Source organism: Mya arenaria, chromosome 3, assembly GCF_026914265.1.
Source record: "Mya arenaria isolate MELC-2E11 chromosome 3, ASM2691426v1".
NCBI lineage: Eukaryota > Metazoa > Mollusca > Bivalvia > Myida > Myidae > Mya > Mya arenaria.
Genome location: NC_069124.1, coordinates 45,269,023 through 45,329,970, shown reverse-complemented (window position 1 = coordinate 45,329,970; position 60,948 = coordinate 45,269,023). Strand labels below are relative to the sequence as shown.

At 34.8% G+C, this 60,948-nt stretch overlaps 2 protein-coding genes across 5 annotated transcripts; one reads left to right on the top strand and one right to left on the bottom strand.

The window, feature by feature from the left end:
* The first annotated feature begins 6,064 nt into the window (after window positions 1–6,064).
* Window positions 6,065–32,060, top strand: LOC128229253 (uncharacterized). 4 transcript variants are annotated; one of them, XR_008260060.1, is made up of 5 exons: window positions 6,065–6,202; window positions 7,048–7,104; window positions 26,572–27,094; window positions 27,461–27,576; window positions 29,747–32,060. XR_008260060.1 is itself a non-coding variant. In XM_052941035.1 (4 exons), exons 2-3 carry the CDS (start codon window positions 26,575–26,577, stop codon window positions 27,565–27,567), a joined length of 627 nt encoding a protein of 208 aa, XP_052796995.1. In that variant the 5' UTR covers window positions 8,249–8,269; window positions 26,572–26,574; the 3' UTR covers window positions 27,568–27,576; window positions 29,747–32,060. The 4 variants fall into 4 exon arrangements, 2 of the variants coding, with proteins under 2 accessions (XP_052796995.1, XP_052796992.1); XR_008260061.1 differs by lacking the exon at window positions 6,065–6,202 and adding an exon at window positions 6,225–6,462; XM_052941035.1 differs by lacking the exons at window positions 6,065–6,202; window positions 7,048–7,104 and adding an exon at window positions 8,249–8,269.
* A 3,821-nt stretch (window positions 32,061–35,881) lies between these two features.
* On the bottom strand, window positions 35,882–42,039 carry LOC128226055 (aldehyde dehydrogenase, mitochondrial-like). The gene is made up of 7 exons (XM_052935953.1): window positions 41,874–42,039; window positions 41,327–41,388; window positions 41,051–41,179; window positions 40,781–40,894; window positions 37,239–37,341; window positions 36,360–36,412; window positions 35,882–35,905 (listed from the first exon to the last, which is right to left on the bottom strand). Exons 1-7 carry the CDS (start codon window positions 42,037–42,039, stop codon window positions 35,882–35,884), a joined length of 651 nt encoding a protein of 216 aa, XP_052791913.1.
* Between the last annotated feature and the right edge of the window lie 18,909 nt (window positions 42,040–60,948).

The following is a 60,948-nucleotide window of genomic DNA, read 5'->3' as shown; positions in this document are numbered from 1 at the left end:
AAACAACCTTGGCCTCGATTAACGATACTGCAGTTTTAGTTTGAATATGACCATGAATTGAACGCAATGTTAGGAGCCTCTATCTTGATCAGCGACCCCTGCAGTTTTAGTTTGAATGAGACCATGTAATAAAAGCACTGTAAATAGCTTCAACCTCTATCTGCGATCCTGCAGACTTAATTTAAATGGATCTTTGTATTGACATCACTGTAAATAACCTTTTACTCGATCAGTGACCCCGCAGTCTCGGTATAAATGAGTATTTGTATAACTGATTCATATGGTGCTTAATAATAACAACCAACATCTTCTTATTTTACCCCCTTTGTGCAATAAGGTTCAAAGTACATTTGAAATTTTTTCGAGGTAATTGCATTTAGATGTTTTACTTAAAGATGCACTCTGACTCCAAAATTAGATTTACCCTTATCGATACAATTTTTAATATACCAAAAAGGAGGAATAAATTTGTAAAAGAAGGGTTCTTATGAAGTATACAGCGTTTTATTTGAAAGAAAGGTACAGATAGAAAATCGCACTAAATCTTTTAGCACTCACCAATAATTTAATATATATGTATATCTGTTGGTTGCAGATATTGGGTAACGTCTACAGTGTCACGTGAGTAAGAGTCCTGCGACAACTACGCAGAAGTTGACGATAATAATACTGAGGTTATACATGAAAATCAGATAAGAAATGCATAGAACATTGTAAAACAAAACAATATAAACAAGTACATGTATAACACTAAATTAGTTCATTATCATTTATAGAATGCGCTCTATAATTCAGGTAGAGTGACTTTAATGTCTTATCGTTAAATCAATTTATTTTAACGTCGGAATTTTGTTAAAGTAGAAATGCAGTCACTCAAATATATGAAAACAAAACTTGTATTAATTTACTTTAAAAAGTAAATGAAACGACGTTTGTTAAGATCAAATGTCAGAACTTAATGAATTTTCTTCCTTTCTTTATTATGAATCACATGTTTTGAATTACATGTTTTATATTAGTTTAAAGAATTATTATAATTGATAAAACTACCTTAAAGTTTCTTTCTATCAATTAATATCCGTATTAGAATAATATGAAATGCAAAACTAAACTTTAGAAATGATTAAAGTCATAATATATTAACAAGTTTATACTTTGATTTGCGTTTTCTTTAAAAGATTATTTTGTATTTTTACGTGTATATATTTTGTGACAGTCAGTTATATGATAAAGGATCTTTTTTAAACATGATAAAAATGTTAATGAAATCAATTGATGCGTCGTTTTTACTAATACGTCCAAACGCATTTAAATACAAATGTATATGTTTCGCATTTAAAACTCTATGCAAAAGAAGGAGGCGAATTGAAAAATAAATATTAACCGCAAGTTTTCGTACTCATATACTCATTTTATTTTCTCCTGATTTAAGACTGACGGAAAATTTCGTATGAGTATTATGTACGGTTACATTAAGACATTAAAGGGTTGAAATTGTCTACTAAAAAGTCAATTTGTTATCAAACAAATGCAAAAAAATACATAATTTGAGCAGCACTAAGGGAAAATGTCAGTATTTCGGAAGTCATTAATTGTCTTTACTATCTCCGTGAACTGCTGGCTCCTTAAACGGTCGTATATTTCTTCGTAAACTGCTGGCTCCTTTAACGGTCATATATTGCGCCGTAAACTGCCGGCTCCTTATACGGTCGTATATTGCTCCTTGAACTACTGGCTCCTTTAACGGTCGTATATTGCTCCGTGAACTGCTGGCTCCTTTGACCGCCGTATATTGCTCTGTGAACTGCCGGCTCCTTTGACCGCCGTATATTGCTCTGTGAACTGCTGGCTCCATTGACGGCCGTATATTGCTCTGTGAACTGCTGGCTCCATTGACGGCCGTATATTGCGCCGTAAACTGATCGCTCCATTGACGGCCGTATATTGCGCCGTAAACTGATGGCTCCTACAATTACTTCCACAGAAGTTTTGTTTAATCAGCATTTGAGTTTTCTTAGTACAGAATATCTCATCTTTATGTTTAAGGCAAATGGACACTTATTAAATAATATGTTTTGTGTTTAAAAATTGTATGCATTTTTTCTATTTATGTACAAATGACACTGTCATTTTTGAGAAGCAGTTAAGCTTAAGCGGTAAGTTAGGAAATGTTTTCCCTTAAGATTCGTTTCATACAAATATGTCCTTCCTTCAGACTTCTGTGATTAATGTTTTCAATTTCTAAACATTATTTGTGTGTTTTTTTTCAGGAAAAAAACACGATCAAACCTTGGTAGTACTATGATGTAGACGCGACAGTACGAACACGAAAACGTGACAGTGTGATAACAAAAACGCGATAATACGACAGTACGATGATGACAATGCGATTTATTGTTGTGTTTTCCCCATCGTATTTTTGCGTTTTCACCGAAGTTATACCATAATTGCGCGTTTTCGTTATCGTAGTATCGCCGCGTACTTATCATCGTACTGTCGTGTTTTCTTTACTGTACTGTCGCGTTTTCATGTTCTATTTCACAAGCACACACGATACGATACTGTATATATGTATTTGACAGGTTTAAAAAAGAGTTTGAAAATTCATTCATAACTAATGCACGTGGCATGCACGTGGAAACACAAACAACAACCTTCGGAGTGCTAAAAAATGATTCATTATTATTATTATATTTAAAAAAAATACCCATTATTACATAACGTCATGTGACTTTGACAGTTATCATGTGACTTTGACAGTTGTCATGTGGCGTTTATAAATGTAAATATTACTGTGGTTTAGAGGAAGGAAAGAAATAATAAACTTGTCCACACACATCCCCGACAGGTTTATATGACTCCTACATTTTACAAACCTTTCACTTAACCCAAAACTATGACTCCTTATTTCTAAAATTGAAGGATTTAAATTCAGTATTTAAAAAAAAAAAACTATGCAAAATGCAAAGTCATGTGACAATTATAAGTCTTTCAAAATTAACTAATGCATGGACAACCAAATTTTAAATCTTAATACAACAAGGGCGGTGACTGCACAGTGCACTACAGAGAACGCAAACAGTATATTTTATTTTATTCTCCCTTTAACTGTTACCTGACCATTTATTTATCCAAACATTTGTAAGCCAGAACATTCAGAAGTTACTGTTATATGAATGGGGACTGATTCAAGTAAAATCACAGTTTAAACAAATGAAAATGATACATTGAATACTCACTCAAGGAATTGCCACAAAAATACTTAAAAGAAATTAATATATAAATTTCAGCACAAATTGACATTTTCTGAGAAGTGAAATAAAACAAAATTGTAAGTATTGAATTTTTAAGTGAAAAACATCCTAACAAACCCCAAACGATTAGCAATTCAATAACAATTGCCAAAAATAGGTTGAAACGCTAAATTAATACGGAAAATATTATTATGCATTTAGCTGCAGTGAAATAAATGTATTCGCAGTGCTTATTCCCGCAGATTCGAATATTGTTTCTGATTCAGGAAAATGTATCCACACATAATTGAAGGGCTCAGATTTCATGAATAAAAAATTCTTGCAAATATTAAATTGAAAAAGGCTACGAAACACTATTACCTGAATATATGCAAAATTGCTGATAATGGCTTCTAACGGGCGACTACACATAGAGAACAAATTCTCCATATCTGTAACGTGGTCTTATATATCACCTTGATCTATGTCTTTGACCTTGGGGCTTCTGGTTCAGACATAAAACTAACAGAACCGGGTGTATGCACCGATGTCGGTGAAGAATATAGGTTATGAGCATATGGTAAAACCAGTAAAGGTGAAATGGGGATTCTCGTATTTGGGTGAGACCTTAGCTAGGAACACACACTTGGTGGATTAGGATTTTTTCTGTGGTTCATTGGCCTGCTCTGTAAATACTCTATATATACATCACAGGAGCTATCTCCATCATACTCGGGCTCGGGGCCTAAACAAGAATTGACCGCGTATTGATCTTTCGGACAGGTTTGGATATTTGAGTACCAGCTTCAGTATTTTCTGGCTCTGGCACGGAGATAAAAGGAACAGGATATTTCGGTGTTAAGTGCGTATTCGTCTCTTGCGAGACTCGAGTTGCACTTTGTACAGCGGCTGCCATTCATATGGAATATTAAGTACTACATGGACATAATTATGGGTCTTTCTCTCACTTTTTAGCCAGTTTCTGTCGACCTTGCAATACTTTGCAAACAAGAACAATATCGCCTTCCGCAATGGTGATTTACCTGACTTTTTGGTCATACTGAGCTTTGCTTTGCTCTTCTTGACCTATGATTATATTTTTTGTATTTGTGACCGGCTATTGTGCTCGACTCCTCGACTTATTCAGGTTTCGATGCAGCGTCAGTATATTTAATATGAAAACAGAAGGAAAAATGTACGAGACCAAGCTCCGACCTCGAGGGACTGCCAGTTCTCGAACGACAGCCTGTTCAAACGACCGCAGTTTTACTGTATATCATTATGTTAGTCCTGTCGAAAAGGACGTTGTAATTGCCTAATACTTGTGGAACATAAAGAAGCTCATCAAGTGTGAAGTCTTCTGTGTCAACCTTCACGCCTATCTCTTCTATAGCGGTAAATGAAGTTGAAAGGTGACGCAAGATGTTAGGTCATCAAGCACTGCCGCTTCATTGATGCAACAAATATCAGATTTTGGTTCGATGCAAAGGGATTTACCTGAAATATAACAAACACGGACAGTGATATTTACGGTACCACCATGCTGTGGCACTTTCATAACTTGGAGCCTAACCAAGAAAGAACTGACCATATGTTTATTATATAGGGCTTTAGTCTTCGACGGAGCCTTATACTCTGCCTCTGCCTCCAACTCATGAACATCTCGGAGAATTTGATCAAAATTCACTGCTGTGTCATGTAAATATAACTGTTGTTTAAAAGTAGGGGAGAAATAAAAAACCTGTCTGCAATAATAAAACTTGCAATCCAATTCATGTAACATTTCATAATTCGTGTTGTTCTTACTTACATCTATAACTAAACATTTTCCAATAATTCTCGTTGAATAGAAGAAATATGTAACAATATATATGTCTTAGATATATTTTTTTGATGCAGATTTTTTTAGAGAGTAGCCAAAACTCCCGCCCTTGTGCTTTCAACGTATTTCCCCCTACATACCCACTGTCAACGACCAGGGGTTAGTGGAATTAGATATACACTGTAAAAGGCGAAAGCAGTTGGTGCCCCGAAACACCCGACGACTCACACGAGATCCTGGGTTTCTTTCCCATGGCGTGATTTGCCCTATCTGGATTCTGAGCTTCTGTTTGAAAATCATCGACAGCCTTAACAAAGAAATCATATTTACCGTGACTATGTCGATAGTACGAAATTCCCTATTTTAACAATACCTAAGATTTGCTCATTAGATTGGAAACAGATAAGATACCCCGTTAAGAAACATCATCAATCATATCTGTTATTTAAATTAGTGTAGGAGTTTAAAGATTATGGTCCACTTTGTATTGCAGCCAATACGATAGACATTAAGATAGTATTTTACATGACTAATATTCTAATTAAATGAGACCTATGCTTTCCAAGTATTTCATTACAATGTTCTAAAATATGTAATGTATTTTTTTCGAATAGGCATTAAAGGACGTATTTGTTTGCACCAATTATATCGAGATTTTAAAGAACTGATTCGCGAATGAATCATAGCAGCCCCCAAATGTCTTCACAACCTAGCTAAAAAGAATTAGTATAAATAAGTTAATATCCGTCTTTTGGCGGTAAACATTTCCTTTCAAATTAATCATTAATCTCTAAATTAAATTTGAAAAACTTTAATTTCATTGCAAATCTTCTAACCTTTACATGGTTTTCATAATTGCCAGGGTTTTATACAAACCATTGTTTCAAATTAAATGCTTATGGGTGTTTTACAAGAATCGAATTGATTGAAATGAATTCAAGATATATAAATTTGAATTGGAAAATGTAAACGTGGCGCAGATATTCGTTTACAAAAACAATCAGGAAGTAAATAAGGTGTTTTCAAAGAATAGTCAGCCATTTTTAGTTGTGACACGAAATACATATTTGAAAAAAAGTCTTTGTTTAAAATGATCGAACGGAATATTAAACATTAATATGACAGTTATGGCATATTTCGAAGAGAAGTATGACATTATGTTGTTCAAAGTCATACATTAAACTTTACTTTCATGAAATTCATTAAGATTTAAGAACAAACTAATACCAATTTATGTTTTCACTACTACGTATTAGGTTATTCGATTCACATGCATTGGACAAGCAACATAAATGAAATGTTAGGATTTTGTTTCACAAGTACTGTACATTAGTGAAATATTACGTTATTCTTCATAATGCAAGTGTTTTTTTATCTTCAAATTGTATGTCTGTTATTTAATCGAAGGTAAAGGAATTTATATATTTTTAAGGATTATATGGATTATTTCTTAATAGGTTAAAGGAGAGGACCATGTCTCTTACAACAAACATGTACATAAACGAAATGTACAATATTTCTCATTTTCGAATATTTCATGTGTTCAATATCCCATGTCCTATAATATTAAACTACTGCGCAATTTATAATCGTTTTGACAGATCGTCTGCTAGTTTTAAATCATATATCAGCTGAACATTATCTGAAACGCTGAGATAGATGGCCACTCCTTCTGTGTTTTTAAAACTTGCAATCCAATGTAACATAATTAACACTATAATTACTGAACATTTTTTGTCTACCTTCAGTAATATCTGTTTTTTAGTATTTAAGTGTTCATCTCAAATAGATATTTTTTGCTCAAAATGTTTACTTATGAAGGAAATATTTTATAACTACTTGTCACTGAATTAACTACTGAAAGATGATTTTAAACTAGCAGACGATATGTTATCATGTAAAGTTACAACGATCAGGATATTTCTCACTCGTTTAAATGCTTACGACCGGTATTTCACAACGGCCTTGAACGAATGCGCATTTCGTTTTCAGATTACCAACTCATCTGGCAGTGAATGAAGACGGCTCCTGGCGGAAAGGACTAATAAGGTAATTAAATGATTATCAGTTTACAAATTTATATAATATATAGTGGTTACAGCTCATGCATATATATATATATATTAACACAATTCTATAACCTTTGTCATTACATTACAAATATATTTATGAAATAATTTCGTTCATGTTGTAATGAAACATGTAATTACTGAATTATATTAAATATTGATTGCTCAACTCGTATAGTGCTTGTATTGAATCATCTGTAAACAATCTCAAATTGATGTATTTTGCCACTTGAGCCATGGCCTTCTGGATTTTCTGCTAAAAGAACTCAAAACCTAAATCAAATATATATGTGGCTATATACATAGATGAAGATAATTTACATATTCTATGGTACTCTCAATTTTTCCATTAGTTCTTTTTTTCAATTTTAACTCGAATTGTATTCAAAGAACATATGAGTGAGCCATTTGTATACTGTAATAATCATGTATTTAGGGGAGCTTTTTCTTTGCAACATGTTAAAGTGTGACAAAATCAGAATAATTCCATCATGCTGCACATAACGTATTATTATTATTGTAAATCATTGCCAAGCTTGGTTTATTTCGTGCTATTTGATTTCTTTAGCCATTTAAATAAAATACCATAGTTGTATTATGAATTGTGAATAGCACATCCCTTTCAAGATAAAGCATCGATGGTGTAACAATATGTCTTATCACATCGCCATTCAAAAACAATCAACAAGTACTGGCATAAAATACATCCTAACAGTTCAAATAAGCTACATTTTGATCAACATAAATTAAAAAAACACTATCTACACAATGACATTTGTAATACATAACATGTGAATTTGTTTTTTTTAAAACAGTTATATTTTATGTTACACGTTAAACGTTGTGGCACAAATTTGCATATTTGATCTCACCTTATCTGATATAAGACTATTAATCGTACACGAATGTTTTAAAAGATGGCCACAACATAAAACAGGCTAATAATTATAATTAAGATAAGATTGAATGATATAAAGTGCCGTCTCTAAACCTTCGATTTTTTAATAAGACAGCTGGAATAAATCTTGGCAACATTCCAGCAACTATCTTACATAGATACTGTCGTGTTTCATCATTTCGAGTTTCATCCAATACACTTTGTATTGATTTTAGGAAATCCCCTAGGATCTTAGGCATACATCAAGGTATGTTTTTATATATCAACGACCAACAATGTTTTACAATGGTCCTTTCTTGTTGGTATTTATTTTAGTATTGTGCAGGAAAGGCTTGAGTTTTAAATGATAACACAAGTTAAATGTTAAAAAAGGACAAGGTAGTTTATAATTTATATATAAATCGTGTAACGGCTATTGATAAAAAAGTAATAATATTCTGTATGATTTCTCATATTGTAATATGAGTATGTAAGAACTTATCTGATATTTGGTTCAATTTGCAAATATTTGAGTGTTTATGTATTTGCTTCTCAGAGCGGTCTTAAGTGTGTGTTTCAATTATGTCGACACATTTTAAAGAGAAAATAAAAGCTACACACCTAATAATATCAAATATGGCTATCTTAATACATGATTATAAGTTCCCTAAACTATGCTACTCTCAATTGTTGCTTTGTTGAATCTTAAATTCAAAACATGTGAATATAACATTTGTGTTGGCCATTTGTATAAATGGAAGTGAATACTTTCCAAACTCTGATTAGACAACTGTATTCAGTTCATCATGCTGCATATGTAACAAACAATTCTCACGGGCATCTAGAGAGGGAGGCGTATACTTCAATGAAAGGCACTTTTTCATCGCATAATTTCTTGAAGAATTAAACCTTATGAAAAGATAGTGGATATGAATTCGTATACCCAGTAACAGTGATTGTGCTTCAATTAATTAAGACACATACATTTTTTACACTGTGCAATGTTTGACAACACAGTAGCCAGATCTTTAAAAGAAGACATTTGTGTAATGACACATGGGTGAGGCCTTACAGAAACTACATGAAAGACATACATGGCAATATATATTATCTAGGCTTGAGAGCAGAATACTGGAAATTGTGATCATAGATATGACCCAAATATTATTGTTATCTTTCACTTGACTTCAGTCTGCTATGTTAAGGATATACAATGAAATATTTCATTTTATTATTGTGATAGGCACAAAAAGCTTCTAGTTCCGTCATGTTTTATGTATATGTCCACCAAATTTGGTTAAATTGCAAATAAATAAATGATACAAGATATAACGCATACACCTTGAATGCAACCAATCAAAAATGCCTAAACGTGAGCAGGAAAATAAATAATGAGATGGTATATAAATTCAATCATTAAATCTTGCCTATACATAATCTATTTCAATATTTATATGGAAAAAGAAGCCCAGTAGCCAAAAGTTTAAACATAAACCACGTTTAACGGCAAAGGGTAAACGCCAAAGACATATAGCACATAAACAAACAATCACAAACCAGACACATGGAACAACAGCACAAAACTCCAAAAACAACACAGTACATATATACTAATTAAAAACCTGTTGTGATTACATATATAAACCCTAGTATTGCCGCGTTTTTGCTGTGCTAGTAATACATATATATGCTTTATGTAAACCAGGTTGTCCGGTTAGCGAAGTGGTTAGTGCACTCAATTTTAACCTAGCTCTTCCTTGTTTGAGTTCCGGCCTTTGCCTTGTGAGTTTGGTTTTCGGTCACCAAATAAGACAAGTGGGTTTTCTCCCAGTACTGCGGTATCCCCCACAATACAAGGCCCCACTCTCGCGTAACATCGTGCCAACAATAGTTATTAATATGGTGTTGCAAATTTCTGTTTCACAGTCGTTGTTTAATAATTATGTTTAAACTGTACTAATCGGGTCTAACGATTTATCAACTACAAAATACTCTACAGGAAATATATCATATAATACATAACATAAAGTTAAAGCAACATAATCTTATGTATCATATCCATATATTAACTTTCGAAAACATATATTTATACATCAAGGGGATTTATAAACAATAAAACAACAGGGACAAGCCTGAATTTCAACGTCAACTTGATCTTCAGAGTACATCGAGCAATCGGCAAATTGGCATATTACAATACCTTTGGTGAGAGAATATACTTAACATTGTACAGACGGCCGTAAAATAAATATTTACGACACAATTAGATAGTAAATTATAAAGAATACATGTTTATAACAAACATACAGATAAATAAGAGGAATAGTTCACAAAGCAGGTAAATTATTAAGTTTTTCCTGTTTAGTTACATAGCATGGTGAATTAAGGAGTGTTTCGAATAGTTTCTTTTAAATTTCACATGGCATTCTCTTAATAAACGTTTGAATAATTGTGAGTGATACATTTTACAATATTTTAGTTTTAAATTATTATAAGGAGGGATAAATGAATGCCTTTCTTTCAATATTTAATTAAATAACCAAGATCATGTTTAATGGCACAAGGATCAAGAACATACAAACATTTAACATATAATATGTACATATATTTTGCGCGTACCCACCTATCTTGTTACACACCTCTTCAAAAAAATGCAAAACAAGCACTGACATACAATTACATGGTACACGTATATTGTTTAACAAAAAATATTTACAATTAAGGTCAACTAAAATGATACTGTAGATATAATGACATTTTGTAAAACACTCGTTGATAAGATTACTATGTTCGTTGTTTTATTTGATGTATAATTATGTGGCACACCTCAATACATACATTACTGTGGTACAAACCCGTTATTATGCAAGCATTCTTCATGAGATACAGGCACTTATGACACTTCGTACACTTTTCTCTTTATACAACAGTGTATGTAATGTCTTGTTGTATAATTATTGTGTAGTTGTAAGTTAAAGTTGATTTGTTGGCGTTCAAAATATATGTAGGTTGATAATTATTTTCTTGATCTCCTTCATATTTAGGTGTTAACGAAGGGTGTTTTTTATAATCCATTAAATGCGTTAAAGGCATTTGCACAATCTAGTTATATCTATGTTGTTGAAAAATTACTTTGTTTAGAAGCCTGTGATCTCTCTGTTATTCCAAATCTAGTATAAAAGTCTCCTTGTATTTTCAGCATTTATATTTTTTGCGTTTACAAAAAATGTAGAGACATAGGTTGCTGGGAAAAAAGGACCGAAAATCAAATATCTCAGCCAGGTTTGATTAGTTATAGATATACCATCGCAAATAGCTTAATCTTTTTACTTGAACAACCGATAAAAATGTTTATGACAGCTGCATATAAACCAACTATACCAATTATAATATCTTGTGACTACTTACACTCTTTTTGAAATTAATATAAACACATGATATGCATATTAGAAAATGTAAAACAGAGTGAACTCACATCGCAATAACGATACCATATCGACTAGCTAATTTCCGTTCTGAACAACTTAAGGATATATAAAAATATAAAGCAGATACAAATAGATTAAAATGTAGATCACATTTCAAACATTAGTGTTATGGTTCTTGAAATGAATGTCCTTATGAATGAAAATGTAATCACCTTATGTTGTGGTGTATGATCATCAGGCTTATAAGAAAACTTACAAAGACAAGTTATCTTAAAGAAAGGAAATGTAACACAAAATATTGGGCAAGAGCCAAATAGAAACTGTTCTTAGTACGCGTTACTGTGCACGTAAATGATTATTTATACTTGTTCCAATCAACTTTTCGGAGGTAGAGGGGTATGTAAAAATAAGCTTGTTGGTCGGTAGGTTCGACTTTGGCAATGAACATCTGATATTTAACGACGTTTGCGCCCGCAACTTAAAATTGGTCAAAATATAGTGTCCTGACAATTACTAATGAAATGGTAGACAGATTGAAGTGAGTTTAGTACACAAGTCATTTACCGAAAAATACAGTTCAAGTACGACTTTCGTCTTAAACCATTAACTTTTAGCTTATGTCCCGTATTAAATGAATCAGTATAGAAGAGTTTGATTAGTATTGAAAGTCATTCTTTTAATTTAATGAAGTAGTGATATTTCGTATAGTTGGGCAATATCCTGTATATAAAAGAGAAATAACTTAAAGGATATTGATCAACTGAGCTCTTTGGTATTTGTATTTGAATATTTAGAATTGAACTTTATTTGGCTTCATTTTGTGTTTGTGACCTACATGCTATGTTATACTTCCTATCTTATCTGTCCCCTTTTCCATGAAGAATGAGTTATCAGTTTTAAGTAATATTTGGTACAAATGTTCAAAACCATAAAACCAAAGCCAAGTAAGACTTTGGATGCAAACCACTATTTTTATATCTGAGTTTTGTCACCTTTTCAATTTCATAAAAAAATGTTGTTCGGGTAACAAATAATGACGAAGTCGACGGATTATCTTATAATACAGATCAGATTTGACCCTCTTTATGTATAATGTCCCCCATCATTCATAATATGCTTTATAAAGGACGATAAATTATGGCAGATATAATGAATTAAGATACATTTTTGTATACATGATCAACACAGTTTAATACAGGCCAAGATCAACTTTAGTTAAAAAATGTTTATCGGAGGTTTGGCTCCTTTTCAAAGGAAGAGTTTACGATTCCGTGTCAATGTTGCCTGATGGGGTATTTGTCACTTATGTTACAGCTCTAGTTTCAAAATAGTGTAACAACAATTAGACCTACAATAAAACAAGTATTGCAAACTGAAATATGTGACGTAAATGAATTGCGATGTTTGAAAACATAAACTATTGTATAGATAAACATTCCACATGTATGTTTCTTGTATTCGAGATAAACGTGACATGTGCTTTAATGACAGCATTTTGAATTTGATCAAAGAAATGACAAATATTCCTGTGAAACAAAACATTAATTATTAATGTTGTAAAAGACCAGATCAGTTATTAGAGAAAGAGTAGCATCATTTGGGGTATTACCATTAATACAAATCAAGCAAAACTTCAGGATTTATTTCATGCTTAATATAATTGATTATAGGATCAAATCTTAGTTGATATAATTTAATGAAATTTGTATTGCTTTATTAGGTTTTCATGACAAACAGTTTCACAAATGGTATCAGTGTTGATTTGCACTTATAAATGATTTATAACAAATATTGATAACCTGAATGAAAGGCATAATGCAATTAGTTCATAGTTTATTTAAGTCGTATCCACATTCACGAAAAACACCTAACAAAGAAATCCTTCATAGATAAAACCTTTTGTAAGAACTATATTATTAGAATTCTTTGAAGTGTTCAACTTTTTACTAAATATATAGTTTTGAATAACTCAATATGTATAATACAATTTCTTTTGTTGGTTTGTCCTAAACTTACGTAACATTATTTTGCCGTTTCTTTAACAGAACTTGTAGTAGAAAAAAACAAGCAAATTATTAAGCATGCTGTTTCCCCGTGTATACGTTCTAATCATACCATTAATAGCTTGAAACATGTCAACATGTTTTTATTTAGCTACTATATTACTTATCAAGCTTGTAAAATGTTTATTTTCTTTGCAACGAAAAATAATATTTCCCATATTTAATATATTTTATTTCAGAGCAAAACATGTGGACTAAAGTTTAACATGTACATTCTGTAAATGAACTTCATTTGTGATTTCATATTGATAAAGATCAGTTCACGAACACACTGTCACATACAACAGCCAATATTTATTTCCTCCTCCCTGCTGATAGCTATCATCTTCAGTGCAGGCTGCTCGGCCAAGGATAGAAGCCGTGTCATCCTCTAACCTTCAAACATATTTTAATAAATAAAAAGAGGTATCATTAGGGATCCGTGATTGACTACATCGCCATTATTAACTGTAAAAGACAACATTCAATAGTTTCCAAGATATTCCCCTTTTTTAATAATGCAAGGGTAGATACTGAAGAAATTATATAAGGTTATATAAGTTATATCCTGATGACTCATGAATACATCATGATCTTCATATACACTGGTCCAAATTGATTATTCAGCATTTTGGCTGTTGTTAGGTGGGCATACTGAATGCAAAATGGGATAAAGGATATATTGGTGCTTTGGGCTAGGAGGCACAATTTAGTAATGTCAAATACTGCAAATAAGCTGCTTATCCAAGTATACCATAGCTTAAGTTTTTGTCCTATGACCCTTTCCTTGTCTATAGACTTTTCTGACTGCCAAATCAGCTTCATCCAGAAGGGTGAAGAAGAGCTCTTCATAAGTTTGTAATGAAATGAATGTCATTCATGTGAGGATTCTGAACTCCCGATAATCTATATAAAATTGACTTTTACCAATGTTCACATTCACAATTGTCTGTGTTAGACAACTTGGATGTCAGTGGTCTCTCTTCTACCGAATAAAGGTAATTTATAATAACTAGTCACTACCTCAAAATACTCTTACTCTGACACTCAATCCCATTATGGTTTGTTTTATAGTCCAATAACAATGGATCTTAATGTGACATGTGAAATCAATGTACGTGTGAGACTAATTTGTAAATATAATTTGAGCAAATTGTAAATAGCTGATAATTGACAATCGTATTTATGAACAGTGCAAACACTTAAGACTTGATTAAAACTTATTACTAAGGCCACTTTTTTAAAGCTGGATATAGCTTTAAACACAGCCTCGGACCTCTTTATGACATCAGACAGGTTTAGGAGCTTTAAAAGTATCTTAATTCAGCCTTAATCTTTAAAAATAAGACGTTCACTCTAATACGTAGCGCCTACGGTAATTAGTACAAGATTAATTGGATATTTGGTCACGGTTGGAAAAAATAGCACAAGTCCGTTACAGTGTTTACTGCTATTGCATGCAAGCGTGATAGCGATCTAACACACTGATTGGTGATATTTCAAAAGTTAACGTATGTACTGTCAAACAAGTTAACACATAATGTTACATTTAACATATGTTTATGCAAATCAGGTGAACACTCTCTGATAGTTCATATATTTGCACCACCTAAAATAACATTCAAAATATATACCAAAAAATGCCGTCAAATAAAAGTCAAATAATTATTCGTAACCCTTAGTACTGATATATATTGGGTTCCTAAAACATATGAACGTTTCCAAGATGGGCCCAACTGGGGCAGTTGCTCTATTCACTGTCTTACCCGGGGGAATTTTGCCTTAATAAATACCATCCTGAGTGTGAGCTTCAGCATTTCCCCATGAACAGTATGTTTTCCTAACATGATGGTATTCGAAATTTGAATATAATTTATTCAACAATTTGATCTTTTTTATCACATCCACATAAGAAACTTTCAATAACAGTATAAAAGCATGGTGGTCAAGCCATCCGCACAGAGAAACTGATTTCTCCAAAAAGACATTCATGATAAAAAATAACTAAAATGGTGTATAAAAATGTACATATAATGATTAAATGTCACAATTCATTGTCAATGAACGGGACATGGTCAATAGCCAAAACAGCGCCTAGTCATGTTCAATGACACAATACCAAAATCGAAACAGATGTAAATAAGAACACACAAGAAACAAGCAGAGACTACCTAGTACGGGATATTGAATTATCGTTCAGAATCTACATGGACAAGACAACAGTTTAAACTTATATACAGGAATCAAGGTCAAACAAACATTAAACAAGTGACACAACGGTACAAGATGACAAACATTAAACAACTATAAACATATCTTCATCGGTGGCTCCCGGGGTTGAATACCTGGTTGCGTTATAAAAAAGTAAGTTAATGTATAAAACAGTATAGTATACAGTTAGTAATTAGGATTTTAGAGTATTCTAAACTGGTATATACAAAGAAATGATGTTTCCAGTGTAACGGTGCTTTAAACCAACCAAGAACCTAAAGGTCAATTTATGACTTCCAATTTATGAATGAAGAACCACAATGGAAAAAAAGTTATTATCCGGGACTCTATTTGTGTTGTCATTGGTGCTTAGGCCATGAGTATCAATTATTTGCATGTGCGTGATATTGTTTTATTTTCTGTACATGCTTACAACCATCCATCGATCCATCCATCCATCCATGCGGAAACCCCTACTAATTTGAGGGTATCGAACCCCAATTTTGTGCCAAGTTTGGTTAATACATACAAAAGGTCATCTGCTTATCAACTCAACTCAACTCAACTCAACTCATCTTTATTTCCACCATTAACGGTGATATTCATATTATGTACAAATAATTACTATGAAGGCATGATATCTATATACATGATTCATGTACATCCACAAAAATTAGCATATTATATCAACATGCATATTGAGATTGTGTTTGTATCCTTTGCATCAAACTTAAGGTATAAGTCTTGTAACGAACACAATTATGCACTATTCACAAGACAGTTATAAATGAATACAAACGATCGTCTCAAGAATTGTTTTCGCACTGCTTGGTAATTCTGTACACTTAGCTCTGCCCCAACAAGTGCTAAGAAAAACATTACGCTATCCATTGACGCCACCTTTCACGCTCATGTTTGGTGCACCCGTGAATGATGTGTATATCCAATATGTCAGTAACTATTTGATATCCATGATATCGTTGTGGCAATTGTGGTGGCCTTTTGCACCACAGTTTTGAAATAAACATACGAATATGTTTATAACAGTTTAAATCAAATATATCATACACTGTTGCTCTACTTACACGCGGTTGCAAAATTCTGAATAGACTAAAATCGTCGTCTGACAAAGTTCGTGCTGACCATAATGAGGTATCTTTCAATGAAACAATAGTTTTAACTGTATGTTTCCATTGACGTCTAGAGGGAATTCGTTCTGAATTGGTCAGAGCATGTTTATAAACACTTTTAGATTGAATCGTTGCGGTTCTAGTATCTGTATCTGAGACCGTAAAAGTTATCTTTGCATTCATCATAAAAAAGACCTTTCTTTTCATTATGACTTGAGGTATCATTATGCACATCTTTCTTAATAACTGAACGCAAATAGCGTTAATAATATCTCATAAAAATCTTGAAAAAACTTTTTTCAGCGACATATTTAGTTCATAAAGGGTATTTATTGGGTCACCTTGAACAACTAAACAAGCATCTTATAGTGTGCGCCTTTCAAAGATGGTCGAAAAGAAACGTGTATATGTAATTAGTACAAATTGATGCTTTCTAGTTTAGAAGTTCCTTGTAATTTATGTATGTTCTAATATCAGTAATCCTGTGATTAACTCGTGACTCATGCACTGCAAACACAAATCAAATATCTCTTCTTCGATAGAAGTAAAGATATTTCATTTAAATCATTGGTTTTAACAAATGTTAACAAATTTGGAAAGAAATAGAAATAAAAAAATCCCAGCAATTTTCTTGAGTTATGACACAATATATAAGGCGTATTAATATCGGCAAAAATGTTTACATGTTTAAATATTTTACTGGACTAAGCACTTTTTTTGTAAATTGTGCACTCCATATATAAACTGTTTTGCAATAGTTTTTCATATACTGATGTTACATAAGTCTGAATCATGTCTATAAGAGACACGCCCATTAACACCATCACTGTGAAAAGCAACACATAGAAGGCGTTTCGAAAAATCATAGAATACCATTTCGAATAAGTACCAAAAAAAGAAAAAGTGAAATACTAGAAAACATGTTTAGGACTCAAAGACTATGCTTGCGTGAATAAGACGATTTTTCGGAAATATTTATATTAACTTATTTGAAATGAAAAAATATCATGCACGCAATGGGTTCCAAATAATACAATAACGGGGAAAGTTTAAAGTCATATTGTCAACGCAAAATGGTGTTATAAACACAATAATAACACTACTGTCGTGACAAGGCATCTTAATAATAGCGTCGTGTGAAATTTCGTCTCAAGCTTCCACTTCACTGGTCTGGAATAAACTCGATCTTAAGACCATATTTGTCCTACTCGCGAATTATTCCGAGCAGCCCCTTAAGCCTACGAATAAAAACGGAGACAATTACTTAGATGTTACTCCGTGTATTTATCGGTTAATTACATGTTTTTTGTCTTATTTTGTAAGTTTGAAGGCTTCTTTTAAAAGTTTACCTTGCAATCCAGTTGTGCAATCCCGTTGTGCATTCTTATTTCCTTCTGGCTTGACAACGATTAAATAACTCACTCTCAAATTACATTTTTTTGAGAGTCAGCCAAAAGGTAAACAATTTCTTTGTTGTCATAACCTGTTCCCATCTATTTCAATTGTTCATCTTAAAAGATCCAAAACGTCTATCCGAATTTTCTTGGTACGAATCACTGACATCTGTCGTTTTATGTCTTGAATGTCAAAATACATGAACACGTAGCAAGTAGAACCATTGTTTGTACTTATGCACCAGGCAATTGTAACCACGCTCCCCCCCCCCGGTCCGGGGCTATACCAGGGATAGCCGGTGAAATGGGCCGTGTTTTTACCTTTCAGGTGGCCCCGCAGTGCCGGATGAATGCGGTGGTTTTGTCTTCGCTTTAAATATAGCGGGGAATGGACCTTAACTAGTGTCCCTGGTGTGCGGGGGCATTTGGCGGGGATTTTACCATCTGTTTCGTACCGCAGGGCGGGGATTTTAGCCGGAGTTGGCTGGACAGAAAGTCAAAGTCCCCGCTATTCCCCGGACCTGGGGGGCCGTGGTTACAATTGACTGGTGCATTAAACAAACAAATATATTATATCGTATTATTAATTCAAACATGTATGTACAGTTGTTGTTTTCAAGTAGATTCTAAATACAAGTTTATGGCTTACTTTGTTTTGTTTATAGAATGTCAACAGACAACACTGTATAAAAATGCCACCGTATAGTCCACACTGGTTATCAAACACAAGCATATTTTCCTAAACTGCATTCGCGTTATTCTCCCTTTTTACTATATATAGTAACATATGTATTTAGTGGTAGCTATGATTAACCGATCCGATTCGAATTACGCATGTCGTGTCATTTGGCTTAAGATCACATTCAGTGGATGTTGAGTCGGGAGAAGAACAGTGAATGTGCAGGTTGTTTTTGGTTTATTTAAATATTAGGTAATTTACTTTTATTTCAACGTAGAACAATAAATAATTTTCATAATAACAGCTTAGAAATTGTCCAATGATTATCCAAAACAAATGCTGAAGAATAAACAAAAGACGTTTAGAATAAAAGAACAATTTAAAAACAGTTAAAATCTTTAAAAGTACCAGGAAGTAAATCAATTACTTAAGATTTCCTAACAACTACCCATAAAGAGAATCAATAACTGTAGTATTTCGGAAAGGTTGGTCAACAGATACGTAATTTTTAAAAGTATATCTATGTAAATTCTCTGGCACAAGTTTGATAATTTAAATTGTGTCGCCCATATCCATTATTTTCGTCCAAATCATGATTTGATTCACTTTAAACCAGGTATTTAAAAACACTAAGTGCTATCAAATTTAGAGCAATTAATGAAATCAATCATGTAGAAACATATTAAATTTATTATACATGTATTTGTAAATGTTTGTACGAACGTCTATAAAGATGCACTTTTACTCCCAAATCAGATGCACTAATATTAATATAAATGTTTTTATTTACCGAAAAAGAATGAATAAATATCGAAATCATCGGCTTTTGTGAAGATTTTCGCATTTAATACACAGTTACAATCTTTTTATCAGTCATACGTATTTTTCATAATGCATTATTTCGTTAGTAGTTAAAGGTTTATCACTTAAAAATTATGTTTGTTATACATGTGTATGTCGGTAAAAAGCTATACATAGCTCATGGATCAAATATCATATACAGAATTCGACAATAAACAAATATTGACTGGACTTGGACTTGATTGAGTTTAATTACGCGGTCACTTTAAAAGTCCACATGCTTTTCAGTTATTACTTATCGAAATCTACTGCTTTCCCCGTTGGGTACCCCTGATCACGAATGAATTCAGAAATATGGCGAACAACTGATACGCGCACCGCACTTAAACACTCTGTTATTGGAGCGAAAATGGAAATTTATTTTACAATGAAAATTGCAGAGTTGTATTGCATTTTTGCACTTCTAGGGTATTTCATTCATCATTCTCGGGGAGCAACTGGTCAAACCATGAATATCATTGCTAAATAAACCATATAACATGCAATTTATTTGCGCCATAATTCAACCATTAAACTCGACCGGATTACTCTTAATGTAGATTAAGAAATGTATTAAATATTTCTATTATTGTCTCCCCTTCTTTGAAACATTTCGCAAACATAAATATATTTATCACATGCTTACCCTTGTTTTCCGTGTAATATACCCATTACGAATATTTTTATCTTACACATGTGTAAGATTACCTATCAGACATTTCTATTGGCCAGACTAATAACACGCAACCTAGATATCCCTCCGCATTGCTTGTAAATTGAGATAACCGTTGAAGTCAAATCGCGTTTTTGACCATTATTAAGTTTCATTTTTAATTAAAAGACTTGCACAGTTATATATTTTATTGCGCTTTATTGAAATGATATAATAGTGTTTCATAAGTGATGCAAAAACCGAAAGAAGGAGTGGCGCGTTATTGCGCGTGTCTCATCGAACATGTGAGGATCCAGTCTGGATAGGATTTTTAAACATAGCTAAATTTATCAGAAAAGCTAATCTGACCAGACAGTATAAACTGTTTGAGTTAACTATGTTGTTGTAACATTTTTTAGTTTTGAAGCCATTTAGTTCTTTATACCAAAATCTAAAAGAAAAAATACTTTTTGTATGTTAGCATTACATATTTGGTTTTAAAAAAAAACTTCTGATGCCATACCAACGCACACATGAACTATTTTTTTTTCAGGAAGGTCCATTAAATTCTAAGATATCATTACAAGCATCTTATACTGCCGTCACACCGGACTGGCGTCCTTACCGCGTCCTAAACTGTCATATTTTGGAGAACGCCGATGGTCGCATTGAGAACGCCAATGATTTTTCTAAAATAAATCCAGATTTCGGTCAGCCGTCACACTGGAGTTCTGTGCTCTGCGATCTGTGTATGTACACGGCGTTCCCAACACGACCTTACCGCGTTCTTACTGCGTCCTTGGAGTTTCTATTGAGTTTACACGGCGTCACTGCGGCGTCCATACGGCGATCAGCAGCGAACCCACTGCAACCCCACTGCGTTCTTAGCGTTTCTACCACGACCTTACCGCGTGCATGGCGTTCCCACGGCGTCCTCGCTGCGAGTATAAAACTCCACTGTTCTTTCGGAAAGCTTCATTCATTATTTTACTCTCATCCGTTGAGGTCACGCATTTCAAATCCCGAAATATCCGCCCTGACATCGCGGTAAGGACGCCATAGACGTGATGGGGTCGTGGTAAGAACCCCATATACGTGGTAAGGACGCAGTAAGGTCGCCATCGGTTCCCCCGATCCTTTTCTCCGCGTTTACATGGCGACTCTACCACGTCTGTACTACGTTCCTTTGGCGTTGTTCGGGTTCCTACTGCGATGCTACGGCGACCATGGCGACCTCAGGGCGATCCCACGGCGTCCTGAGCCAGGACGCGCTCAGGACGCCGAACCTCGGCGTTTACTTTGAACATGTCCAAAGTAAACGCCGTCGCTCTGCGACCTTCGGCGTCCTTGGGGTCCCCACGGCGTCTTGATGCGTTCTCACCACGACCCTACGGCGTCCATGGCGTCCCTTCCACGTCCTGGGTCGCCGTAGGGACGCAGTAAGGACGCCAGTCCGGTGTGACGGCTGCATTAACCAGTTAATTAAAACTAAACCTTTAAAAAAATAAGTATTTTGATATGTTTACTACTTTTTAGCTTAAGAGTAATTATGTCGAGTTTAATGTTTAAATAATAGCGCAAATAAAATGCATGTTATATGTTTTTTTAGCAATGATATCCATGCCATGCACTGTTGTCATAAAGCGACATAAAATTACAGATATTTTTGAAAATAATATAAACACATTCGGCCAATTGTTCAGAACTATGATATATATCAACAACAATTAACGACATCGTTGTTATCTTTTAAACTCTTATACATTTGAAAACATCAAATAAAACTGCAACAGTTAAGTTTATGGAACAGATTTGAAATACTGCAAACCGCAAGTGTATCTATGAAACTTCTGAGTAGTAAATAGTTGAAAGATAAAGACGACGACCTTAACAACGTTGTAAACCCTGACAAAGTCATAAATTACTATTTACAAATGTTGTAATGAAGAATGCGCACACATGGGATTACTATTGCATATTGTTTTCGACCCAAGATTCATGACGTCACAGATTTGAATAATAAAGACCTTGACACCTCGTTTATTAAAATACGCTGTATGTATAAGTGGCCGGTTAGGTTGAATTACAGGTGAAATAACCACGTGATTACTCATTTACTTAATTTTATTACAGGAATGAAATCCATTATATTATAAATACCTTTCAATATTGCGAAATATATCGTTATAGAATACAGCTCTTCAGATTGTGTCGTCTAAATATACATCCGAATTAGTAACTTCAAATAATAACCCCGTAATCCAACGTGAATTGAACACTATCGGAACAGAATTATACCTTTATTTATAAATGGAGAACATATTTCATATTTTGCAGCAAATATTGTCTCGGGTTCAATCGCCGACCGAGTCATACCGAAATAAGCTAAACATATGTTACCAGTAGCTCTCTCGCAAGCCACTCGGCAGAAAAATGTGGGGATTTTAGAGTATTTCAGTACGGGTTGAAAGTTAACTCTTGTGTATCGGTAAATAAAGCAGGTACTAAAAATAACCAAAGGGTCTATTCCAATAATTGTACATCGATTACGACTGAATACGTATCGGAATGGTTTGGCGCACTCATACTCAATATTAGATAGGTAAATCTAGGTAGCAAAAGCAATGTTTCAAATAATACATTAACCTTTTTTATTTCGTTCGTTGGCTTCCAAACTCGAGTGATGTCTGGTGTCATTCGAAGTAACGTTGTTAAGTCCAATTGGGGGGGGGGGGGGAGTATATGTTACATACGGCAAGAAAGTATATGGGATATTTCAGACGTTTATTTGATTCTGGATAACAATTAATCATAAATAGTTTAATTTCAGAATAATTCAAATATCTGAGTGCTCCTCAGTGTGACCTTTTTTGCAATTGTTTCAATAGGTCGGCCCATTTGAATTAAGCTAAACACTGCATCACTTAGAATATCAACTGTCTCTGGGTTCAATAGCAACGCAAAAAGGTCCAACATGTTTAGAATACGACCTACATGTGTAGCCAACAACAACAAATATCTTTATTACACTCAGGTTATACATACATGACAACATGAGGACAAATAAGTTTAGTCAGCAGTGTCAATAAAAGCTTAATTATACTAATACGAAAAGGATGACTTTGTCTCGAGTGGCGGAAATTAAATGATTTTGTACTTTTTTATGGTCGTACATGTATCGAATAGCCAATAAAATTGTAGATAGACAATCATTAAGTACTAGGCTTAATCATTTCAACTTTCGCGGGTATTTAAAGGTCCGCCCACGGACACTCATCCGATACACGATCCCAGCATCAGATACTGCGTGTCGGTGACAATGTGTCAGCCAATGAGGTTGTATTCTAAGTCAGTAAGATGACCTGAATTAAGATCCTAATGCTTAAGAAGGGCTCGATCGCTACGCCCACTCCGCCTATTCCTAATTAATAAGATTTGCATTGATGTCATATAACTATTACATGCATAGTATTGTACTCTCCTTCTCGCGTCAGGTGACGGAATGAAACAAGATCATTATACATTATGTCTTAAATATTGCACATGTGACATAAACGATTCTCACAAGATGCAGTCAAGTAATGCAAGTGTGTGTATTATGTCACTTTATACATTCTTGCAGAATTGAATTGATTGATCGATTGATTCAAAATTGATGTGAATTCAGATTGAACACACTCAATAAATGGAGATGGTGATTCATGAAACTGTCGCTTAAATGGTGGGTAGACTCTTTAAATGACTACCATATATTCAATGCATTTTTGGAAATGTTAAGGCCATGGGGCTAATTGTCAAAGAAACATCATGAACTGAGGATCTAAACCAGTATGATAATCCAATCGAATGGAACTCGTACAAGCTAGTTTCTTCCAATCCATTTAGACACATTTTATATTATTTTTGCACTAATATTTGAATATAATTGAATTGAATAAATATGCTTAAATTAGCAGTAACTACAGTGACATTCACAGTAGCTAAAACATTAACCAATACTTATGCATAACAGACACTAAACGAGATACACAATCCCCACAAAATAAAACAAAGACGTACTACAAATCCATCAAGAACATGTTTTACCCGATATAAAAGTAATTCATTAGCAATATGTTAAAAACATATCTTCAAAACTATCTTATTAGAATTATTTTAAATATTCAACTTATACATTTTAATCACTCACTCTGTATAATACAATTTCTTTTGTGGGCTTGTCCTTAATTTAAATAACACAATTTTGCAGATTTTTTAACAGAACTTTTAATGGAAAAAGCAAGCGAATTAGCAAGCTTGCTGTGTGTAATCCCCGTGTAAACATTCTATTCATACAATTAATAGCTCGAAGTATGTCAACATGTTTTTTATTTAGCTAGTTTATTACTTATCAAGCTTGTGAAATGTTGATGTTCTTTGCAACGAAAAATTATATTTCCCATAGTTGATATATTTTATTTCAGATCAAAATATTTGGACTTAAGTTTAACATGTACATTCTGTAAATGAACTTCCAAAAGATCGTTTGTGCGTTGATATTGATAAAGATCATTTCACGTACACACTGTCACACTCAAGAGCCTATATTTATTCCCCCTCTCTGCTGATGGCTATCATCTTTAGTGTAGGCTGTTTGGCCAAGGATAGAAGCCATGTCATCCTCTCAACTTCAGCCTCAAACATATTTTAAAAAATAACAAGAGGTATCATTAAGAATCCGTGTTTGACTACATCGTCATAATCAACTGTGAAAGACAACATCCAATTATCCAATAATTTCCAAGATATTTCCATGTTGTTTTTTTCAATAGTGAACGGGTAGATACTGAAGAAATTATATAAGATTATATAAGATATAACCTGATGACTCATGAATACATGATATTCTTCATATATACTGGTCCAAAAGGAGTATTTAGCATTTTTGCTGTTGCTAGGTGGGCATACTGAATGTACAATGTGATAAAGGTAATTTTGGTGCTTTGGGCTATGGTGCAAAATTTAGTTATATCAAATACTGCAAATAAACTGTTTATCCAAGTATACCGTAGAAAAAGTGTTTTAACAACAGACTTTGTCCTATGGCCATTTCCTTGTCTATAGACTTTTCTGATTGCCAAATCAGTTTCATCCCATATGGCGAAGAATAATTGACTTCATAAAGTTTCAATCTGTTGAATGCCATTCATTTGAGGGTTCTGATCCCTTATGATCTATTTAAAATTATCTTTTAACCATGTTCAGCTTCACAATTATCTGTGCTAGACATCATGGGTATCAGAAGTTTCTTTTGTATCTAATGAAAATAATTAACAATAACTATTTATTAGCTCAATATACTTAAACTCGGACACATAGTATTATATGTTGTATTATAGTATAGTATAATAATGGATCTGTTTATGTGTCTTGAGACTTTGTGATGTTTGCATGAATTTCAAAAAATGATAGGTGCATTTCGAAGCTAGGATATGTACTTCATCCACTAATTTCAGTTATTATTTTAATATCTTTCTCATTTGAAAATATATAATCAAGAACTCTCAAGACATTGTTGATTTGGAAGTCTGAGTCATTTTACACAAAAACAAAGTAATAATGTCGACAGACTATTCCGAAAGAACGTGAATGCTTTTTGATCCAAAATCGGATAAATCTTCTTTTGTAAATTTTGCTCAACTCCCTACTCCCATGTATCCCGGCGTAAAAAACACTTTTTCAGGAAAGAGGGACTTTAGAAAAAAAAACTATTTATTTTTAATAAAGAAATGAAAAAGGCATAAATGAAACAGAAAATTCGCCAATCGTAAAAAATTGTTGTTTTTTTGGACATTCTTGAAATAAGATATGAACTTACAGTTTAAAATAAACAAACAAATTAAAATAGCGTAAAAATTCCTAACAGGAAGTTAATCATATATTTACAAATCAATTGCAGTTATATTAAAGCGATTACGCCTAAATAATATTACTTAGCAGAATGATTTACTTGAGTACCAGACTAATAATATATGCCATGTGTTGACGGTCTTCGTCGAAATATCCGACGGGAAGGTTCGCGCGTAAGCCGGTTAAGAGGCTTGCCGAGTTTCCTTGTGTCGGATTTTTTTATACAAACAAACATTTAACCTTAGCAGCAAAACTAATTTATATCTAAGATCACATTTATATTACACATATATTCATTATTTCAGACAATGTCGGACTACATTCACCCCAACAATGGCTATCCGAGTATTGTCGAGACAGATAATGTGCCAAGTATTCTGCAAAACAGCCAGGAAGAGACTATAGGAGGGCAACACGCATCAGTCACGACATACACAGAATTTGAACGCCCTACAGAATGGCAAGATGTCACTGATGAGGGTAACGAAAATAGTGAACTTTCAAATGGAATAGTTGTGGATGTAAACGGCAGGGAATGTCAGCAGGAGAGTAGTCAAGATGGAACAAGCGAAGCACTTGTTATAAGTGGATCGTTAACGGAGCATCGGCGTGAAAGGACTGCTCAACGAAACAGTCGCATTTATGAGGAGAATGGCCCGGTGGTTGGGCTTCCTGCACTAGCTACGGTTACGTCTAACGCCAATGCGGGTCTTGCGAGATATGCAGACTACAGAAGACGCCTGAAGTCTTTCAAAGGCTATGCGAAAAAGTGGCCACACCGGAATCCTTCTGCGGAAGACATGGCACGATCAAACTTTATTTTTAGAGGTATTTTTATTTAAATAATTACCATCTTCTTTCGTTATTTGAAGATTGTTAAAAAATGGCAACAATGTTTACGATAACATGATCTAGGATATTATATAAGATCTGTAACGAGCTCGACCATTTATACATATATTTACTGATGGCAAATAATCTTGATGAAATATAATAAGTAGGATATATGTTTTACGAGGATCACATTACCGGTTTACATCCAAACATCGTTTTACATTGGCTCATTCACTTTTGATGACCAATTTACTCATTCGCTGATTTAATTCATGATTTATGTCGTAACAACATGTTTTCAGTAAAACCAATAATTTGTCTTCAAACCAAACAACGTCCGATGTTTTCTGTATGTTTCAGGTTCTGATCGTCATCCCGATGCGGTTCAGTGTTACTTATGTGGAAAAACTTTCCATACAATACAAGAAACAGATGTTCCGGACAATCTCTGCGAGTGTAACTTGTAACTGAATCGAGTAGGTATTTGTGACTTTTAGAAAATTTCTAGATTCATATTTTTGTTCAAGTGTTAACCGGATAGATCTAAGCCTTTGGGATACGGTAATTTCGTAAAAACACCCGCATGCACATTTGTTTTGTTTCCCTGTTAAGTTTAATGAAAATCAAAAACACATGTACAATGATAAACTTGAAAACGCAACACCTGAGTATCGACACTCATTCATGATATGAAAAATATTCAGTCCAGTATATTACTTGTGAATTAAGTTTCACGATTGCCTATATTGTGTTTTACAAGTATCTCAATTAACGTTTGTTATTGATTAGGGTGTTGGGATATTTGTTTACAATAAGACGAAACCAGACACACACGCAATTAATCAATTCAAGTGTTGTTTTTTACGGAAATGTGAATTAAAATTTAAATTTGAATATTCAAGCTTATAAAGCCAGTTAAAAGCTTTCATCGACAGTTCACCACTGATAGTTCAGAGTCACAATACTGCTGATTCAAACATCACGAAACTACTTAAGACACAACTTAATCTCAGTCCCAACTCATTTTTCCCCAAAACAACAAAAGTTATTGAAAATACATGACGTTACACCTTTTACAAGCATTATGGCATATTATGTTTTGATTAATGCCAAGTGTCCATGGGAATAATATTATACAGCCATAAATGTTCTTGGGTACAATGCTTTGCTTTCAATGCAATGCTTTTTACACTCTTAAAGTGGTTTACTTTGAGTTATTTACAACATCTTTTTTCTCCCACCTCAGATAAGTAGATCTCATAATTTAACAATGCTAGAAATTCTTATCTTGTCCACGGGCGAAGATAAAATGCCCGTATGGAACTCCTTTTTAATGGTCGCCGCCGAGTAGTTACCTTCCTTGTTGAAAACTGTCGTCTGTAGCATCATGGAAACCTTGTCTTATGGCAATATTTAGAACGCTAATTAATTATTTCTCGCTTCAAATGTTACCATAAAACAGTTATCACACACCATTCAAGAAATAATGCTTCACTTTCTTTAGAACTATTTGGCTATTAACATAATCTGTATCACTGTGCGCATATCCATGACAACCACGAATTATCGCATATCCATAAGCAATTATTTTCACTAAGCACAAAAGCAAAAAAATACATTTTTACTTAATTTTGTTTAACTAAGGTGGGAGAAAAGGCATCTTCCATGGCCGAGAGTGTAAGATAGGTTCATCACGACCCTCGCGCATGGTGTTTTGCGGAAACTCGGTAAACCTCGTTTCCGCAAAACACCCTAGGCTCGGGTCGGAATGAACCTATCTTACACTCACGGCCATGGACGATACTTATAATCTACAAAGCTTATAAGAAACCGCGTTTTCAAAATGCATAAACACTAACAAAATTAACATCTTACTATGCATGTATACCTAATTTGAGGTAAGACTGAGATTTGACTTGAGTATTTTATGATATCGGGGCCTTAAACTTCAAACAATTTTGTGGTTTCGAATAATACTCTATTCAGAGAGCCTTACTCTCGTGACGCCTTTAATTCCACATTATCCATGTTAAAATATTACCACAATGACAATTTAATGAAGAAACTCTATTGCTCGATATGTGGAAACAGGATCATTGATAACTTACTCCCAAAAACGCACTACCAAAATTAGTACAATTGTTTTAATTTACCGTAAAGGATGAATATAAAAATAATCAAACACAATGGTTCTTAAGAAGGATACCATGTATAATTTGAAAGAAATCTTTCAGGACCCACCAGACATTAAATATTTGTGCTTTTACAGCTATTGAATACACGATACCAATCTTGTTATCCGTAAATAATATATTCCATACATGCTTGATTAAGTACGTAGATAAAGGGTTATCACTAAAAATTTATGTTTGATATACCTCTTTACGTATTGATTTAAAATACGAGTATCACTTAACATTTCAGCCTACTGATTTGTCCCAGTAATGTCCAATGATTAACATGTAAGAAAATCGGGTAAGAATTGTATGTAAATGCGTTTTTGTACTCAATCCAAAGACACTCGTACATTTGGTATTGTCTGATATGTTGTGGTTCTAATTTGGATCACATAATTATGCACTTGCTTCGGTCAAGGCAAAAGCGTTAAAAAAGCTGTATAAGTTGTTTTTGTTTTATTTATTTCAGGACAGGTGAAGCTGGATTTGAAGTCGAACAAACTAATACAAGCAACAACAATTGAACAAAATAGTTTGAAATGAACTGTTAAATGTAAATACAAGAGGGTTTTGTGTTTAAATATTTATTGATTTGCTAATATCATGTCAATGAACTTTAATTATTCTGACTTTCAGTGTTATTTAAATTTGATAATTTGCTGAAATGTTATATATTTGAAGCACATGATAATTTACAACAAAACTAGAGTGGATTTCGTATTCTATGTACTGTGCAATCTTTCTTCGAATAATAACAAAGTGATATCATCTAATATCATCAAGCTCATTTTCAATACCTGGGACCGTATTATCAAGTACGCTGGGGGACGATCCTGTACCTAAGATCTATGTTTAACAGTGTAAACAAATTAAAAAATAACTATAAAATGCTATTATATATTTACAAAAGGTTCCAAGCGACGCAGTGTTTTAAAGGCCGGCTATAATGCAAACGTCGTTTTAAGAACCAAAATTTAAAAAAAAATGTTTAAAATAATCATTTTTTATTTTGGTTTGAGGTTTAATATTTAGCAAGCATAATTCATATATCCGTTGCAACATGTACAGCTGTAGTAAGGAGTTGAGCAATTATTACGAAATAATATTTTATCAGATTTCCATCAAAAAGCATTAGCGTTTTCCCGGAAATATGCAAACTGAATATGTGTATGTGTCAAATTTATCAGTACTACCGAATTAACAATGTCTTGAGGTTTTGTGGTGATTGCAGCTATTTTTAAAACAGATATTCGCATTTTTGTATCCACGTAATGAATTCCATCTACTATTTTCCAATATTTTTATATTTTAATGTTTAATAGCATGTAGGCTGATGTCAGTGACTTAGGGCTTAATTCAGGATAAAAGGGCAATGTACTTTGTTTGGGTTGGAAGAAGTCTCAGGCAACAGCCAATATTGCTTATATAAAATAATATCAGCTGAAAGACTTCAGGAAGTAAGGATCTACAGATAAAAATCTCATATACACATATCACTTTTTTATGAAATGGTTTATACTTCCAAAATTTAAAGCATAGTTTTGTCGTGTTGTTGCGATTTTCTCTTACCCTTTGCCATTAAAAGAGCGCTTACCCTAAAGCAGCTTTTCTGAAATTCATTTATTCATGTCATATTTTGCATATGTTTTAAAATTCAATTGAACATATAGGTTTTTGTCCTGTTTTTGCCTTTTTGTCCATGTTGTGGATAATGCGTTTTTTTATGAATATTGTTTTCAAAGACTTGTGTCAGTGGGATCTTAATTCGAGGTGCATCATTATCATATATAAAGACTTGACTTAATCAATTTATTATGATGGTACGTTTTATATTGATGATGTTTTAGCACCATAAGTCAAGATACTCTCTTGGATACAGATTTTGACTTGCTTTTGATATATTTCTTTTTAAAAAAGCATTCTGTCTGTCATCTCTGAAAAAATAACATATAGTTTTCTTTCTGATTTGCCCTTTGTCCATGTTGTGGATAATGCGTTTTTTTATGAATATTGTTTTCAAAGACTTGTGTCAGTGGGATCTTAATTTGAGATGTATCATTATCATATATAAAGACTTGACTTAATGATGTGTGAGCACCATAAGTCAAGATCGCCGTTTCTCTTGGATACAGATTTTGATCCATGTTTTTTAGCAAAGCATTCTGTCTGCAATCTCTGAAAAATTAGATATGACTTGTGTATTGATATTTGTTGACATGATCAACAAAACATACTTATTAAATTAAGTGTTTTATTTTTTTATTACTATATTAATTTATTTTTGTGAGTGTTCTGTTAATGCTTTGTTTGATTTTAGTATCACATTGCACATGTGACAATACACTTGCATTGTATTACAAATAAAGCTTTAATATGTTTAATGTTTAGGTATGCACATATAGCCAGCTAAATGTTAAGGGTGTGATTTTGAATGTGATATTTGCTTTAGAAATAATTGTTTATATGTATCGAGCCCGTTCCATGAAAACGTACCTTCTCGGTGATATTTTACACTGATGGAAAATTATCTGAGGTACAGACACTGCCCCTAGGAAAGTTGATGAAACGGCCCATGCTGTTGAAATGAATTGAATGTATCAAATCTGATTTTGTTATTATCCAATAGAAGATTATACAGTACAGTGAATACCAAATCCACTCTTTTGTTCGTGTTGTAAAATATCATGTGCTACAGATATATAACTTTCTAGCAAAAAACCTTGAACATTTCATTATGTAATGAGGTCTGTACATCTTTTTTATATAAAAAAGAATGTCTCGTACTACTGCACTTCATTTGATGAAATTATAACTAAGTCTTTGGTTTGGAAATGATTTTTTTGTAATTCGAACTTGCTATTTAGTTCATATTGAATTATGTACGAGTGCACTTCCATGAAGTATTTGGCAAATGAACTAATTTCAATTTGATAGTTGTATGCATTTATTGAACGTTAAAAATAAAATAGATATAAAACTAGAAGATATAAAACTAGAAGATAAAAAGAAGAAAACATATGAGACGTCGTCAGCGAAAATAAGTCATGAGGACGAAAAAGTAACGTTTTTATTTTGTGAGGTTTTTATGCCTCATAAGCAGGCAATAATGGCTACTTTTACATATTTTCGAAAAGGTTCTTAATTCAATTGTATTCATAACTAAACTTTTATTCTGTAATTCTATCTCTTGGTTAAAGTTTTTGTATTAAAGTCAATACCAAAAATTTCATATTGCGAGATATCATGCCTCATAAGCAATCAATCATAGCTTCTTTTGCATGTTTCGAAAAGGTTTTATAATTTAATAGTATGCATAATTATACGTTTGGTATGTTATCATATCTCTTGATATAAGCCCCATGGTTACTTATGATCTCCCTGATTTCAATGTGGAAAAGCCCCCTGGTTACTCATGATCTCCCTGATGTCAATGTGGAAAAGCCCCCTGGTTACTCATGATCTCCCTGATGTCAATGTAGAGAAGCCTTCTGGTAACTCATGATCTCCCTAATGTCAATGTAGTCATATGTCCCCTGGTTACTCATGATCTCCCTGATGTCCATGTGGAGAAGCCCCCTGGTTACTCATGATCACCCTGATGTCAATGTAGAGAAGCCCCCTGGTTACTCATGATCTCCCTGATGTCAATGTAGAGAAGCCCCCTGGTAACTCATGATCTCCCTGGTGTCAATGTAGAGAAGCCCCCTGGTAACTCATTATCTCCCTGATGTCAATGTAGAGAAACCCCCTGGTAATTCATGATCTCCCTGATGTCAATGTAGGGAAGCCCTCTGGTTACTCATTATCTCCCTGATGTCAATGTAAAGAAGCCCCCTGGTAACTCATGATCTCCCTGGTGTCAATGTGGAGAAGCCTCCTGGTTACTCATGATCTCCCTCATGTCAATGTAGAGAAGCTTCCTGGTAACTCATGATCGCCCTGGTGTGAAAGTAGTTATATGCCTCCTGGTTACTCATGATCTCCCTTATGTCAATGTAGAGAAGCCCCCTGGTTACTCATGATCTCCCGGATGTCAATGTAGAGAAGCCTCCTGGTTACTCATCATCTCTCTGATGTCAATGTGGAGAAGCCCCCTGGTTACTCATGATCTCCCTCATGTCAATGTAGAGAAGCCTCCTGGTTACTCATGAACTCCCTGATGTCAATGTAGAGAAGCCCCCTGGTTACTCATGATCTCCCTGATGTCAATGTGGAGAAGCCCCCTGGTTACTCATGATCTCCCCGATGTCAATGTGGAGAAGCCCCTGGTAACTCAGGATCTCCATGATGTCAATGTAGAGAAACCTCCTGGTTACTCATGATCTCCCTGATGTCAATGTGGAGAAGCCTCCTGGTAACCCAAGATCTCCCTGGTGTCAATGTGGAGAAGCCTCCTGGTTACTCATGATCTCCCTGATGTCAATGTAGAGAAGCCTCCTGGTTACTCATCATCTCCCTGATGTCAATGTAGAGAATCCTCCTGGTTACTCAAGATCTCCCTGATGTCAATGTGGAGAAGCCTCCTGGTTACTCATGATCTCCCTGATGTCAATGTAGGGAAGCCTCCTGGTTACTCATGATCTCCCTGATGTCAATGTAGAGAAGCCCCCTGGTTACTCATGATCTTTCAGGTGCCAATGTAAAGGATCCCCCTGGTTACACATGATAGCCCTTACGCTAATGGTCTAACACGAAACAGCAACCGGCACCATTCGCTCATCAATAGCGCTGGGAAATATTAAACCTGTTATCCCCTCTTATATCTTGGTAGCAAGTATTCTGCTGATGCTGTTGTGCCGTTTGATCACAAACTCTTTTAACATTCATTTTTTTATTGCATGTAATGAAAATAGTATGGACGTATTTCATAACATCATGCAGTACAAATTAAACTATGACATAACTGCTCTTACTGATTCTTCAATACGTTAACATAGCCCAAAATAAAAGTGGTAATTGCTGCAAAACTTCAGCGTACGTAGCGCTCAAACATAAAAGCCATCTGTTGTCAAATACACTGTTGAAAACGTTGTCGAAATCATTATAAAAGACAAATTGATGTTAAACGAGTCTGGCTGTTGTGAATTAATTTAAGTTTACATAATGTATCTGTTTTTGTCGATACATTTGACATGGAGCTTTTAAGAACTTCGCCATAGTGCCTTGACCAAGATAACCGTTTACTTATATAGTAAAACCTAATAAGGACACGAGGCCGGTCGGCCGGTGACCAGACGTTATGGCAAAAAAAATGTTCGGTAGCGTTTGCATGACCTAGATAATTAAGATTATTGCCGGAAACAAAGATGTCGGACAGGCAACATAAACAACGCGAATTGTGACCTATTCTATGTAATAAAGTGGAACTTTACCTGAATCATCACTTCAGTGGTAAAAATTGAATCTAATTGACAAATCTTAAATAATATGTAATGCTGGATGCACTATAAATGCAGACGCTTGGGCCGGATATTTTTAAGTATCTTGGATTAATTTACGTCCACTTAGACTTCGAAACAATTACAAAATAAATTTCAAAATAGAACTTACTTTAAATGGGTCCATTTCTGTTATTCAATGTACATTGCCCTTTTATTAACCTATTAAACAATTCACATACTGATCGATGGGAAGTCAACACAAGTGCGAGAACTTTCCTGAACTTTCTAAGGTTTAAAAAAATTGTCCGAATGCCCAAAATCGCACGACGCGGCCCATGTATGAAATACTCGTTATGTAGGCATAATTATGAATACTACAATTGTGGAATGAGGTTGCTTATGTGGTGATGGTAATTTATAATAAAAGTCTAGACCGGTCCGATCGGTTCTATGACATTTAACATAAGTTACTAACACCGTGAAGCAATGGGCGGAATCCCTGCGGAAAGTGTAAATGGGCTGCAACAGCTTCCGGTAAAGCTCGTTTACGGGTAAGTTTCAGAAAGTGGACGTAGCAAAGCTGCCAGAAACACGCATGATGTGCAGGAACATTGCAACATGCATGTCAGTAATTTTACAATAACCCAAGTATTTTGATTTCAGTTGGTCAGTCCTCATTCCATCAGACCTCCAAATTCACACGAAACTTGTTAAAATCATATATATTTTTTGTCTCCTTTATGAACATGATCTTTTTAATTTGCTTGCACGGAAAGGAATACTCGAACAGTAAAAAGACGATGGCGTTCCTGATTATTAAACAAGACTTCCAACATTGCCAATGTAGCACCTGCTTTAGCAATTTTTGTAACACAAAACACCTAGGTCAAAAGTCAGCTTCCCATGGCATTGGCACTTTTAAGTTATTAAACCAGACAAACGAACTTACTGGAATTAGTTTGAAAACCGCCATAGGCACGTTCATCTCTCCAATGATCACTATCAACTAGGAGCCTACAAAACAATCCGCAGTATATTCGACAAAACTAACAGTGACAACTAAATCTTTGGCTTCTTTAACAATTGTAATTAGAATTGATGGTATGTGATTAATTAAGTCTTTGTCATAAAAACATGTTGCCAGTAAATCGGTGTAAATGCAATAGTAATGTTTTTTTATTAATACTCAATCCAAACCTAGTGAAAGCTGGTGAAGTAAAACTCTAATACGGCATTTTTGCCGGTCTCTGAAACCACCATGTTAATTGCATAATCGGAGAAGTCATTAAACCGTTAACACAACAATGAAGTTTTCGGAAAGACACGTCAAAACCTTGAAGTGAGTTTGTTTAAATTGACAAACTACCTTTTTCTTGTAGTATGTCGTAGTTGTATGTCGGAATAGCGGTGGACAACTTCCATGTTAGTGCACGTCAAATCCGGTGTTTGTTAATGCATTTATTTGACACAAGAACCTCTCATAATTAGCACCTCGTCTGCACCTTTAGTTAAAAAAATGAACTAATTACCGTTGTATTAACGCTAGTCACTTGACTTGAGAACAATTTTATTTTATTGATATGGTATTTAGAAAAAAGGCTATGGACAAGTCGAAAGTTTTGTGTATAAATTACTCCTTTGGAAAATACTAATCAATTGAACCCACCCCCTTTGGCCTAAAAGTGTGTTTAAGTCACAAACCTGGCCCATGTTGAAAAAGATGGCGTTGTGGGCCAATTCCACCACCTCGTCCACTGCAGGGGAAGACATTGAGGGTATTATGCATACATTGACATGTATGTTAGCAACGAGGCGAGTAAGACGTTTCAGATGTAGTGTAATTTTATGGTGATGGTAGTGAGGCATGTGCGGGCTTATGATTGTTCAAGTGATTTTAAACATCGCACATAATTTATGTTGTTAAGCTTTTATAAAACGTTTCACACTGTTTAAATCTAAGAATACCGTTAGTTAATTCTTAATAAAAACAACCATTTTTTTCGGTTGGACGACGGTTTTGTGACATTTCTGTATAAAGCATAACTAAACCATGGCACATAATGTATTTAAAAAAGGCTAGTTTCCTCTGGTTTCCGCTAATAGTAATGAGATAGGATATATTCACAATATCGCACTTCATGCCGTTTGAACAATTTCGAATGTGAAATGTGATCTTAGTGGAACAATTAGGTGTTTTACACAGTCATTGTATGACAATATAAAAAAAATTTGGGTTTTCATTTGAAACGGAGCTGTATCTAAATAAATAAATAAATCATTGCAATATATGTAGAAACCGGTTTTCTTTGATATCTTTTCACATAATTTCCCGCTTGACACTGACAACATCATTTCCCCATGTGTTTTGCTTTTCCTTAGCCAGCAACAGCCGGCTTTTCCCAGTCTGCGCCCTTGATGGCGATGGCCGGGTTATTGCCTTCGATCTCCAGTGGGGTCCGCTTTAGGGAATCACTCCCCCCGCCTTTTTCCCACCAACCAGAGTACCCCGGGCTACTCCCGGTCTGCACCCTTTATGGCCCCGCACTCTTTCCCTAACCAGTCTACCTCTGGGCTACTCACGGTCTGCGTCCTTGCAGATTATGACGGGACTCTTGCCTCCCAGCTCCAGGGTAACCGGCTTCAGGTTGCTTTCGGCCGCTCCCACCAACACGATTTTGCCAACCTGAACAAGAAAAACACAATTTTAGAGAGAAGATATTTAAAAACCTCCAAATAACGTCAAGTATTAAAATGCTTATATTTAAAAAATTGCTAATTAATGTAAACCTATTGTCATTACAGCAACGCTTTCGTCTTGAGGTTTCATGCCTTTTCGAGAAAACAACTCAAAGGGCCTCAATTGTACCCAGACTTGTTTTATTAGTCAATGGATAGTGTGATTTAAAAACAATTTTCAACAAAGACTATTCCATTGGGCCTCACGAGCTTTCATAGAGCCACTTTGCATATATGTTTTCCTTCTTTAGGTTGGGAAGATAGAACAGATCTTAGTATGTATCCGTTTATATAAATCGCTATTCTATAGCTGCTTTCAATGAACTTGACACCATGTCACTTGTCGTGAAGCTATTGTTTTTGCAAATTTCGATACTGCTTTCCTTAAACGGCTTAACCCGTTAAAACGCTCAGATGCTTGATGTAATGATTTATTTATACAAGTCGAATGTATTTTAAATATATTAAACTGAGCAAGTTTTTTTTTAAATATTGCTCAACAGATTAATTCTTGTGGAGTTTACTACTTACTAAGATTAAACAGGAAACGCCGAAATGCGACGAAACCAGGTTTTCAATAATTGACAGAAGAACTTCAGCCTGTGTCTGTTTTTCTAGTTTAAGTAACAGTGATCTTGACCATTGGGACCCCAAACGCAATCACATGAACGGTATCCATAAACTCTTCCTTTATACCAAGTTTGGTTAAGATATGTCAACCCTAACTAAAGTTATTCAGTTTCAACCGTTTTTCTATTTTTAGAAAAAGTGACCTTGACCTTAAGCCTAGGGACCCCAAATGCAATCCCATGAAAGGTATCTATAAACTCTTCCTATAAACCAAGTTTGGTCAATGTATGTCAACCCTAACTGAAATTATTCAGTTTCGACCGTTTTTCTATTTAAAGTAACAATGACCTCGAAATTGACCCTAGGGACTCCAAACTTAATTCCATGAAAGGTATTCATAAACGCTTCCTATAGACCAAGTTAGAAATACAGTGTAAATTGCTCATTTTTGCAAATTAAATCGCTATCCTTCATAAGAAGCATTGTTTTGGATATTTGTTCATCCTTTTTGGAATATAAAAACATTATATTTTATTATGGCGAATCTTATCTTATAAGGGAAAGCTTATTATCATTATTATTAGTAGTATTGTCATATCATATTTGTTACGATGATGATTATTATCATAATTATTGCGCTCAGGAAAAACAAAGACAAATGTAAAATATAAATTTAATTTGGCCGAAAGGAATCAACGGTTGGAAATGTAAGTTTTATGTCCTCTCCCAAGTACATGTTTTTTTTAATATTCCACTGTTTACTGAAGTAAATTCTGGCCAGCTCAAATCAACAATCACTCTGCGGCTCGATTCATCTTTCTCAACAGTATTCAACGGCGAAAAAGCCAAGTCACAGCAAAGAGGATTCTTTTGAAATGGACCAACCACAGCAAAGTGGCCTAATTCGGTGTCAATGAATTTATCAACATCCAGCGGGAAATTGGTAGCTCCTTTGTGATTTATACTGTCCGATACTGGTGAAATGTCCTTACAATATCCAATAGGAAACCCATATTCAGGAAAATCACATATTTCATAATCATGATAATCTATTAGAACTGACCGCAAAAAGGAAATATTCCAGTTTGTCTTCAACGGTATCCTAACACCCTTGTAATTCGGTACACCTGAATTAAACACAATATCATGAAGTTTTAAAATATCTTGAAATTCATGGTTCACTGAACAATTGATATCACCACGGACATTAGGTTCACAAGCAACATTTACGTGAGAATCCATAGACGAACATGAGCTCTCAGGGACGAACGACGAAGAAGACGTACAATCGCTAGACGCAATGCGATTAGACTGTTCAACACACATATACTCCGGATATGACGTAAACGTATCTGACGAAGCTGAGGACGGTTCACAACCCTGAAACGAAAAGAATTATGACATAGCTCATTACATTCAGTTCTTGATGTTTGATGAAACGGTAGTCAGGCTTGTTTATGGGGACATAACGCAGAGCTCTCCGGATAGTCTCGTAGTTCCCGATCCTTCAAAACGCACGTGACGCAAACGTGCTTCACTGTGCGTAACTCCGAACCTATCCGCGCAGCGTGTGGGGATGTCTTGGAGCACTCGCCCTTTTGGAACTTAGAGCAAAACCAAGTGCGTTTACCTGGCGTTACGTTCGAGGCTGATGTTGATCCAGCCGTTGTTCGAAGACTAGCACTGGTACTACTTCGATCTAATAGGAGATTTAAGCTCTCTACGTCCGAAAAACTGTCATTCCAAGGTCTATTGCCACGTTCTATATCATTAAGCACCTCTTGGTGAATGTTCAAAATACATGTCCACTGATACACATGAGCAAAACACATTAGGGATTTCAAATGTACCACTCTACGCTTGATTTCCGCGAGCGAATCCCTCGTGCTCGTGGTGAATAAATGTGAGATTATCGCACAATAGCCGGCTACAAACTGGGTCATAGAGAGATCATTATATTCAATTTCTGATTGTTTGCAAAGTTGACTCGGAACAAAGGAATGAGGCCAGAGTTGAGTTTTTTTAACTTGAATGTCTGCACATTTATTGACTTTACCAGACTTCATTTTCTGAGAACTTTGCGAATGATGGATACCTTCTAAGGAATCGCTGATCTCTGCTGGCATTTTTATATCCGCCTTCCGGTTAAGCACATCAGAAGCTCGCAGATCATGAATTGTGTCGGGGCCTCTCGGGACAAACTCTGGGAAGGCCGACTTACTGCTATCTGCTATGTTGACGTCATCAAGTTGGCGTCGTAGCTCCTCGATCTCTTTACGCAGTCTTCGAGTTTCAGCCGACTGACGACGGTCTTCAACAAGCTGTTGAAGCCGCGCACGTTCACGCAAAAGTTCATCACGTAAATTAACATCAGGAGAGGGTTTCTTTGGCGTCAGCTTTTGTAAGTCTGATTTCAAACGCACCTCTTCAGTTTCAAGACCAACTAGCCGATCTTGAATGCTTGCAGTATGCTTTGATACTTTTTCTTTGGGACGAGCCCCAGTATCTGCCATTTTTGGCAACGAACAAAGAAAACACACGTCCGAACCGGATTATAACTAGAGAACAAGCGAGAAAGGCGCCAAAATAAAGAAGGGCGGACAATTAATCATTCGGCGCTGAGAAAGAGTTCCCTCCCTTGACAATTATTAAATTTTCTCAAAATTAGTTATATTATTTTATTATTGTTTTAATATTATTATCATTGGTATTATTATTATTATTATTATTAATATTATCATTATTATCATTATTATTATTAGTAGTAGTAATATTTCTGAAATTCACCGGAACCGAATACGTCAGCGTGTCCTTACCTCGGCACATCCTGTGAAAGCGACTTTTCTGATATCAGGGTGGCTGGTAATGGCGGTGCAAGTCGTGGGACCATATCCGGGAACCACGTTTACCACACCGGGCGGGAAACCAGCCTGAAATGAAGGTATTCCTTTTTAGTTAGAACCTGGCATTGTTAGGCACTGTATATATGTTAATAAAACAAATAATAATAAACTTTCAAATTGAGTTCGAATTTCATTCGAGACGAAATGGACTAGCCACATGACGTCATAAAAAGACCGACACACCTCTTTAATGAGGGAGCAAACATAAAGGGCGGTGAGCGGCGACTGCTCCGTAGGCTTGAGGTCCGCTGTGTTTCCACACGCAAGGGCTGGGCCGATCTTCCAGGCCATCATCAACAGCGGGAAATTCCACTGGCAACACACGGGGACATAAAACCAGGCAAACATAGCGATTAATATAGCAATAAATGAAACATAAACATATAGACAATGAAAATGGCATCAAAATTGACATAATTCGACTTATTCCTTTTACATATGAAGATTAATTTCTTATACCGGAATAATCTGCCCACAGACGCCAACTGGTTCATGTTTGGTGTAACAGAAGAAATTACCACCTGCAAAAATGACAATATCGAGTAGTTTGCAGTCTGAGGCAATTTAAAATGTACATGTATATGAATACATGTGTTTGAAATCGATTAGATTCAATACTAATTGTATGAGGTTTCTAGTACGTTATGCGATTCACGTCTTGAAACTTGTAGAACAGATCGGCAACCTTATCCTATGCATTGATAAAGAGACGATACACGCAAATGTTTGTATAAATAAGTATAATCTATATGGATGAATGAAGATCAATGAATGCATTATGCATGTCGGAGTACGCGCATATCATTTACCATTGCTCTTGCACACTGTGAATGCATTTGTGCCACATCACAGATGCGTTATCAATATTGCGTTTTCTACAGCATTGTGTGTTTAATACATATAAGTTAATTGATACATATCACATGGTTTAAAAATAATAATTTGTATAGTAATGTCGTGGGAGCGTCCTCCCGCCCTCCCGTTAACGTCAGCCCTACTTACGAACAGGGATGGTTTTCCCGCAGTTTGTCCTCCAAGCCGGCGTAGTTGCGGTTGGTCTCCATGACAATATTCATATCCGCCCCCTTGGAGTCATTGAACGGCTTCCCATTGTCCAGCATCTCAAGGCTCTGTAACACACATGCACATATCCGGGTCTGTATATTTAACATTTTAAGTCCGAGTTTAAGACTCAGAATAACAACAACAACAACAACGAAACCTTTTGGATCTTGTTTTGTTAGTATCCCATTCAAAAATGGAACATAATCGCCAGAAAGGAACATTTTGGATTTTTATACAGTTAAACAAGATCAATACTTAAACAGTATTTTTGACAAAATAATGCTTTTGGATTAATAATGAATCAGTCTGTTCGAGGATGAATACGAACATCTGGAACATTTAAATAGGACCCGGAATAAGGAGTTCATACCGTAAGTGTATTGCGCGAATAAAATACTCTTGCAAATGCACATGCATTATCGTGGGTTTGGTTTAAATTATTTTACATAATAAATAATCGTTGGAAAACGTGCCAGCATAATACCTTGAAGACCGTTTGAAACCCTTGAATACTGCAATTTCTTACAGAGGCAGAACTTAAGCATATAAAAATAAACCTTTCCCTGAATCCGTGTATTATATTTTTATACATGTATATTTGTTCACTGAATTCTTGATGTAAAGAGATTCGTTCGAAGACAAACAATGCCGTCGGTATGATAAGGCGTTCATAATAAACTACACAACTTTAATCCCAGTTGCTATAACTCAGTTGCAGGGCGGTAACTACAATATTTACTAGTGGCGAAATACCAGACTAGTTATTGCCCGAATACTTTCATCCAAGTGATATCTCTATAATTTTAATACAGTCGCAGGGCGATAACTACAATATTTACTAGTGGCGAAATACCAGACTAGTTATTGCCCGAATACTTTCATCCAAGTGATATCTCTATAATTTTAATACAGTCGCAGGGCGATAACTACAATATTTACAAATGGCGAAATACTAGACTAGTTATTGCCCGAATACTTTCATCCAAGTGATATCTCTATAATTTTAATACAGTCGCAGGGCGATAACTACAATATTTACAAATGGCGAAATACTAGACTAGTTATTGCCCGAATACTTTCATCCAAGTGATATCTCTATAATTTGAATACAGTCGCAGGGCGATAACTACAATATTTACAAATGGCGAAATACTAGACTAGTTATTACCCAAATACTCACATCCAAGTGATACCACTATAATTTTAACACAGTCGCAGGGCGATAACTACACTATTTACTAGTGGTGATATACACGAGTTATTACCCGAAAGTCTTATTGCTTTCATCTTCTTTATAATGTAACAGTGGTTTGTAGCTATCATAAAAATATGGTTTCATTTTGTTGCTGTGACAACCGAGCTATCACTACTGATGAGGTCGACGTAAAAATAAAAATAGTGGTTCTAGATTTGTTCTAAATGACATATTTGGTAATAACAATCATAAACTACCCTACTAATTTTACTCACTTATGCCGATGATTTTGTGGAATTGCTAATTTATAAGGCAAAAAGGCCTAGAAGTAGTTTGTTCCTCCTTTGCATTTGAAGGTTAATACAATTAAACGATATACATGTCTCTTAACGACATGTTTTAACATATGGTAATGATGTCAACATTTCATTTTTGAAACGGCAATGTGGCTAAATCTGCATTTGTAATTGTCTGTATAAATATAGTTAGAAATGGTTTTTGTAATAAATTATATCAATCTGAATACTTATGTGGAAAACTACAGAAACAAGCTCAGTAGCCAAAAGTTTAAACATATATCTCGTTTAATGGCACAGGGTAAACACCAACGACATAGAACACAAAAACAAACAAAAATCACAAACAAGACCATAGAACAGCAGCACAAAACACTACAAACAACACAGTTCATATGTACTATATAAAAAACTAGGTATATGTATCAAGGATTGTTAGGTACCGCCTTGGAACGGTCAGTAAAATGTTAATTTATTGGGTGAAACTTATTAATAACTATATGCCTCTTTTCCAGGTCACCAGTTTATTGTTATGTTTTGTTATGGTATGTAAGTGTGTTATTCATGTCGGTAAATATCGTATTAAGCGAACGAATCTTGATATCACATACCGTCCCATTAGAGCAAAAAGGTACCAAGTGACATTTTGCAAGTTTTGAGAAAAACGGCTTTAAAGGTTTGAACCTGCATATAAAATCAGCTTTTGATGATCAAATTATCACACATACTTTGTTAAACTTGTTGTATACCCAATTAGATTTTAAGAAAAAATGAAGTCAAAATGTCCAATAGTTATTGATATTTTATTGATTTTGTTCATGGTCCCTTTTTGCACGATAGCTTTTTTAGAATTTTAAAATGCAAAAAGGTACCATTTGATCACTTGGTACCTTTTTGCACGACTTAATAAATGAAATATCTATCATAAACAAAGTAAAAAGGTACCATTTGTAATACCGTTAAAAAGAAAATTAATAAACTATGCATAATAATAAGCAAATATCAAACATTCCTGTTGCTTAAATGTAAACTATAAGCATCTTTTCTCATTTTGAGTTCATTCGACTACTGTTACAGAGTTTAAGAATTAATCCGTGTCCTCCTCCTCGGAATCCAATGGTACATAGTCCTTCTGTTTTCTGTCAGTTGGCAGGGAACTGAAATAACTGTGAAATTCTTCCGGGATAATGTCTTTCTTACACAAGTTCACCAAATCATTCTTTTTTAGAATTGATATTGGAAGCTTTTCACTGTAGCAGAAGTTCAAGTCTTTTTCATTTTCTGGCCATTTTGAGTCTCTGCCTTTCACCCTCGTTGCTTTCTGAACCTGAATCTCCAAAAATGCACTTGTGTCAAACGAATAGTTCACAAAGACGGATTTGGGGCTTTCTCTTCTCACTTGTATCCATTTCACCTGCAGCCAATTGACTTTTTGACCATCAGTGGTTGTTTTGAGATTTTTACAATGTTTGGAAACAAAGTCCTTGAAATCAACTACATGGTTATATTTCAAAGGCACTGTGATATAAGGTTGTGTTTTTCTAGCCATTGAAATAAGTGTACACCACTGAGACGGTACGTACACTGGTGTTATCTTCTTTGCTCCTTCAATGGTAGAATGGACACTGTCACACTCCATCTGTGAATGTCCAGACACAAGGAATTTGTGGCTTATTCTTTCCAGTTGCGGCGCTTGTGACAAAGTGTACAACAGTGACGCTGTAACATACTGATTCCTGTTTTGCCCGCCACAAGAGTCCGAAAAGTACACAATTTCTTTTACAGTGCTTGTTTTACAAACCGACAGTGTGTTCTTCATTAAACAAGTAGCAATTTCACATGAACCTCTTTTAGCCTGACTTTCATCCCACACATGACAAACTACGTTCTTGTCGCCGAGTGAGTAGATTGTTAGGTTGTAACAGCACAACTTCCTTGAATAGTATAGCTCACTTACTAAAGTACAGGGAGTTGACAGAACGGCCTGTAAATCAAATGTAGCTACATATACACTTTTGTCAGTTTTTGACCTTAGTTTGTCGCTTTCCTTTTTCTTCCTTGCTTGTTCTTTCTTGATCTGATGCTCGTCATATTGTTTCTGTAGTGTTTCATCCAGTGATCCTGCTTCTCGTTTTCGCATGTACAGTGTGCATAAAGAACATTGGTCTTTCTTGGGCTTGTAGAAGGAAAGGTTATAACATTCACAAAATATTGTGCGGTACATTGATAGCGTAACATATGGAATGTCTTTCTTCTCACATTCTGTTTTGTAAAGCTGCCACATTTTCTTTATATTTAACTCGAGGGAAAGATATTCCTTTGTAGATTGTTTCCTTGCGTAATGCGACTCCATTTTGGGAAATGATTCTATGTGTCGCTTCACAGAATCAACAAGGCTTTGGTCTAATTTGTTTGCAGAAGAGCTTGTCCCTCGCATATCTTTTCTACCGTAAGTTCCATGTGTTTTTCTTTGTAAAGAGTAATCCACAGTCTTTCTCCCTATGTCCAGTGTTTTCAAAAAGAAATCTCTGCACACACGCACTTTCTTTTCTTCATTCACCAGGTGGAACTTTTGGGATACTTTTTTCTTGCATTTGCCTTTTCTGGATGGCTCTTTTCTCTCCACCATTTCACAAATGAACTGCCTCTGGCGCTCATAATTCCCCAAACCATAATAACACGTAAATATACTCTGCCTCTGCTCTTCTGTAAAGTTTTGTCCACACTTGAATTTACATTTTGAACAAGTATGAGGTTGAACTTGTTTTGCATCAACAGTTCGACCTGTTGCAGACGTATACGCCTTGCCACTACTTCGTTTTGCCTTTCTGATATTTTTTTTCCAAGACCCTGGATCACGTTTCCTTTTTCGGCTGGAGTGTTTCTTTTGAGGGCTTTGGTACGATGCCCTCTTATGTGGCGTTGTTTGGACGGGGTCCTGATTTGACTCTTTACTTTTGTCAAAAGATGCTTGTTCTTGCAGTTCATCTTGTCTTTCATTCCTTGATAAATCAATGACTTCGTCGTCGTCAGTCCCAATATTAACAATGGCGTCATAGTGTTCATGTCCTTGAACAGAAAGGTATGCTAAGTTCACAAGGTTTTCTGCTGGTTGGTCGGGTTTTATATCAATAACTGGAGCAGATATTGAACTTGAGTATATCCGAATGTTGCATGTAAACTTATTTGATAGAGCCATCGGTATCACGTCTGCTATGTCCATATTCCATGTTCCACTTGACTTGAGCACCTCTATTTTATCCAGAAATGGTTGAACATTGGCTGGATTGTCACTTCGACAGAAAGGAGCATATTTTTCTACCTGTTCTGTCATAAGGTCACACACCGCTGTCCGTATGTTGTCAATGCTGTCATTGATTTGTCCACTTTTCTTCATTGCCGCAAAAATACAATTGCCGTCACCATATACACCGACTCTTTTTAGTTCATTGCTGGCTAACATTGCATCCAACCTTGCAAGATGTGACCGCCGTACAAAATCTCTAACAGACTGCATTCTCTTGCTTTTCTCTTTGGCCCTTTCTAAGTCACTTCCACAGTGTCGTTTCCTTCGTTGTCTTAAAAGCTTAAGTGTTTCACTTAGTCTTTTTGCAACCTCTGATTTACCCCTTTCTTTTAATTTAGGCACTTTTCTAGTTTTTATCCGGGTTGGCTTCTTTTTCCAACCTTTCATTCTTTGTCCTTTCACTTTAGCAGAGCGTCTTTTACCTAACTCAGGAATCACATCTTGTTCTGAATCACTTGAGTTTATATCTGCTTTTGATGGATTGTATGTTTCGTCATCAAAGCTGTCATCCTTCTCCGACTCACTGTCACTTGAATGTATCAACTTTCTCTTCACTGGTCTCATTTGTCTTGCAAGCTTTGACAATGGAACATTTTCAGAATCTGTACTGGTGTTTCCGTCGCCTTTTGTGTCTATATCAATGGAATGGTAGAACTCTTCATCTGCCCACACCGTGGCCTCGTCCTGAAATGTAGATGAATAATATTATAATAAATTTAAAGCAGTTGGCATACTATTTTGCCAGACATCGTTTTTCGCCTAAGTATTTATATACCTACGAGTACATGTATATACATACAAAAGTTGATACCATTCAATATTATTTATCATGTATTTCATAAAAAGCTAGTATTAGCAATATTATTACTCATTACTGATATTATTTGAATTTTAATAGTCTTATGTGTATGAAATATTATAAATATGTACTCACATTTTCCATATTTTCCATGATTGTATTCTCAGTCTATTTCCATCTTACTTTCGAGGAAGGCTCTCATAAAATGCAAGGTTTTAAGCTTGATTATCACAATTTCATTGTATACACACCCTCTTATCTGCAATACAATGGACATTGTCCGACACCTTATCAGTAAACCAGCATCTGGTTTGTGTATTCAACTCTGTGCCTAAAGGTACCATATGAACTGTTTTGTATGTATAAATGCCACTCAAGTTTACAAAATAGTAAGTGCAAAAAGGAGCCATGTGTCACTTGGTTCCTTTTTGCATACAACTATAGCAAAGTTACAAAAAGCGTTGGAACAAAAAGGTACCATTTGACATATGGTACCTTTTTGCCTGAAACACTGTGCACATGGTACCTTTTTGCAGAAACTTAAAGCTTGATTTTCACTTGGTACCTTTGTACCCGATGCAATATCGTTTTTAATCATCTAGGTACAAACTAGATTTTTATATATATTAAAGATTGATTAAAAACGGTTCAGAAAATGCCAAAAAGTCAATTTTGACCAAAATGTTAGTTGGTACCTTTTTGCTCTAATGGGACGATACCTGACTTTAATAAAACATTATTGTATCTAACACAAAAGTTTATTTCAATGCAGCAATGTTTAATTTGCAATGTGCATTGTACATTTCGTCATAAGCTGTGAAACTAAGTCGTATTAAACATCATCAACCTGAGTGGTTCAAACAGGTGGTCGGTTTAAGCAGGTTCGTTTACAATACAAAACAAAGTGGATCATTATAATGAGAATGCTGTTACATTCAGACAAATAATAGACTGAACATGCAAGCGCGCTTGAACAAATTATATTTACATGCATTGATATAGATATAAGTACTTTAATGTAGCTAAAATAAAGTATAGTATTTTTAGTTCTATATTTAACTTGACAAAAAGGTAAAAACTTGCTCTCAAGGTAGTTGCTTGACTTTGCCTTGCTCTCTACTTTCAACCCAGTTAATTTCAACCTTACAACTTTTCCGCTGTTATCTATATACGTTGAAAATACCTTTTTTTATTGAAAATCACTAATTCAGCATCTTCAGTGATTTGATTCTTTTTAGTCTTGCCATACAAAATTGCCGTTATACTCGTATGGAGTTATGTTGTGTTTGTGGTTGTTTTTGTTGGTGGTGGTGGTGGTGTTGCTGCTTTTGTTGTTGAAGTAGTTGTTGTTATTGTTGTTGTTGTTATTATTGGTGTTGTTGTTATGGTTGTTATTGTGGATGTTTCCCTTGGTGTTTGATGGAAATACGTGACCCCTGCGGTGTATTTTAAAAGTTAATGTAAGCAAAACTACTTATACTTCAAGTACACAAGTTAGATCTCGACATTAAATTTATATTTTCCCGAGCCAATCCTTTTCATCGATATTTAAAACGATATTTGAAATTTACTGACAAATATCTAATCTTTCTAGGTTTTACTTATTCATTAATTTAGGTAAGAATGTCAACTTTGAAGCTACTGGTGTTAATATTTTTGTTGGGAATTCTTTCTGAAACCGAGTCAAGACATGCACAGGTTCGTGTTTGGTAGAGGATTAAACAAATAAACTATTTTCTAATTTTAATATTAAATTAAATGCCACCGCACATCGGAAGTAAATGAGGAATCAGGTATGTATTGATTATTTCGTTTAAGTTTTTGACCTTGGTTTCATCACAGACACATATATATAACCGATGTTTTTTGTCAGCAAGAGGTTTCTTTAACATTTGTTAACCTTCAATGCTAAATGATTGTAGATCTTGTCCCGCGCTTGGGTGAATGACAAAGCAGGTTAAATGTTACCTTTAGCCTGTTCCCGTCTTTGTCCTAAAGGCACGACGATGGTAAAAGCGGTTATAATATATGTATTTATGTAACGTACAGAAGGGCAGTGAGAGTGCTCTAGTGGTATAGGTGTCCAGATGTTGTGGGTTCGATCCCCAACAGGGGTACCTTCTCATGGCCCCTCTACATGGACACCAGCACTGGTTTCTACCCAGGGAACGGACCCGAGTCCGATTCTATAAGTTGTCAGCTTTCCTCAGAATCGGGCGAAAACAAATCGGTATAATCTAATTTAGAATATCAAGGCCCAAATCGGTATCTACAAATGATGCAATGCAAAAATTATACAAATTAAAAAAAGTTGTTGAAAATAAAGATTTTTATAAAACTCATTAAAACAAACACAACCTTGATCTTGAAAAACACGCTGATTGTTTGTTTTCTTAACACTTTAAACATATGCCCTGATTGGTTGTTTCCTTTAAACCTAAAACTTACAACCTGATTGGTAGATGAATTAAAATTAGAAAAAAACCAGCCTGATTGATCGTTTACTTAAAACTTGAAAAATCATATCCTGATTGGTTCCTTACTTAAAACACACTACCTGATTTACTCAAAACCTGTAAATAATCTCTTTCTAATTGGCGTGTTAAGTTGTATATGCGTATGACTTATGCCTATTTAAGGAACGAATCGCGGGATTGATCTCTTTTGGACTCTACACAGTCACTTTAACCAGCCCAACTGCGTTCATACCCTGATTATGACACCAATTACGCAAATCATTACGTAAATTTACACCAATAGTTCATTTTTTTCAATATACATCATTTTATTTAAGAAACCCTGCAGTTATTATTTCTCATCCAATATGTAAATAGAACGACCCGACCGTAACCGGAAACACACATTAAACATTAAAAATCATTATCGTTTCTTATATAAACACCTTTCTTCGGAATAAATTAGTTATTTCTTATAGCTATCTTTTCCTTGCAATACATGTAACCTTCAACCGTAGTTACAGGATCGTGGTCAGAGGATCAACACCGCCCTATGCAGCCTGCAAGACGCACCTTTGGTATGCCGGCGAGTCCCCCGGAGCCGTGACACCTTGAGTCGTGAGGTGTTCAGTAACACGGTAGGAAAGTTTAAGTAATTTCAAAATGATACAGGAGTTCCGCGTGACTGACCCGTGCGTAGTGTCCTATATTAGTGCATTTAAAGTCAGTAGTAGCCCGGGCGTTGACAATGTTGTTTTCACCACAATGTTTTCCGTGAATAAAATTCTCATTCACACCGAAACAGAAATATTATAACTTTAGATGTACTTTATAAATCTGATGGATCATTCATAATCGTAATCTACTTCTTGGAAGTACTAACTGTCAACAGTAAGCGAAATATTGCATCATCTTGAATTTGTAAGGTGTCCTAGAACCCGCCCCGAATTCAGTTAAGGCAAACTTAACGGTGTCTGCTGCTGACTTTTGCTTTTGATTCCCGATTTGCTTTGTATGCGCTGCGATGCAACAGGAATACAGACAGCAACAAAGTTGGCAATTTGTAATCACTAAGCCATTTACGGCAAGCTTCAGGATAATCTCTAAAATATTTTTCAAGATGTCTGAAAATGTGATGACGCCACCGGCGATTAACTCAGTTTTAATAATCCTACGTAGACCCATTCGATAATATAAACAATGTATTGAAATAATTGATTGGTGTCTGGAGAAACCTCAAAAGAAACTTTTCGGACCGGTTTTATGTCTATACTTCTCTTTTCTAAAATAGTAAGTATGTCCCTTGACGGTTGAAAACACACACATACGTTTTCAATATGGGCGTCGCAATGATTGACTACTTTTAAATACCCGTTATAGTTCCGAGGTCATATTTGTTGGATAATGGTGTTTCGAACAGTTAGCTTACGTGAGCGACCGTTAGTGTGTGTTTCTCTTACAGATGTCCGGCAAGCTAATGGAGGCCATGTGGCGTATCGACGCCACGGGTTACAGTTCACAAAACATCTTCCTCACCTACCGTTACCAATATTCCATTACCGACATTGGTAACGAGGAGTTCACTTACGGTTCTTAATTCAGGTACAAGTTCATCTGATATGTCCACAGTGTAGTTATTTATTTTTTTGTCTTGTGTGGCCGTTGTATATGTCTTAATTTCTCTTCAACATAACATATCGCTTAAGCTAGGGGTGACTATAATGAAAATGTTGCACATTTAATAGCAGTCAATAAAAACTAGAACTGTTAATAACATTCCTACGAAGTAGAATCGAGCAGTATGTACAAATAAAATTGAGCAGGTGCTTTCAATTTCGTGAAGGAAAAATGGACTTACAAAGGTATTCTTTACTGAACAATTATGCTTTGCACGGATTACTCATTATTAAAACCTTTACACCGTTTTTTTCTATAAAAGATGAAGTGATATTTGTCATTTGGACCTTAACGTCAAATGAGTTTCCTGGTGCGGTTTGTGAATTGTACTCATTACATTTGTCGATATCAAAAAACCTTTTTCGACTATCAGGATTTAACAAATGTATTCTCAACAAATAAGGCGCCGATTAAAAGAAATAATTCACGCGCATTCAGTGCTCTTTATGTCTTTTAAGAAAGAAAGTATTGGATAATTTTAAAAATCCCAGTTCTGCTCGAAAATGAGTGTTTCTGCTCCGTGATATTCGTGAATACTACGTCTCGATTCTCCATCTCGATACATAAGATGGTTTAGGACATCTTAAGCCACCTTAAAGGGGCATAACATAGCTTCATGCCATATTTGAAAGCACTATTATTATGATTTATTCAGTTGACATTCATGATTAACACATGTGTTTAAAAAATATATTAACTTGGGAAGTAGTGGTCACATAGTTATTCTGTCTTAAGAGTATTGTATTATTTCGTGATTTTTAGATGTTAAGTATGCAATTTTGTTTGAAACAGTTTACTTTAGTATTATTTTTTAAGAATACATTTGTTTTAACAAAAACGTTTCATTAACACAGTCTATGAGGGAATGAAGTTTTAAGAAGACCGAGATAAATGTTAGATTTTGAATATGTCGTAATATTTTTAGACTGATACACGCTAGTGTTGTTATTAATTTTTTGGAGTAATCAGAAATTATTTCACCTTGTGTATGTATCCAATTGTAGAGGTATAGTAATAAATATACATGAATACGGGATGCCTGGTTATCCGATGTAATTGTATCCCCACTTGCAAAGGTGTAATGTGTAGTAAAAGAAAAAGTAATAAAATAGACTGATAATTATATGTCAAAGAAGCACCTAAGGTGTTGAAAATTTGCATAGGTCCGTTCATGTCCTAATTCAGGTATCAAAGTACTATAATTTATGTATAAAATAGTTATGGTCAATCATACTTTACACCTTATAATTCTGCAATTGATACGTATACTGCATGGGGTAAAGCTATCAAAGTTTTTAAGCTTCAAGTACCTACAATTTTTTATAGATCAAAAGAGATCTTCCTACCAAAGTTGTCTACCCTATACTCGCTTATCACGGTAGCGTTTCGAAATTGATCTCATATCTTACTTATTCGTTTTCGCGCAAATTTTTTCTAAAAAGATTTGGTCTTTATTTGACATTCTTTTTGAACTAAAAATATTTATAGATCAATTGAAATCTTCTTTCTGAAGAAGTTTGTCCGAAAGCCACTTAAGCCTAGGACGTCTCGTACTAATGCTCAGAACGTTTTAGATGTTGATCTTGTTTACGAAGAAAATAAGTGTCTTTATACATATACAAATACTACATACATGACGGTGTTGCGTATGTAAAACTTCCATAACAAAGCTTATTTATTTGTTGTGAATGACTAAGACAAGAAAACAAGAAACAAGGGAATACTGCGCATCATAGAACAAAACCTAATGATTCCGAGTTTCATTTAACCGTTTTCCTTTCTTCCCTTAAATTATGCACAACTCTCGGTCGTTAGATTCGGCATTCATTCAAAATAGGTAGAAGATAGCTCCATGGCAATGATCGGTAAACACCACAGCATTCCGTTTGTACAGATTCCAAGGCAATCTAGGTTGAAAGCGGAATAAGTAACAAATGCTATCACTGACTTACGGATAACACATTAGCCAAGACCACGACATATACAGCTGGCCAAAATGTATTCGGTTGTTAGTTGTCGATCAACCAACGTGCTTTCCATTTCGGAGCTTTTAATCATCTCAGAGTTTTAAAGACCAGTGACCGGCCTCTCGCGCGAATGCAGGAAACTCATCGTCAAGTGCCTTTTGCATGATTGTGTTGAAGATAAAGAGCAACGTACTGTCAATGAGTTTCCGATGTTTTCACGGTACTGGGTAAAGGTCGTCGAACGAGTTCCAGCTGCTAGTCCAGTTGTTGTAACTAGTAAATACTTTGCAAAACCGGCAACCGAGCTTGTTTCTTACCGTCAAAATATGCTCAGCAACCATTGAGTGCCTATCGAATTACAATCCTAGAGCTACAAACAGATCAGATACAAGAAAATAATGTCCATGAACATTTCATTTGCAAACAGTTTTTTGTTTAAATACTAAAACGTTTATCGATCCTCAACCCATTAACATACAGTTTTACAACCAATCTTTCTCAACTCGCGACCAGTGATTGTCAAGAGATGCTACATTACATTTGCATTTAATTTCAATTGCTTTTTAAGGACCCCCAGTGTCAGAACCACTTGGCTTGTCCGAATGGCGATACTGGATGATGTCCAATCACCCTGAAGTGCAATTTTTGAGTTTTTGAAGCCTGTGACCTCTGTAAGCCGGTATGTTTTAAGGTTGTATTTGCTACTGACCAGACTTGATTTGCGTCCGTCATCTACCCATTTACCGTCTATTTTTATTACCGTTATGTAGGTTTGTTTTAGGAGCAATATCAGGGACGGAATTTGCTATGGGCGCTGGTTTCTTGAAGTAAACTTTTCCGTGGATAAATTGGACAATCCACCCATGCAGTGTATCGTGGGCGAAATGTGGATCAAGCTTGGTCTGAAGTTCAGCAATTCACTGAACACGTTTCTTTCTATCGGAAATCATACGTACACAAACAACCATGACAATGCTTTATATATGTGTTCCGTCAGTATCGTGTCACAAGTCAGTAAAACATTACAGACTATAAAAGCCATATACTTATTTTCAGGCTTATTTTTAAATTTAAAGTGATTTCATCTATGAAGAACGTTTGCTTTCATTTGGTTGATTTTATAAAGTATACAGCCTACTTTTTTCCTTGTCTTAGTGAAGCTGCTACTTCGTTTTAGCCATATTGATATAAATCGAAGAATTAAAGAAACAAAATACACACACACACACACACACACACACACACACACACATGCCATATATTTACTTTACATTTATATTTTATATTCCATTTATTTTCAGCCTGCAACGATACTTTGTAAATAGCATGGTGCAGGATTTATTTCAAAGCTATTATTCTTGTGTTGATGTATGACTTTTGAATAAACCGCAGATCATTTCTAAATAACCACCTTATATTTTGTTTCGAAATTAAAAAAAATTGAATGATTCAATGTATTTCCTGTACAACATCTTGCTGAATACCAAAATAGTTTGTTACATTAATAAGATAATCGATGAGCCCCGAAAAGCAAACGTCGCAAACAAGGGTAAAACATTCATAAAAGGAAAGTTTGCGATTAAAACACAATTAAAAGTATGATACGGATAACAAATGCACAATTTGTAAATCTAATGATAAACGTTACAAAAAATCTACGCTTAGCTGAAGTTTCAAACGGGGCAGAATATGCAATTGCTTTTTTTAAAGATTAAAATAGTGGTTGAGAACGATTTCGCTATACAGATAATTGGTGGAAAACATGTCATTGGGCTGAGTATCACTGAAAAAACTGAAAATATTTTGAGATTTGGCGAGGGCTTTCTTAGGAAACGATTTTTTAAAGTCCTCAATATAGTCATATAGTAAAAAGGCTAGAAACGAACTTACCTGGCATAAAGGAATATAATAAATGGCCACTTAAGGAAAATTTATGTGACATTTTTTGGAAACTGGAGGACAGTGGTTCATGAGGAGAAGATTTTAGATACACGTTACGTGGTTAAAGCGCCGCCCACTGTCGACAAGTGATTTTGACCAAACGACATGGTTTAAAGTTCTTTGGTAAAATACCACCTTAAAACATTTCTTTTAAATAAATTCATCTAGTTGTCAGGAGCAATATACAACCAAGGTTTTTTGGTGCTATGTCAAACATTTGTCGCGATTCTGCACCTTGCAAAAGAGATATGGGTCATATACAGACGAATCAGGTGAAAGTATTTAGTGATCTTTCATTGTTCTAAGCCAAAACATGTTGCCGATGTCATCTGATCTAAAATACAAAATGGGCCATCAACTATTTAAAACCAACCTTAAAAGGTTTAGATCAAACCATTTTCAAGTCGTTAAGTACATTTGTACATCTATATGAGCCCATTGCAAAGGGGCCATACCTTTATCGTGATACTAAAATTAGCCAACTTTTAAAACATAGCACATAACTGAATGGCCTATAATGCAAAACATTCAACCCATCAACATATCTCCCAGACTTATGTCGGGAGATACAACATAATAATCCACACAAAACACATTGAACATATAAGTATAGCACTGCCATGGTTGATAATCAAAGCAGGCTGCAGTCGGTCAAGGTCATTTCAACCATATACATTCTGAAAATAAATATAATCATGAGTATGTCAATAATGTTAAACATTTTTTATCATCAGGCCCCAATCGAAACTTCTTTAACCTGTTATTAAGCTAAAGCCGATTAGTAACTTAGCCCATAATTAAGTTGGATTTCACAAAACAAATAACGCGCATAAGCCCATAGACTCAAACCCGTTGCTTAAACCAGCTATAATGGTGGTTTAAGCGCAGTATAGATGAATTGAAAATGGCTGACATCTGACGCCGAATTCGTCATATTCGCAACCGCATCGCCGGTTTGCCTAATCCATTCCATGACAGAACCAGCCCGCTGGAAGTTATGTCTGAATTTGAGGCATTCAACCGCTACAGATTCCGACCACAGTCTATAATAGAACTTGTTGACATGGCGTATCAATACATCGCCCGGCCGACGAGTCGGTTGAATATTTTTCCGCTATTTCTAAATTTTCATGTGACGATGCAGTTTTTGTCCACCGGTATAGTAGTGGGTGCTGTCCATGGGATTTTTCCTTTGTCGGTATGCCGGGCGGTGAAAGGTGTCATTAAGGTGTTCGCTCAGATTGAAAGCAGGACGATCGAATTTCGAACGGATGTGGGAACATGTAAAGCAGAATTTTATCGAATTGCGGGCATGTATTCAATCGCAAATTGTCATTTTATTATTGTCAATAATCTGGGTCGTACTTCACTTTTAAAATAGCCAATGCATTTTCTTGCTGTTGAATCGGATGGGTAAACGCAAGCGGAAATACCCCGGGAAGTAGACGAGCTGTAAAACTTTTGATATATTTTTTATAAAATTATTCTGTTTGTCAATAATGTAGGATAAATTCTAGCCAGAAAATTATCCAATGCATATTGGATCATTTTAATGGAGGTTTGCGACATTGTGCCTTAGATGGCATTTTTGCTTCTGAACTTTTAAGTGGTTTTGGTATGAAGATGTTATTTAATATAATAAGATTCATAATTTGTGAAATTGTATGCTATTTTCGCAAACTTTATTCATTTATCTCATAATGAATCCTAATAAACCAAGTTTTTTTATCTTCATCAGCGATCAATACTGTAGCAAGGATATGGGTACTTCATACCTTTTCTAATGTTGATGATTCATTAATGACTGAATGAGTGACAGTCTTTGGAACTGCAATGTGAATACACGTTTCTTAGTTAGTGATATCTGGTCACTAAACTTGTCATAAGCACAAATTGAAAGCTTTCCTTTACAAACAACAGTTTTATGACAAACATGATACCGCTGTTGGCGACACTAGAGTGCAAAACATGAAACATGTTGGTAGCATTTTAAGGAAGCATCACATCATAATCTTACCGAATTGGAATTAAGAAAGGCCAACATTCCAACCAAATTTGATTGAAATTCGTTTTTAAATTTGGAAACCTTTGGATACCAGCCTGAGGAAGTTGTTATTCTCGAAATTTGACCTAGTGACCATATGTTTAATAGAAAGGACTCACATTCTATGAAAACAAACTTTCTGATCAAACCGCATAAAAATGGTTGGTGGCAAATGCAGATTACAAGTATTTTGCATCATTTGATCTAATTATCCATTCCTTGCCTTGATGTTTTTTGTTGCACACATTTTTGTTTCATGAAGGGGTATGAGTAGCAATATTTGTTGCATGTTTGACTTGCTAGATCTTTAATAACTTAATGACCCCACATGACCTATAATTTACGCCTATCTAATCCAATAAATGAATATATGCTATAAACACATGTAAGTTTCATGAATTCAGGGAGACAGCGCCTTCGGCCTTTCCACCGCTTAGTTTAACGATTGCAAAGTTGGGATGAAACCTGCATGGATCAGTTTAAAATTGGATACCATTCAACCAGCTTAGCCAAAATTTCTAAGCTGAATAATAAACGGCTATAATTAGCATTATATGCAGTAGCCTACACCACATCAACATTATGTAAAGTGTAACATATATTACAATTTATTTTAAATTATCTTTACAAATGATATAATTATTTCATACATTATCACTAAGACTTCACTCATGTATTGCTATACATTTAATTCAAACCGTTTAAAATGACAATCATTGAGCATTGGTTGCAAAGAAAAAGTGCAATATAATTTCTCTGACACCACTGGTAATGTATTAATATATAATTGCAATGAAAACGGAATTATAAAATAAAAAAATATATGTAATTCTCATTGATTTTGTATTTGTGGTAACCTTTGACCGCAATATCAGCATGTAAACTTGACCTTGTTGAAATATACTATCATTCAGTGATCAGAAATATCTAACAAACAGACACTAATCATGACACAATTTTAACTTGATCTAATTCATATATGTTTAACAAGGTTTTAGAAATTCTTGTCCGGCTACGCACCTTACGAAATCACTTTTTGTAAAACATTTATAAATTTCCTATATAGGTCTGGTTTTTAATTAATATTGCACTTACACTTGAAAAAATCCTCAACAAGTTTTGGACATTACTAGATGCAGACAATTGAAATATTGCCTTGCTTGCACTTGAATTTATATATGCTTAAAGTTAAGATTAAAAAATTGTATAATGCTCAACATTGCTCAGTTCAAATTATGACACTCTTACTTACATGCGCCAACTCGAGGAGTTGAACTTGCGAGGCCTAATTGAGAAGCTAGTTCGCTTAACATTGCCCTAACCTGGCAACCAAGGATTTATTCTTATTTGACTGGTCTAAACAAGTATTTTGATCTAATATTACCTTAAATTGCAACTTTTGTGTCCGTCTATTTCCTTTAATACTGCAAACTTTATTACTCAATGCTCTTCTATGAACAGGTAGAAACAGTAGTATTAAAGTACAAATCGATTTGAAGTCACAATTTCATCCTTTGTGATGGAAAAGCACCTGCAGCTTAGGTGACTCAACAGTCAAAGTACTTAACTAATGTACTGTTAAGTATATACAAGAAAGCCCTTGGGCCATTATTGACTAGCAAGGAATATCACTCACTGGAACCGCGCTGCCATGTATAAACCTCAAATAATTAAAATGTGTGCTTATGATCACTGATAGCAATTAACAAAGAAGTTTTACAAGCTAGGATTCATTGATAAATATTGGGTGCTATACAAGTGACATTGTTTTCAAACTGCTTTGACAAAGTCTGTGAAACAAATGGACTGATTAGAAATATTAAAGCTTAACCACGAAATTAAACGTTTAATCCATAAGGGATATGCCAGGTCTACAAATGATATAGGATTTGTTAACGAAGGGTTACGCTCACTGACACAAAGCATATTTGTGGACAGTTTGCATTGGTAACCATTTTAAACATTGACCTTTGAGTGCAAGGTCATCCCTAATAGGAAGTGGACATCAGCACACAAGTTGTTAAACAACCGGTTGAGCACTTAACTAAAAATAACAGTCTCGTGACAATTCATTTATTATAAAAAAATGCTTCTGATTGTTTTTATTTAAGAACTTTCTCTTTGTGTCTACACTTTCACTACACAGTTCATTATAATATACACCATAAAAATCCCAAATACAATTAATCAATAGTATGTGTTACAAAAGAAAGTGATTCACATAAAGTCATCTTTAAAAATATTTGTTTGTAGAAGCTCGACTGACAGTTGATAGTTTGTTAAATGTTAAACCATCAGAAAATCATAAACAAGGGAGTCATGATGGCCCTGTATTGCTCACCGGAGTCGTTGCCAATTTGGCTGAATTAAACTTATGTGCCAATAAATTGCTACAGGTACAAGTAACTTACTAAATTAAGAAGCCTCAAATATTCAAATAAGGTTTTTCTAAGATTTGACCTTGTCACTCAGTTTTTGACCGAAGATGTACCTTATTGAACTTCATTGAACTTCATCAAGACAATAATTTTAAACATGTATCACAAAGAAATGAAAGAATCGATACAAAAAAAAACATTATTCGTAAACAAGGCTTTTCTGAAATTTTAAAACAATATTTTTAACCAATTTTTAGAAGTATTGGTCTACAGTTTGTTATTTTACATTTAAAATTGGTTTCTTCGCAACTCCTCTTACATTTCTCATGCGATTTCTACCAAACTTTCACAGATTGATGATCATAAAGTGGAGCAGCGCATAATGTCGGGCTTTTGCGATTCGACCATTTTTGAAAGAGTTATAGCCCTTTGTTTATTTTGCATTTAAAATTGGTTTCTTCGCAACTCCTCTTTCGTTTTTCATAGGATTTCTACCAAACTTTCACAGATTGATGATCATAAAGTGAAGCAGCGCATATTGTCTGGCTTTCCTGATTTGACCATTTTGAAGGGTTATTGCCCTTTGCTAATTTTACATTTAAAATTGGTTTCTTCGCAACTCCTCTTACGTTTTTCATGTGATTTCTACCAAACTTTCACAGATTGATGATCATAAAGTGAAGCAGCGCATAATGTCGGGCTTTCCTGATTTGGCCATTTTTGAAAGAGTTATTGCCCTTTGCTTATTTTACATTTAAAATTGGTTTCTTCGCAACTCCTCTTACGTTTTTCATGTGATTTATACCAAACTTTTACAGATTGATGATCATAAAGTGAAGCAGCGCATAATGTCGGGCTTTCCTAACTTGACCATTTTTGAAAGAGTTATTGCCCTTTGCTTATTTTACATTTAAATTTGGTTTCTTCGAAACTCCTCTTTTTTACGTTTTTCATGC

Bases quoted from the DNA above. Each gene is read 5' to 3' on its own strand.
- LOC128229253 (XM_052941032.1), top strand. The intron at 27,095-27,460 runs GTATTTTTATTT...TGTATGTTTCAG, and splicing joins ATCAAACTTTATTTTTAGAG to GTTCTGATCGTCATCCCGAT.
- LOC128226055 (XM_052935953.1), bottom strand. From the start codon at position 42,039: ATGTTAAATATACAGACCCGGATATGTGCATGTGTGTTACAGAGCCTT. The intron at 37,342-40,780 runs GTAAGGACACGC...TTTCTTGTTCAG, and splicing joins CTTTCACAGGATGTGCCGAG to GTTGGCAAAATCGTGTTGGT. The intron at 35,906-36,359 runs GTTTGTGACTTA...TGGTGGTTTCAG, and splicing joins TCTTTTTCAACATGGGCCAG to AGACCGGCAAAAATGCCGTA.